General features: G+C 40.5%; 1 protein-coding gene across 1 annotated transcript; it reads right to left on the minus strand.

Moving 5' to 3' along the window:
• Positions 1–12,272: 12,272 nt before the first annotated feature.
• TMEM64 (transmembrane protein 64) lies at positions 12,273–42,295 on the minus strand. Its single transcript, XM_090284917.1, is given in 5 exon segments — positions 12,273–12,724; positions 32,142–32,297; positions 41,215–41,777; positions 41,780–42,150; positions 42,210–42,295. Coding segments are annotated over 5 exon segments (1,362 nt in total). The 3' UTR covers positions 12,273–12,538.
• Positions 42,296–72,089: the final 29,794 nt, after the last annotated feature.

Genomic DNA, 72,089 nt, shown 5'->3' on the forward strand with positions numbered 1-72,089 from the left:
GAAACACAAAGGTTTCAAAGTCGTGGAGCCCCTGCTCTCGTTTTCTCTGCCATGAACCTACCAGACAGTGAGGCCTCACCTGCACCCAGAAACCAAGTGAAGAGAAGAAAGGTGCTCAGTCAGGTTCAACGTTTCTGGAATCTGTCCCAAGTTCATCTAATAACGTAATGCACTGCTATGATCCCTGACTACAACATGGTTCCAAGCTGTTCTATTGAGTACTTGAAGTAGAAATGTGATGACAAAACCAGTTAATTAACTGAAAATTTGAGTAATGAACTAAATTTAGTGAAATCTAACTCAATTCCCTACCCTGGCTGAGGTCAACTTAGTACAGGACTGACTGACTGTAAGAGGTAATGTGGCTTTTTTATTTTTTTATTTTTTATTTTTATTTTATTTTATTTTTTTTTATTTTGGTTTTTCAATTACAGTTGTCCCCTTTTCCCCCAATTTCTCTCCCCCACCCAACCCACCCCCTCTCCCGCAATCATATCCCTCCCCGTTGTCTATGTCCATGAGTCTTTCATACAGGCTCTTTAATTAAACCCTTCCCTTACTTATCCCCCTTCTCTCTCTCTCCCCTCCCCCCTATTGAATGCTATTCTGCTCTTTGTTCTATTTAGTTCCTTTGTTTGTGTTGTTCTTTAGTTTCCTGTATTAGGTGATATCATATGGTATTTTTCTTTCTTTGCCTGGCTTATTTCACTAAGCATAATTCTCTCTAGTTCCATCCATGTTGTTGCAAATGGTAGGAGTTCCTTCTTTCTTTCTGCTACATAGTATTCCATTGTGTAAATGTACCACAGTTTTTTGATCCACTCATCTACAGATGGGCACTTAGGTTGTTTCCAGCACTTAGCTATTGTAAACAGTGCTGCAATGAACATAGGGGTGCATAAGTTCTTTTGAATTGGTGTTTCAAGATTCTTCGGGTATAATCCTAGTAGTGGAGTCGCTGGTTCAAAAGGCAGTTCCATTTTTAATCTTTTGAGGTAATTCCATACTGTTCTCCATAGTGGCTGCACCAGTCTGCATTCCCATCAACAGTGCAGTAGGGTTCCCGTTTCTCCACATCCTCGCCAGCACTTGTTGCTTGTTGATTTGTTGATGATGGCCATTCTGACTGGTGTAAGGTGGTATCTCATTGTGGTTTTTATTTGCATCTCCCTGATGGCTAATGATGTTGAGCATTTTTTCATGTGTCTATGGACCTTCTGTATGTCCTCTTCGGAGAAGTGTTTGTTCAGGTCCCTTGCCCATTTTTTAATTGGGTTGTTTGTTTTCTTGATGTTGAGTCGCATCAGCTCTTTATATATTTTGGAAATCAGTCCCCTGTCTGTGATGTCATTGGCAAATATGTTTTCCCATATGGTTGGTTTCCTTTTCATTTTGCTGATGTTTTCTTTTGCTGAGCAGAAACTCTTCAGTTTGATGTAATACCATTTATTTATTTTTTCCTTTATTTCTCTTGCTTTAGGAGATGTATCCGTGAAGAGATTGTTACGTGAGATATCTGATATTTTCTTGCCTATGTTTTCCTCTAGGACTTTTATGGTGTCACGGCTTACATTTAAGTCTTTGATCCATCTTGAGTTTATTCTCGTGTGTGGTGTAAGTTGGTGGTCTAGTTTCATTTTTTTGCAGGTCCCTATCCAGTTCTCCCAGCACCATTTGTTAAAGAGGCTCTTCTCACTCCATTTTATGTTCCTTCTTCCTTTATCAAAGATTAGTTGACCATAGAGGCCTGGGTTTATTTCTGGACTCTCTATTCTGTTCCACTGATCTATATGTCTGTTCTTATGCCAGTACCATACTGTTTTGATTACAGTGACTTTGTAGTATTGTTTGATATCTGGTGTTGTGATTCCTCCTGCTGTGTTCTTCTGTCTCAAGATTGCTTTTGCTATTCGGGGTCTTTTTTGGTTCCATATGAATTTATGGAGTATTTGTTCTAGGTCTGTGAAATATGTCATTGGTATTTTAATAGGGATTGCATTGAATTTGTAAATTGCTTTGGGTAGTATGGCCATTTTGATGATGTTGATTCTTCCCATCCAAGAACATGGTATTTGCTTCCATTTATTTGTTTCTTCCTTAATTTCTTTCTTCAATGTTATGTAATTTTCAGAGTACAGGTCTTTTATCTCTTTGGTTAAGTTTACTCCTAGGTACTTTATTTTTCTTGTTGCTATAGTAAAAGGTATTTTCTTTTTTGTCTCTGTCTCTGCTATTTTATTGTTGGTGTACAGGAATGCCTTAGATTTCTGTATATTTATTTTGTACCCTGCGATTTTGCCAAATTCACTTATTATATTGAGTAGTCTTTTAGTGGAGTTTATAGGATTTTCTAGGTATACTATCATATCATCTGCATATAATGAAAGTTTCACTTCCTCTTTCCCAATTTGGATGCCTTTTATTTCTTTTTCTTGTCTGATTGCTGTGGCTAGGACTTCCAACACTATGTTGAAAAGGAGTGGAGAGAGTGGACAACCTTGTCTCGTTCCTGAGTTCAGGGGGAATGCTTTCAGTTTTTGTCCATTGAGTATGATGTTGGCCTCAGACTTCTCATATATAGCCTTAATTATGTTAAGATATGCTCCCTTTATTCCCATTTTGCTGAGTGTTTTCATCATAAATGGGTGTTGTACTTTATCAAATGCTTTTTCTGCATCTATTGATATGATCATGTGATTTTTGTCTTTCATTCTGTTTAGGTGATGTATTATATTTATTGATTTGCGAATATTAAACCATCCTTGCATCCCTGGAATGAAGCCCACTTGATCATGATGTATGATCTTTTTGATGTATTGCTGGATCCTGTTTGCCAATATTTTATTGAGGATTTTAGCATCGATGTTCATCAGTGATATTGGCCTGTAGTTTTCTTTCTTTGTTGTGTCTTGACCTGGTTTGGGGATTAGGATAATACTGGCTTCATAGAAAGAGTTTGGGATTTTCCTTCTTCTTGGATTTTTTGGAACAGTTTGAGGAGGATAGGAGTTAGTTCTTCCCTGAATGTTTTGTAGAATTCTCCTGTGAAGCCATCCGGTCCAGGGCTTTTGTGTGCCGGGAGATTTTGGATTACAGTTTCAATTTCCTTTTTTGTTATTGGTTTGTTGAGACTTTCCACTTCTTGATTTAGTTTTGGAAGGTTGTATGTTTCTAGAAATTTGTCCATTTCTTCTAGATTATCAAATTTCTTGTCATACAGTTGTCTGAAGTAATTTCTAACTATCATTTGTATTTCTGAGGTATCAGTCGTGATTTCTCCTCTTTCATTTCTGATTTTGTTTATTTGTGTCTTCTCTCTTTTTTTCTTGATTAGACTGGCTAGAGGCTTGTCGATTTTGTTTATTTTTTCGAAGAACCAGCTCCTAGTTTTGTTGATCTTTTGGATTGTTTGTTTAGTCTCTATGTCATTTAGTTCTGCTCTGATCTTGATGATTTCATTCCTTCTTCTTGCCCTAGGCTTTGTTTGTTGTTGTTGTTCTAGTTCTTGTAGCATTGTGGTTAGGTTTTTTATTTGCGATTCTTCTAGCCTTTTCAGATATGCCTGTATTGCTATAAACTTCCCTCTCAGGACTGCTTTTGCTGTGTCCCACAGGTTTTGGGTTGTTGTGTGCTCATTATCATTAGTTTCTAGAAATTTCTTGATTGCTTCTTTGATGTCATTGTTAACCCATTCATTATTTAATAGCATGTTATTCAATCTCCATGAGTTTGGGTGTCTTTGATTTTTTCCTCTGAGGTTGATTTCTAGTTTCAAGGCATTGTGATCTGAAAAGATGCTTGATATGATTTCAATTTTCTTGAATTTGCTGAGGCTTGTTTTGTGACCTATCGTGTGGTCTATCTTTGAAAATGTCCCATGTGCACTTGAAAAGAATGTATATTTTGCTTCTTTGGGGTGAAAAGTTCTATATATATCAGTTAGATCCATGTGGTTTAGTGTGTTGTTCAATGCCTGTATATCCTTGGTGTTTCTTTGCTTTGATGATCTGTCTATTGTTGATAACGGAGTGTTGAAGTCCCCTACTATGAATGTGTTGTTGTTGATATCCTTTTTGTGGTCTTCTAGTATTTGCTTTATGTATTTGGGTGCTCCTATGTTGGGTGCATATATGTTTATCAAAGTCATATCTTCTTGATGGATTGTTCCTTTAAGTATTATGAAATGTCCTTCTTTGTCTCTTTTTATTGTCCTTGCTTTGAAATCCATTTTGTCTGATATGAAAACTGCTACCCCGGCTTTTTTTTCCAGTCCGTTTGCTTGGAATATTTTTTTATATCCCTTTACTTTCAGTCTGTGTAAATCTTTTGTTTTGAGGTGTGTTTCTTGTAGACAGCAAATATGTGGGTCCTGTTTTCTTATCCATTCCGTTACCCTATGTCTTTTAATTGGAGCATTTAATCCATTTACATTTAAGGTTATTATTGACGTGTATTTATTCATTTCCCTTTGTACCTCTGTTCCTCTCCTCTCTTGTTTTTTCCTTCTTTTTTCTTAGAACAGTCCCTTTAGCATCTCTTGCAATGCTGGTTTGGTGGAGATGTATTCTTTCAGCCTTCCTTTGTCTGAGAAACTCCTTATTTCACCTTCTATTTTGAATGAGAGCCTTGCTGGGTAGAGTATTCTTGGTTGTAGGCCTTTGTTTTTCATTGCTTGAAATATTTTTGACCATTCCCTTCTGGCTTGTAATGTTTCTGTTGAGAAATCAGTTGATAGCCTTATCGGAGCTCCCTTGTATGTTATTTGCTGCTTTTCTCTTGCTGCTTTTAGGATTCTCTCTTTGTCTTGGAATGTTGCCATTTTAACTATGATGTGCCTTGGAGTGGGTTTTTGGGGGTTCCTCTTGATTGGAACTCTCAGTGCTTCTTGGACTTGCATAGCTTTTCCTCTCATCAGGTTCGGAAAATTTTCTGTCACTATTTCTCCTATCAGATTTTCAATTCCATGTTCCTTTTCTTCTTCCTCTCGTATTCCGATGATCCTTAAATTATTTTTCCTAATGCTATCCTGTAATTCCCTTACATCTTGTTCATATTTTTTCAATCGTTTTTCATTTTGCTGTATTGTCTGGGAGTTTTTCTCTACATTATCTTCTAACTCACTAATCCGATCCTCTGCTTCGTTTAGTCTGCTTCTGACTGATTCTACTGTGTTTTTCAGTTCAGAGATTGTATTCTTAAGTTCTTCCTGGTTCTTGTTAACAATTTCTATGTCTTTTTTTATGCTGGTGTAGTTCTCTGCAAGTTCCCTGTAATTTTCTTGGAGCTGCTGGTAACTTCCTTGAAGGTTGTCATAGTTGATTTTAAGGATGTCGAGTATATTGAGCTTCTTTACCACCATTGTTTTGAATTCCATGTCTGACATTTGGGCTATGTCTATTTCGTCTATCTCTCTTTCTGAGGATTCCTCTTTTCTTTTCATTGAGGGGTTATTTTTGCGTCTTACCATGTTGGATTCTTTTTGTTTTTATTTATTTGTTTATTTATTTATTTATTTATTTACTTTTGGGGGGGTAGTCTGCTTTGACTTCCCTCCTTTGTGGTGTAATATTCTTTATCGAAGGTCTGGGAGTTTCAGTGGTGCAGTCTCTTTGATATCCTGAGCCTGATGGTCTTGAGTTACCCTTTATGTCGTTTGTTTATGCTGTTCGGTTATATTTCAGATGTTCTTTGATAGGATCTTCCTTCTGGCTACTTGGTTGAGAGTCACTCTATCTGCTTTGTCTTGAGTTCTTTTGTGGATATGCTGTTAAAGACATAAACACACAGCCCAGGCAGGAGACCCACACCCTCAGAAAGTATCCCCCACTCTATCCTGCTATCGTTAGCCAACTAGCCCGTATTAATATAAATGTAAAGAGATTTGAGCTTTTATACTATAAGAAGAATAGATACGAGTTGTTTTTGGGGAGGAAAAATATAATTTTTGATAGAGGGGTTGATAGATTAATAATAGTTGAGACTGTGCAAGCCAGTTAGTAATATTTACATTGTATGTTAAGAAAAATAGAAGAAAAGGATAGAAAAATACATAGTATAGTAAGAAAGTGGGATTGTATTGTATTTGGGTTTATATAGTAATTATATTGTATTATTTAAAGTGATAGGGGGGCTAAGCTAGACACACAAATGAATAAACCACTATTAAAGAGAAAGGATGAGAAGGAGAGGTTATATGCAACACGTTAGAGATAAAGTTTGTTATTATTGGAAGAGGTGGAGGAAAAACACCCCCCCAAAAAATCCCCAAGAAAATAGAAGAAAGAAAAGAAGAAAGAGAGAAAGAGAAGAAAATAAAAAATTTACCACAACCCCCCCCCAAAATCCCAAAAGGTAAGCAAGAAAGGAACAAAGAATGATAGAAAAGAATACAGAAGAAAGAAAGAAAGAAAAAAGAGAGAAAAAAAAATTGAACCAAAAAAAAATATATATATATATATACTCCCCAAAACCCCCCCACAAAAACCCCAGGAAAAGAATAAAGAAAGAAGGAAAGAAAAGAAATTATTAAGAAGAAAGAAAGAACAAGGGAGAAAAAATTTGGGAGAAAAAATTTGGAAAAAAAAAAAAAACGATGTTTTTACTCCGTTTTAGCCTTGGTGTGTTGCCTTCTTTTTCTGGGTCCGCAGCTGGTCTAGTGTGGCAGGTCAGAGGTTCTTGTTCTTTTGCCGGACTGGTGTGCGCACCCGGTTGCCGCTATGGTGCGCGCCCGCGGTTGCCGGCACGGCGCGCTACCTTGCTGCCCGCTGTAGCCAGTTGAGGTGCCCTTGCGCGCAAGCCCCTGCGCACTCGGGCGGCCCGAGAGTTTGCCCCGCGGTTGGAGCCCACTGCTGCCGGGCCGCGGTGGTTCCCCGTTCGCGCCGAGGTGTCCCTGCCCGCGTGGGCGGCCCGAGCGCTTTCCCCGGGATTGGCTCCTGCTTTCGCTGGGCCGCGGCGGTTCCCCGTTCGCGCCGAGGTGACCCTGCCCGCGCAGGCGGCCCGAGAGCTCCCACTGACCCCGGGCTGAGGTGCTTTCGAGCTCGCGGGCTGCCGCGTGCCCTCAGTCCCGCTGAGCCGAGCTCCGGGAGTTGGTCTCTCGCCTCTTAGGGCAGGGCCAGGGACACTTGTGCTCAGTGGAATCAAGCGTCTGTGGGTCGCCGCCTCCCGCTGTTCCCGTGCTGCAGCCGCCCGTTCCCTCACCCGTCTGGGTGGGCACAAACAGAGCCTGCGCTAGTGGTCTGCTTTCCAGCCTGGGGCCCTGCGCCCACGGGAGCTGTCTAGGGGTGTCTGTGCACAGTCCTCTGCGTGTTCAGTGGGCCCTCCCTGTGCCCGTTGGGGCACTGATCTTATGTCCGTTGGGGAGTGTCCGAGGGACGCCTGGACTCACGGCCCCGCGCACCTGGGCCAGTGAATGAGAGCACTTCCCTATGTGCGCCCCCGTGACCCAATGGTAGGGTTGAGGAGTGGATTAGCGCGCCCCTGCGCCTGGGCTCCTCCAGAACGGCCTACCACACCCAAACTTTCCTCCCCTCTCCACCGTCCACTAGAGAAAAATATAAAGGAGAATTATGTTCTCACTTGCCTGGCAGCACACTGTCTCCTGTCCTTCAGCGCCAATGCCACTTGGTCGAGTCCCCTCTCTGCCAGCGGGCAGAGATCCGCTCTCCGCCTGACTCCTCTCTGGGGTAGCCTGTGGTCACCAAAAATCCTTTGTGTGCTTCCCGCCACAGCTCGGGCAGCCGCCCCAGTTAGGAATCCCGTTTCGTCCCCTTTTTCTCCGCTATCCTCACTAAACAGGTTGTTTCCAGATGGATTTTCTCTAATCCAGCAGTGCCTTGGCTCAACTCCCGCCAATGTCCAGCTGCTCACTGAGATGTTCTGTCTGCAATTAGACCAAACTGCAGACGGGTCTCCAGAGCCTAAAACCGCAACCTCTCCTCACTCCTCCGCCATCTTACCCACATAATGTGGCTTTTTTAACTAGCAAAGAATCCTTTAGGCTTACACTCCTTTATGGTCATGAATTTTATGCATCCTAGGATGAATAGCCTTACATCAAAACATACTCTCATTGTATACCTACTTTAAGAAGTAACTTTCAGGTTATTCTTTTTTGGTTCAATACACATTTGAATCTCTTTCCTACTCAACTTCTCTGCCTATTTTTGTGAGTTTTAAGCCTTCCACGCAGCAGGCTACCCTACAGAATAAGTCACTTTTAAGAAAGGATCAGTAATTACTCAATTTAGATAGTAAACTTTGTTGAAACAAGGCAGTATGATTAAGTATAAATTTATGATATAAATACCCAGTTTTAACCCCACCATGTACATCATATTTCAAAAAATGCTCAGTATTTAACTCATATTACAGTATATTATTACTGTGCATTTTCTCCAGGCCTCAACCACAGAGGGTAAACAGAGCAGAAAGCACTGTAGTCATGGGTAGTGAGTCAGACGGCAGCCATCTGCAGCACAGGGTCACCCACTTTGGCCTCTCTACCTTGTGTTCTAACAAGTAATTTTGACAAAAAATGGCTACAGAAGGTGAACACATGGCAGTGTTAGATCTGCTACAAATAAACAAGGACAATGTTATTCTGGAAAGGGTTATGGCAGCTAGAATGTGCCGTCAAAGAAACAGTCATGGAAGCAGGTCAACAGGAAATGAGAGTGGTAATATTTCCATTTATGAGAGGCATCCCACACATCATGACAGCCCGGGACAAGGGACTGATAACTGTTTGGCAGGTAGTGGGGTACAGTCTTTCCCCCTTATTCATAGTTCCTCTTTCCACAGTTTCAGTTACGTTTGTTAAAACCACAGTCCAAAAATACTAACTTGACAATTCAGAAATAATTTATCAGTTTTAAATTGCGTCCCAATCTGAGTAGTGTGATGAAATCTCAGGCCTTCCTGTCCTGTCCCACCCAGGACATGAGTTGTCCTTCTGTCCAGTTCCCCACCCGGTAGTCCTTTAGTTGTCAGGTTAGCAGATGGACTGTTGTTGTATCACAGTTCAAGTCACCCTTATTTTAATTACTGGCCCCAAAGCCATTCAGTAACTTTTATTACATATATTGTTATGACTGTTCTATTTTATTATTAGTCGTTGTTAATTTTTTACTGTGCCTAATTTGTAAATCCAGCTTTATCACAGGTGTGTATGTGTAGGAGAAAACATGTTACATAGAGGGTTCAGTACTATCCATGGTTTCAGACATCCACTAGGGGTCTTGGAACATGTTCCTGCAGATAAGAGGGGACAAGTGTATTAGAAAAATAAACAAACTGAAGAGTGATAGCCAACATCAGAATGTAAGAGTTGTCTGTCCACAGAGCCTGTGCTGTAGTAATAACCCTTCAAGGGCTGGCTATCAACACGCACATGGCTAGAAGCACATGCTCCCTTCCTTCCCTGCTGCATGTCTCTCTGCCCATTAAGTTATAGAGGAAAAGAAAGGGAAGAGAGAAGGGAAATTAAACTTTACCTTTTATTTTCTCAGGCACACACATGATCTGGAATTCCAATTAGCCAGAACTTTTACTGATCCACCCTTAGAATTATGTTTTAAACCTCAGCTCCCTTAGAAAATAGTTTTCAGGAATTCAAAGTATTTGCAATTCAGAAGTACCAAGTTATAATTTGGCTGTGAAGCAAGTGGAACGGTTTATATGCAATATGTGAGGTTATTGGAACTTCTGATTTAAATACCCTGTGAAGAGATTTAAAGCTTAGAGATGACCTTAAAAAAATTATATGCTAAATAGTTTACTGTACAGAAATTGGAAATGTCTAATCTAAACATCAGAGTGTTACAGTGACCATCATTCTGGTACAGTGAGTGGCCTGGTTGAAACAAAAGTTCATCCCTGAGGTCACATTTGACCCTCTCAGGGGAAAGTCATCTTACAAAGCTTTGCAATTGGTTACAAAAGCATAAAACAAGATTATGGCTCTCTTTGAAGAAACCTACAATCACTTCTGAACAAAATACATATTCCAGTGACAGAGACTTGGTTCTATTATCTTTACAAACCAAAAAGAACAGATCTCAAGTTACTTCACAAGTCAAATGATCAAATAAAAATAGACCTGTAAGCACTCAGTAAATTATATATGTGTTTTTAAAAAGAAGTGCTATTTAAAAATAATTTTCGTGATACAATTTGGCAAGTAAATGAAATGAGTAACAATAAATCAGAAAATGTGAAAAACTTATAGAAAGGCCCAGAGAATTAAAAATAAAACATATTTTCCATTACATTTAGAAATTAGGTATATTGAAGGTTTTTTAAAATGGGAGTAAAGCAACTTTATACTGCATTTAAACAGTCTGAGAAATTGAAAACATTTTATATTATAAATATACACTGTATCACCAGAGGCAATATTTGGGCAATATAAAAAAATCCTAGAGAAACAGGTTGCTGTTATGTATATGGGGTGCAGGGCAGGGCAATGCTTTATCCAGGTCAGACAGCATGTCTGACACCAACAGCAGGTCAGCCAACAAACAGCATTGCTGTACTGGAAATGGAGACAATGACAGAAAAATCGCTTCACGTTAGTATTTCAGAAACAGCAAATCTCTACTATGTTGAGTAAAAACGAATGATTTTATTGTATAAATGATGATTGGCAGAATACAGAAAAATTACTTCTCTTTTATCTTTATATATTTATTTAAAGTACCAAGCAACAATTGGAAGACTGATTACAAACTGACAAAAGGTATTCATTTGGTGAAATTATTCAAGTTACAAAATGTTAAGTAAATAAACGCACTTCAAAATACATTACGTGTAACACAAGTATAAAAGTAGTGATCTTAAATTAACAACTGACCAACAAACAAGGAGCACAAGAAAAAATTTTCAAGTTAGAAAAGAATAAATCAAATGTATTGTTCATTATAAAGTAATTTAAAAAACAAACAAACCAAAAGAACTAATCAAGTAATCAGGATTCAAAAAAGAATAAGAATATTCCAATACTATACTCTTCTTCTACCAATAAAGAAGGGAGGATTTGGAAGCCAATTATGTACTGTAGACTCAGATGGTCTGCACCAGAAATGGGTATGGACTTATAATGAACCTCACTGTTACTCAAAGGTAAGAAAACATATGCATTATGAAGGAAAATAAAACAATTATACTTGCAATAGCACAAAAAAACTTACACATTAAAACCAAATGCACTTTAGTGTAAGACTAGACTAATCTGCTTCCAAAGAATTCTTTTGCACTTCAGTAAATCAGGGCAAAGGTTTTACCCTAAAGAAAAGGCAAATTGGAAGTCTCTGATAAGTTGGAATCTTCTTGCCAAAAACAAAATACCTTCCAGAAAATTTGCATTCCGATCTATAATCTTGGTTGTAAAAACCAAAAACTGAGTCTTTAAGGTCACAATTAAACTATATTAAAACTATAAGGTGATAAATGAATACATATGTCATATTAATCCTGTGCCACTAAAAAATATAGTTCACATTTCAGAATTCCTGAGTCTTATCAGAGAAAACAAGTACTGAAAACAAACAAAACAAACCTACTTGATAGTAGGGCAAATAATACAGATTTGGGATATTAAGTTAACATCATATTTGTAGTTTTAAAGCTGAAGGCAATGGGGACAAATATATATGTACTTCAATAAAATTATAAACATGATTTTAAAGTTTGTTTTTTTAAAAGGCTTTTTGATCAAATAAGGCCACATGAGTGACATCTTTAATGATGGTAAGCCCAACATTCTAAAGAAAGAACATTTTTATTTCAAAGCCTAAGGAATATAAAAAGGAAAAGTGTATTTTAATGAAATGCTTGAGTAAGACTGCTGTGGGACAGCCCTTTGATGACAAACCTAAGGAGAGTAGAGTAATGTAGCAAGATTAATTTCTCTTGCTTTGCACATTACACAGTGGAAATAAAGGTTTTTTAAGAGCACTTCAGTCCCATGTCTAGGATTTCAGCTTGTGTGAACTGGCATAAATGGCCTTACAACAATTCAGTGCCTATAAAAATACATTCAACCCAAAGTTAATATCTGTTTCTAACTAGGAAGGAACAGGGAAGCACAGTGGTCCCACTTAAAACAATAAAACAAAACAAAATTTTTTTAATCCTTTTTGGAAAGACTACCAAAGCAAAGGGCACCCAATAATATTATACATTTAAAACTTCATATTTTTACTGCTATTTATAAGTAAGAAAGATGCATACAGCTATTCAGGGACTTTATAAATAAAGACTAACCAGAAAAATAATTGGGTCATTTCTCTGTTTATAAGTACTTAGAAAGAAAAAAATAAATAAAAACACTAAAGTGCAGACCAATAGGCCTTTACGGGCATAACAAATGATAACAAGGTGCAGCCAAAATTGCATCTACTTTTTAAAAAAGCTGTGCAATTTAAAAACTAGTCAGTTTTATTTGTGTTGTAAGACAGTTAGGCCTTGTCTCTACCCCCGGTGAGGAAACTGCACCTCATACAACATAGCAGGCTCTCAACAACCTTGCGCTTCACTAGAGTCACACAATGTTGATTCCACCTCCAGAGAATGTCAGTGTCCGCTTGTTGTATGAGCTGCTGGTATGTGGCTGACCGCCTTTCACAAGCGAGGTTTTCAGTTCCATTTCACAACCTACAATAGCCGCATTCAATTCCACTTGTGCTCGATGGACTACATAAAACATGAGTCCTATACTTATAATAATCTGTGAATAAAATAAAACATGCCAATTAAGATTTTACAGAAAATAAAAGGGAAAGAAGTAACTCCAATAAATATTTGACTTATAAATGTTTCAAACAGAATGCTTCTCAGATACACTCAGGTGAAATTTTCAGATAGTTCACAGAGTCACTTATTCTTCTTTTGGCTGCCTCTACTGGGAGTATAAGCCAAAATCTATAGGTAACCATTTTATAGTCAGGTAAACACAGGCAGGTACATGTTCCTTCTAGTTCAAGTAACTGATGTTTGCTTCGTAACAGTCAAACTTGTCTCAGATCCAAGATGGTACAGGAGTAAGTGGAAGCTGCACAAACCTCCCAGGACCAAACTGGAATAACAACTAAATTGTAGAGAAAACATCCTGAATAACCAACAGAACACTAGCTGGAGAGAAGCCTTATAACCAAGGACAGACAGAAGAAACCATTTCACCATAATGCAACTGACAAGGAATGCAAAGGAGGCATAAGAGGGCTGGCTGGGCTCCCACAGTCAGTAGCTGAAGTTTCAGAGGGATATTTCAGTGGCCACAGGGTTCCTCCTGAGAAATATGGGGTCTAAACCCCAAGCTGCGCTCCCCAGCATACACCAGAGCCAGAAAAGGAACCCAGATAACATACAGCTGTGAAAAGCAGAGGGGATTCTGTCTGCTAGGGAGAGACAGCTGGAGATGTGAAGCGCCTCCTAAAGGGCCAACACAGCCACTTACCCTGGACTCTGTCAGAGGGAGGGCAAAGTGGACAAGAGATGCGTGAGGGGAGTCTGGGGCTGGAAGTTCAAGGGAGAGAACTGAAGGAATAGCCACCAGGACCCAAACTGCAGAAGCCATCTTGCTCAGGCAGAGCACTCGCCTCCAAGTGGCATCAGCCTGAGGGGAATCAATAGCCCCACCCACAAGAATTATTCTGCTCTCCTCTGTAAAGCTTAAGCCAGGCTGCTAAGGAGTACAGCTGGAGCTTATCTCAGTGATTAAGTTTAACAACTAAGGTAGATCTCAGAGAGTTCTGAGACTTTAGCTGACCCTCCCCCATGCCCAGTGCTGGTAAAAGCAGACCATGGTGCAGAGCCTGGTTCTTTCTGCACATACCCAAGCCCAGCAAAGGGAGCCACAAGGTGTGCATCTCTGAGAACTCTGAACAGGTTACCCAGGTCCAGTCACAAGCAGCATGTGACATAGGTCTGAATCAGTCTTTGCAGATCTACCTTAATACACACAAACAAACACAAAGAGGCAGCCAAAATAGGAAGACAAAGAAACAGACCCCAAACGAAAGAACTAGAGAATCTTCAAGAAGAACTAAATGAAGGAGAAGGCAATCAATTTATCAGATACAGAATTTCGAGTAATGGTTATAAGGATACTCAATAGCATGAAAAAAGACATAGAAACAATAAGAAAAAGGGCCAGTCAGAAATTAAAGAATGCAAGAGCTGAAATAAATAATATACTGGAAAGTATAAACAGGTTAGATGAAGCAGATGATCAAATCAGTGATTTGAAAGACAAGGTAAAAAAAACAACATACGAGCAGAGTAGCAAAAAGAAAAAAGAAAAAGAATGAGGAGAGTTTAAGAAACCATTGGGACAACATGAAACATAACACCATCCACAGCATGGGAATACCAAAAAGAAAAGAGAGTGAGCAAGGGATTGAGAACCTAGTTGAAGAAATAATGATCAAAAACTGCCCCAGTATGATGAAAGAAAAAGACACACAAGTCCCAGAAGTGCAGAGAGTCCCAAACAAGGTGGGACCAAAGAGGCCTACACTGAGACATATCATAATTAAAATGACAAGGCTTCAAGACAAGGACAGAATCCTAAAAGCTCCAAGAGAAAAGCAGATAGTTACCTACAAGGGAGATCCAATTAGAATGTCATCTGACTTCTCAACAGAAACATTTCAGACCAGAAAGGATTGGCACGAAATACTCAAGGTGACAAAAAGCAAGGACATACAACCAAGGCTACTTTAACCAACAAGGCTATCATTTATAATTGAAGGAGAAATAGAGCTTCTCAGACAAAAACCAACCAAACTAACAAACAATAACAACAACAAAACTAAAGGAGTTTGTTAACACCAAAGCAGTACTGCAACAAATATTAAAGGGCTTCTTCTTAAAAGAAGAAGAAAAGGAAAAAGAAAAATAGAAGAAAATTGTTTAAATATAAAATGGAAATAAATATGTATCTATCAATAATCACCTTAAATGTAAATGGCTTAAATGCTACAACTAAAAGACATAGGGTAGCTGAATGGATAAGAAAACAAGACCCATATATATCTGTCTCCAAGAGACCCACCTATGATTGAAAGATACACACGGACTAAAAGTAGAGGGATGAAAGGAAAAAAAGCTGGAGGAGAAGTCAATACTTATATCCAACAAAATAGACTTTAAAACCAAAGCTATAGTAAGAGACACAGAAGGACACTACATAATGATAAAGGAAACAATCCAACAAGAGAATATAACCCTAGTAAATATTTATGCACCCAACACAGGAGCACCTAAATACATAAAGCAAATCTTGATGGACATAAAAGGAGAGGTCAGCAGAAATACAGTCATAGTAAGGGTTTTAACACCCCATTGACTCCAATGGATAGATTTTCAGAGAGAAAATAAACAAGGAGTCAACAGCCTTAACAACACACTAGATCAAATGGATTTAATTGGTAACTTCAGAGCGTTTCACCCTCAACTGCAGAATACACATACTTTCAAGTGCACATGGAACTTTTTGTAGGACAGACCACATGTTAGGACACAAAACAAGTCTCAATGAATCTAAGAGGATAGAAATAAATCATATCAAGCATTTTCTCTGACCACAATGCTACGAAACTAGAAACCAATCACAAGAATAACACTGAAAAATACACAAAGACATGGAAGCTAATAACATGCTATTAAACAATGAATAGGTCAACAACAAGAACAAGGAATAAATCAAAAGATACCTTGAAACAAATAAAAATTAGAATATAATAGCCCCAAATCTTTGGGACAAAGGCAAGGCAGTTCTCAAAGGGAAATTCATAAAATTACAGGCCTATCTCAAAAAACAAGAAAAAACTCAAATAAAAAATCTAACTTTACACTAAAAGGAAACTGAAAAAGAACAACAAACAAAGCACAACATTGGTAGAAGAACGGAAATTATAAACACTGCAGAAGAAATAAAAAAATAGAGACTAAAAAAATGATACAAAACATCAATTAATCCAAGAGCTGGTTCTTTGAAAAGGAAAACAAGATTCACAAACCTTTCTCCAGACTCAACAAAAGGAGAGAAACCCAAATAAATAAAATCAGAAAAAGAAAGTGGACAAATAACAACTGACACCAAAGAAATACAAAAAAACACTCATAAATATTATATACAACTATATGCCAACAAACTGGACAGCCTGGAATAAGTAAATAAATACCTGGAAACATATAATCTTCCAAAACTAAATCAGGAAGAATAAGAGAATCTGAATAGACAGATTACAACTAGTGGAACTGAAGCAGTAATCAAAAAACTCCCAACAAATAAAAGCTCTGGCTTCACAGGTGAATTTTAGCAAACATTCTGAGAAGAACACCTCTCCTTCTCAAACTATATCAAAAAATTCAAGAGAAGGGAAAGCTCCCAAGCGCATTTTATGAGGCCAGCATTATCTTATTTCTAAAACCAGATAAAGACACTACTGAAAAAGAAAATTACAAGCCAATATCCCTGATAAACATAGATGCTAAAATCCTCAACAAAATATTAGCACACCAAATACAGCAATACATTAAAAAGATCATACACCATGATTAAGTGGGATTTATTCCAGAAATGCAAGCTTGGCACAACATTTGCAAATGCGATTCACCACATAAAATAAATGAAGGATAAAATCCACATGATCATATCAATAGATGTGAAAAAGCATTTAATAAAACACAGCACCCATTTATGATAAAAACTCTCAGCAAGGTGGGAATAGAGCGAACACACCTAAACATTATAAAAGCCATATATGACAAATACACTGCCAGCATCATAATCAATGGGCAAAAACTATAAGCATTCCCCTTAAGTTCAGGAACAAGACAGGGATATCTGCTTTTGCCTCTCTTATTCAAGTCCTAGCCACAGCAATCATACAAGAAGAATAAATAAAAGGCATCAAAATTAGAAAGAAAGAAGTAAAACTGTCTTTATTTGCAAATGACATGATGCTGTACATAGAGGACCCCAAAGATTCCACCAAGAAACTACTAGAAGTAATAAATGAATTCAGCAAGGTAGCAGGATACAAAAGTAATATCCAGATGTCAGTTGAATTTTTACATGCCAATAATGAATTAACAGAAAGGGAAATTAAGAAAATAATCCTAGAGAGATCCAAGATGGTGGAGGAGTAAGTGGAAGCTACACTAACCTCCTCCCAGGACCAGTCTGGATTTAAAACTTAATTTTGAAGAAATAATCTGGAATAACCAACCGAACACTAGCTGGAGAGAAGCCTTATAACCATGGAAGACAGACAAGGCCACTACATAACAGCGTGACCGGTAGGGAGTGCGGAGACTCGGAAGGGCTGGCTGGGCTCCCACGGGTGGCAGCAGAAGAGACTGAGAAACAACTCAGCAGCCAGGGGTTCCCCCTAAAAAGGGCAGGGTCTAAACCCCCAGCTGGGCTTCCCAGCCTATAACAACAGAGTGGAAAGTAAAATAGTATCCAGATGTGAAAAGCAAAAAGCCACAAAGTTTCTTGCTAGCCAGAGAGAAACAGCTAGAGAAAAAGAGCTCTTAAATGGATCACATACAAAAATATTTTTGCCCCCACTTATCTTGGGCTCAAGCAGAGGGAAGGCAGAGAGGACTGGAGATGCTTGGGGAGAGTTTGGCGCGGTGGCTTTGAGGGAAGAACTGGGGGAGCAGCCGACCGGGTCCCACTGCTGACTTATCCCCAGTACTGCAGGCAGACCATTCCCCTCCAAGTGGCGTCAGCCTGAGAGGAAGCAAAAGCCCTGCCTGCAGGAATTAAGCTGCCACACCCTCGGTCCTTAAGCCTGACAGCTAATAGTAGATTGAAGAGATTAACAACTAAAGGAGACAGACAAAGGCAGTAGATCCCTGGAAATCTCCAACAGGCTGCCTAGGGCCAGACTGGTATATGATCTGATACCACACGGGCAGATACAGGAAGTGCAGATCATTCTAAGAAGCACCAACAAACAATAAGAGTCACAAAAATGGGGAGACAGAGAAACAACCCCCCATCGAAAGGAAAGGTAGAACCCCCAGAAAGAATGCTAAATTTAATAGAGGGAGCAAACTATCAGATATGGAATTCAAAACATGGATTATAGAGAAGCTCAATGAGCTCAGCGGAAACTGCAAAGAACTTCAGGGAAACTACAAAGAACTCCAGAAACACTACCACAAACTTACTGAGAATTACACCAGCATGAAAAAAAACATAGAAGCTATCAGTAACAGCCAGGAGGAAATGAAGAATACAATCTTTGAATTGAAGAACACAGTAGAAGGAATTAAAAGCAGGCTAGAAAAGCAGATCAGATCAGTGAGCTGTAGAGCAACATAGACAAAAACTCCCAGACAGTGCAACAAAATGAAAAAAGACTGAACAAGAATGAAGAGGTTCTAAGACAGCTGCAGGACAACATGAAACGTAATAATACCTGTATCATAGGAATTCCAGAAGGGGAAGAAGAGCAAGGGATAGAAAACCTCTTTGAAAAAACTAATGACAGAAAACTTCCCCAACATGAGGGGTGAAAGAGTCATGCAAGTCCAGGAAGCACAGAGGGTTTCAATGAAGATGAACCCCAACAGGCCCACTTCAAGACACATCATATTTAAAATGGCAACATTCAAAGACAGAGAGAGAATCCTAAAAGCAGCAAGAGAGAAATAACTAATAACATTCAAGGGAGCTCCAATACGGCCATCATCAGCTTCTCAGCAGAAACACTACAAGCCAGAAGGGAATGGCAAAAAATATTCCAAGCAATGAAAAACAAAGGCCTACAACCAATAATACTCTACCCAGCAAGGCTCTCATTCAAACTGGAAAGTGAAATAAGAAATTTCCAAAACAAAAGAAGGCTAAAAGAATGCACCTCCACCAAACTAGCATTGCAAGAGATGCTAAAGGGTCTGCTTTAAGATGAAGAAACAGAGAGAGAGAGAGAGAGAGGAACACAAGTACAAATGGGAAAAATGATAATGAATAAGTACCTATCAGTAATAACCTTAAATGTAAATGGATTAAATGCTCTAATCAAAAGACATAGGGTAGCTGAATGGATTAGAAAGCATGACCCACATATATGCTATCTACAAGACCCACCTTAGAACAAAAGATCTACACAGACCTGAGTACAGGTATTTTACCTCCTTAGTTAAGTTTATTTCTAGGTACTTTATTTTTCCTGTGCTATGGTTAATGGGATTTTTCTTTTGGTTCCTATCTCTGAGATTTTATTGTTGGTGAAGGAATGGAAAAAAGTATTTCAAGCAAATGGACATGAGAAAAAGCTGCGGTGACATACTTATAACAGACAAAACAGATTTTACAGCAAAGGTCATAAAAAGAGACAAAAAAGGGCATTTCATAATACTCAAGGGAAAAATCCATCAAGAAGATATAACCCTGTAAACAGATATGCATCCCACTTAGGAGCACCCAAATATGTAAGGAAAATTTTAAAAGACTCCAGGAAAGATATAGAAGGCAACACACTCATAGTAGGGGACTTTAACACCTCATTGTCAGCAATGGACAGATCTTCAAAGCAAAGAAACACCAAAGATATTGAGGCATTGAACAACACTCTACATCAAATGGACTTAGTCGATATATATAAAAGTTTTCACCCCGAAGAAGGTAAAGAACATGTATAAATGACCCATGGACATGGACAACTGGGTGGGGACTGAATGTGGGAGAAGTGGGGGCAGGGTGCAGGGAAGCAAAAGGGGAGAAAAAAGTGGGACAACTGTAATGGAAAACAAAAAAATTTTTAGTGGGGGAAAAAATGAAAATATAAAGAATGGAAATGCAAGTTCAGTGAATATTAGAAGGACAAGAATTTTCCCTCACACTGTATATTTTTCTCCCTATCTGATCCCTCCAGAGTTTCGCATTCTAAAGATGTAATGACATAAGTTTCTTTGCATAAAACTAATAAGACCAGTTGTTAATAGAGGTTTTGTTGACCAAGACTTTGACTGGAATGTCATGCCTGAAGGAGACATGCTTGGGCTCTGGCTGTTACCAAAAAGCCCTGAGGAACTGGGATTGACTTTCGTAGGTAATAACAGCCCACGAGATAAAAGGCCTGGTACCGTGGTTGGTTCTGCAGTCCACAGCAATTTTCCACGGAAGGAACGAAGGTTGTTTTCCTGAAAGATGGCTAGAAGGGACCTTAAGGCACAATGGAAAACCAGAAGGACTTGGAAAAGACAAGTGTGTACAGGCAAGGCAGAATGCCAGGTATGTGGCCCAGCTTCTGTGCAATGAGGGCAGACTGAAGGTCACCCTAAATGTTCCCTGCGTAAGTTCCAGCAAAGCAGAACTAAAGATCATAAGTGATCATTTGCTGCTCTTGTTGTGTTTATGCAAATGAAAAGGATAAATTAAAAATGGGCTTAATGCAGTCCCTTTAATGACAAGGAGGGTAATCTTAGGGAGAAAAAACATGATTCAAGGAAAATCACAATACTCAGTGGTAGACTATAAGGTAGTGCAGCTAACTGTCTTTAAAGTTTTTTTTCATTTAAAATTTGTTTTCATTTGAAAGTTGAACTATGTCTGTGGTATCATCAAAGATGTTTAATTTACAGGCGAGAAGAATGTCAAATGCCTTGTAACTGGATGTCTTTCCAATAAGACAGTCCTACAGACTTAGAGACTTGTTTGTGGGTTATGTTACAAAAATTAACATGTGTTTTCTGTTTTCATAGAGCAAAAGCCTATGATCTCATTACCTGAGTGAGTATCTGTACATATAGGCCTCACTTAATCCTGTCTGCTGCACTGCCTCCTGAGACTCAATGGTTTGGCTGAACAAAGTGGCTGGGTTGGTGAAGAACGGGGTGGTCTGTGGGCTTCACTTTAAAACTGGTTTCTCTTTTCTATCCTAATGGCTTGGACAGAAAGAGCCCAGAGGTCTGAGAGGGGCAAAACCTAAAATATTTCCCTCAGTCCAAACTAAGTATAATGGGCAAAAGGGTTTTGGACAGGTGTGATATGCCTGGCACACCCTCCTCCAAAGAAGCCCTTCTTTTCCCTAATATGGGACATTAAAAAATTAATACCTGCCTTTTGTCATCTAGTGGTTATGGACTGAATGATGTCTTTTAACCCCTTTGCCAAATTTGTTCCGCCAGAATACAACAAGGTTGCCAGCCTGTTAAACCAAGCATGCCGAGGGAAAACAAGATGGCGGAGGAGTAAGTGGAAGCTACACTAACTTCCTCCCAGAACTAGTCTGGATTTACAACGTAATTTTGGAGAAATCATCTGGAATAACCAACCGAACACCAGCTGGAGAGAAGTCTTATAACCACGGAGAGACAAAAAAGGCCGCTACATCACAACGTGACCGGTAGGGAGTGCGGAGACGCGGAAGGGCTGGCTGGGCTCACACGGGTGGCAGCTGAAGGGGCTGAGAAACAGCTCAGCAGCTGGGGATTCCCCCTGAGAAGGGCAGGGTCTAAACCCCCAGCCGGGCTCCCCAGCCTACAGCAACAGAATGGAAAGTAAAATAGTATCCAGCTGAGAAAAGCGAAAAGCCACAGGGTTTCTTGCTAGCTGGAGAGAAAGAGCTGGAGAAAAAGAGCTCTTAAGCGGATCACATACAAAAATATTTTGGCCCCCACTTACCCTGGGCACAAGCAGAGGGAAGACAGAGAGGACTGGAAATGCTTGGGGAGAGTTTGGTGTGGTGGCTTTGAGGGGAGAGCTGGGGAAGCGGCCGGCCGGGTCCCAGTGCTGACTCATCCCCACACTGCAGGCAGACCATTCCCGGCCAAGTGGCGTCAGCCTGAGGGGAAGCAAAGGCCCTGTCTACAGAAATTAAGCTGCCACACCCACGGTCCTTAAGCCTGATAGCTAATCACAGATTGAATAGATTAACAACTAAAGGAGACAGACAAAGGCAGTAGATCCCTGGAAGTCTCCAACAGGCTGCCTAGGCCCAGACTGGTACAGGATCTGATGCCACCAGGGGCAGACCCAGGAAGTGCAGATCATTCTAAGAAGCACCAACAAACAATAGGAGTCACAAAAATGGGGAGACAGAGAAACAACCCCCTATCGAAAGGAAAGGTAGAATCCCCAGAAAGAGTGCTAAATGAAATAGAGGGGAGCCAACTATCAGATATGGAATTGAAAGCATGTATTATGGAGAAGCTCAATGAGCTCAGCGGAAACTACAAAGAACTCCAGAAAAACTACAGTGAACTCCAGAAGAACTATAAGGAACTTACTGAGAATTATACCAGCATCAAAAAGGACATGGAAGCTATCAATAAGAGCCAGGAGGAAACGAGGAATACAATCTCTGAATTGAAGAACACAGTAGAAGGAATTAAAAACAGGCTAGAGGAAGCATAAGATTGGATCAGCGAGCTGGAGGACAATGTAGACAAAAACTCACAGACAGTGCAACAAAATGAAAAAAGACTGAACAAGACTGAAGAGGCTCTAAGACAGCTGCAGGACAACATGAAACGTCACAATATCCGTATCATAGGAATTCCAGAAGGAGAAGAAGAAGAGCAAGGAAGAGAAACTCTCTTTGAAAAACTAATGACAGAAAACTTCCGTAACATGAAGAGAGAAAGAATCATGCAAGTCCAGGAAGCACAGAGGGTCCCAATGAAGATGAACCCCAACAGGCCCACTTCAAGACACATCATAATTAAAATGCCAACATTCAAAGACAAAGAGAGAATCCTAAAAACAGCAAGAGAGAAACAACTAATAACATACAAGGGAGCTCCAATAAGGCTATCATCAGATTTCTCAGCAGAAACACTACAAGCCAGAAGGGAATGGCAAAATATATTCCAAGTAATGAAAAACAAAGGCCTACAACCAAGAATACTCTACCCAGCAAGGCTCTCATTCAAAATGGAAGGTGAAATAAGGAGTTTCCAAGACAAAAGAAGGCTAAAAGAATACATCTCCACCAAACCAGTATTGCAAGAGATGCTAAAGGGTCTGCTTTAAGAAGATGAAGAAACAGAGAGAGACAGGGAGGAACACGAGTACAAAGGGGGAAAATGACAATGAATAAGTACTGAAAGAAAGAAGGAACTTCTACCATTTGCAACAACATGATTGGAACTAGAGAGAATTATGCTTAGCGAAATAAGCCAGGCAACGAAAGAAAATTACCTTATGCTATCACCTGTTACAGGAAACGAATGAACAACACAAACAAATGAGCAAAATTGAACCAGAGGTATGTAAACAAGGAATAAACTAACAGTAACAAAGGGGGAGATGGGAGGGAGAGAAGAGGTAAGAAGGAGAAGGGTCTAGTCAAAGAACATGTATAAATGACCCATGGACATGGACAACTGGGTGGAGACTGAATGTGGAAGAAGAGGGGGACAGGGTGCAGGGAAGCAAGAGGGGGAAAAAAGTGAGACAACTGTAATGGAAAAACAAACAAACAGAAAATTTTTTAGTGGGGGTAAAAAATAAAAATATAAAGAATAGAAATGCAAGTTCAGTGAATATTAGAAGGACAAGGATTTTCCTTCACACTGTATATTTTTCTCCCTATCTGATCCCTCCAGAATTTGGCATTCTAAAGAAGTAAGTAATGACCTAAGTTTCTTTGCATAAAACTAATAAGACCAGTTGTTAATAATGATTTTTTGACTAAGACTTTGACTGGAAAGACATGCCTAAAGGAGACACGCTTGGGCTTTGGTTGTTACCAAAAAGCCCTGAGCAACTGGGACTGACTTTCAAAGGTAATAAAAGTCCACGAGATAAAAGGCCTGGTACCTTGGATGGATGAGCGGTCCATAGCAATCTTTCCAGGGAAGGAACGAAGGTTGTTTTCCTGAAAGATGGCTAGAAGGGACCTTAAGGCACAATGGAAAACCAGGCAGACCTGGAAAAGACAGGTGTTTACAGGCAAGGCTGAATGCCAGGTATGTGGCTCAACTTCTGTGCCCTGAAGGGCACACTGAAGGTCACCCTAAATGTTCCTTGCGTAAGTTCCAGCAAAGCAGAACTAAAGATCATAAGTGATCATTTGCTGCTCTTGTTGTGTTTATGGAAATGAACAGGATAAATTAAAAATGAACTTAATGCAGTCCCTTTAATGACAAGGAGGGTAATCTTAGGGAGAAAAATCAAGATTCAAGGAAGATCACAATGTCCTGTTGTAGACTATAAAGTAGTGCAGCTAACCGTCTTTAAAGTTTCTTTTCAATTAAAATTTGTTTTCATTTGAAAGTTAAACTATGTCTGTGGCATTATCAAAGATGTTTAATTTACAGGCGAGAAGAATGTCAAATGCCTTGCAACTGGATGTCTTTCCGATAAGACAGTCCTACAGATTTAGAGACTTGTATGTGGGTTATGTTACATAAATTAACATGTGTTTTCTGTTTTCAAAGGGGATAAGCCTACGATCTCATTACCTGAGTGATTGACTGTACGTATAGGCCTCACTTAATCCTGTCTGCATTGCTGCCTCCTGAGACTCAATGGTTTGGCTGAACTAAGTGGCTGGGTTGGTGAAGAACGGGGTGGTCTGTGGGGCTTCACTTTAAAACTGGTTTCTCTTTTCTATCCTAATGGCTTGGACAGAAAAAGCCCAGAGGCCTGAGAGGGGGGAAACCTAAAATATTTCCCTCAGTCCAAACTAAGTATAATGGGCAAAAGGGTTTTGGACAGGTGAGATGTACCTGGCATACCTTCCTCCAAAGAAACCCTTCTTTTCCCTAATGTGGGACAATGAAAAATTAATACCTGTCTTTTGTCATCTAGTGGTTATGGATTGAATGATGTCCTTTAACCCTGTTGCTCCCAGAATACAACAAGGATGCCAGCCTGTTAAACCAAGCATGCCGTTGTCCAGAGACAGCCAACCAACCTGGAGTCTGCACGATCCTTCCCCTTGTGGGAAGGCCACCCTCCCCTCCACACCCCCATTCTTATTAGGGATTTCTTGACCCAAGGGTAGGTAGGACGACGACCATGTCCAGCTTGAAGCAGCTAGAGGAGCTTGAGACCTTCGTCCATTGTCCTTTATAAGATTATAAAGGGTCTTAAGTCTGAGAGGGAGGGATTGTTATTTTTTATTGTTAAAATAATTAAATAATTATTTTTTTAAAGAATAAGAATATATGAAAGGGTGAAGTAAGAGAGCTTGTATGTATGACCCATGGGCATGGACTTGGGAGGGGGTTGTTAGGGGAGGGGAGGTGCTGGGCGGAGGGGAGCAAAGGGGAAAAAATTGGAAGTATTGTAACAATATAATCAATAAAATATACTTAAAAAATAAATTAATTAATTAATTCCCGCCCCCAAAAAGAAAATAATCCTCTTCACAATTGCTTTAAAATGAATAAAATATCAAATAATAAACCTAACCAAAGGTATAAAGACCTGTACTTGGAAAACTATAAGACACTGAAGAAAGAAACCGAAGAAGATAGAAATAAGTGGAACCACATACCATGTTCACAGATAGGAAGAATTAACATTATTTAAGTGTCCATGCTACTCAAAGCGATCTATAGATTCAATGCAATTCCTATCAAGATTCCAATGTCATATTTCACAGAACTAGAACAAATATTTCAAAAAGATACAGAATCACAAATGACCCAAACAGCAACTGTGATCTTAAAACAGAAGAACAAAGTTGGTGGATTCAGGCTACCTATTATCAAATGATACTCTAAGGCCATAGTAACCAAAACAGCATGGTATGGCATAAAAGCAGACACATATCAGTAGAACAGAACAGAGAGCCCATAAATAAACCCACACTTTTATAGCCCATTAATATTTGACAGAGGAAGCAAGCATATACAATGGCCTAAAAATGGTTTAATCAATAAATGGTATCGGGAAAACTGGACGGATACCTGCAGAAAAATAAAACGCGACCACCTTCTTATACCACACACAAGAATAAGTTCAAAATAAATTAAAGATTTACATGTTACACCGAAAATCATAAAAATCATAGAAGAAAACATAGGCAGTAAAATTTCAGACATTGCTCATAGCAATTTTATTGGCTATATACCTCCAGGCAAAGGAAACAAAGAAAAAACAAACAAATGGAACTATATCAAACTAAACAGTTTTTACACAGCAAAGGAGACCTTCAACAAAATAAAACGACAACCCACAAAATGGGAGAACTTATTCACCAATACATATGAAAAGGAGTTATTATCCAAAATTACAAAACTCAACACCAAAAAAACAAACAACTCAATTTAAAAATGGGCAAAGGACCTATATAGACACTTCTCCATAGAGGACATACAGATTGCCTGTAAGTATATGAAAAGATGCTCGTCACTAATCTTCAGAGAAATGCAAATTAAAACCACAATGAGATATCATCTCACACCCGTCAGAATGACTATCATCAATAAATCAACAAATAACAAATGCTGGCAAGGATGTGAAGGGAACTCTTTTGCATTGTTGGTGGGAATCCAAATTGGTGTAGCCACTGTGGAAAGCAATATGGAGATACCTCAAAAAATTAGAAATGGATCTGCCTTTTGAGGCAGCGACCCCACTTCTGGGAATATATTCGAAGAAACCCAAAACACTAATTCAAAGGAACATAAGCACCCCTATGTTCATTGCTGTGTTATTTACAGTCACCAAGATATGGAAGCAGCCCAAGTGTCCATCAGTGGGTGAGTGGATAAAACAACTATGGGACATTTACAGAATGGAATACTACTCAGTCATAAAAAAGAAGAAAATTTTACCTTTTGTGACAGCATAGATGGACCTGGAGAACATTGTGCTAAGTGAATAACCCAATCAGAGTAAGACAAATACCATAGGATTTCACTTGCATGTAGAATCTAATGAACAAACTGAACCAACAAGCAAAATATAGACAAACTCATAGATAGAGAGCAGGGTGGGAGCTATTGGCAGGGGTATTTTAGAGAGTGGAGGGACTGAGCAAAAAGGATAAAGTACTCATGGACATAGACAACAGTGTGGTGATTGTAGGGGGTAGATGGGTATAAGGGGGTTAAATGGTAATGGAAAAAATACAAAAAAATAATAAATAAAATACTATTAAATAATGGGGAAAAAAATCAGACCTGTCTCTTTGTACTAACAAGCTTTCTTTAAGGAAAAAGATGTACACAACAGAGGTAACAGCTAGCTGAACTTCACTGATATAATTAATATAGCCTCTATCTCCATAGAACAATAAATGCCCATATGCATTTCTAAGCCCAATTAGAAGCACCACCCTTTGCAAATAAAATACCTGGGGCAGTCAAAAGTAGAAATACCAAGAACCACTTGAAAAATGAAATGCCAATAAACTTCAAAAATTAACAAGATATTGTGAATGTAAAATTGTTCTTACTTAGGAACAAACAAAAACAAAGGAAAAGGGATTCTAGAGGAAATGTCACACAGAAAGTTAAGTTCCAGTATTGGTTTAGCTGCTCAACAATGATGTGATTTAAGTGAAGTCCCTCAAGCCACGTGGCTTCAGTTTCCTGTGTTCAACAGGAAGCTGTGGTGCCTATGCTTTAACAGTTGGCACACAGTTCATCAGAAAGTCTCAGCAGCCAGCTCTTCTAAGTGGTACTATACAAAGGTCTTTTGTAAATCAGTTCTCTAGAGATTTGAGCAAATATTCTCAGAGAAAGAAGGTAGAGCAGGTGTTGTATAATGTTCCAGCAAGTTTCCAACGACTGCTTGAACCACAAGTAACCCAAAAAGATAACACTGCTGTATTAAGCCTACCCATAATTTTAAGTTTTATGGGGAGAGTGTCCTAACTCCAAGCATTGAGGGTGGTGTGGGTGGGTGGAAGTAGGTGGGTGCTAGAGGAGAGGTAGTTGCAGGGGTACTTGGAACTTGGTCAGGGGGCACCATGAAGCACATATCATCACTCAATACAATTCTAAGCAAATTAGGTATTTTAAAGGTGGACCTTTGAAGCTTGCATTTGTTCTCTAACATATTAGTTCTTAAAAAAAAAGATATACTTACTGAAAACCCTAAATTTGATACTTAGCAGTGCAAAGTGACATCATGTAGAGATGGAAACACTGTGAGAACTAATGGGGAGAGATGCTAAGCATGGATGAGGTGCCAAGTCCTGTTTGAGACAAGCTAGACTAAAGGTGCAGTGAATGGATCTGAAATATGGAATGAAGGCTGAACCGAACATTTACTAGGGTCCTTACACAAACAAACATAATAGCAATGCATGTGCCAAGAAAAAAAGTTTTCAGTGAGACTAGAAAGCTTGTAGAACATTGATTTAGGGACAAGAGGAGGAAAAAAACTCTGGTAAATGGTCCAGGAAAGTGGAAAAGCAATAAAGAAATCAAGATGATAAGGGAAGAAGGTGTTCTCTGATTGAGACAAGGTAGTGTGACGGCTTTAAGGGAGGATGTGACAAGGCCATAAGAAGGAGGCTCAGACCCAGAGGCAAACCTTTCGGTTCCCACCCAGGTGAGCTGGCTCCATCCATGTGGGATTCTCTCCAGATATCCTTCTGGACTCCAGGGCTTGTTGGTTTGTATTGACTCTCCACAGCCCATTTTCTAAGCCCAGTGAATTGTAAAAAAAAAATGATGACTGTCTTAAAGTTTCCCTATTAAAACAAAAGCCTCAAACACAGGTGGAAGGACCAACTTTACACAGAAAGATAGGATCTCTTCACCATCAACTAGAAAGGGTGAGCAAAACATGGGAGGCTAGATTTCTCAAATGGAAACTGAGGGGTTTTCCATTTGAAGACCTGATTTTGCTGTTAAGCAAGAAGGGAGTCGGAAAATCAAGAGAGAAGTAGAGGAAAAAGTTAAACTGTGAGGAAGGGAGATGGATTAGAAGGCATCGCTGAGGAAACAGCTGGAACATGGGACAGTGCTGAGACCAGCTGATGTTTGTAACCAATCTGTCTGGTTGTATGACTTCCCCAAAGGAAAAGGTGCAAAGCAGATGAGATTTATATTTATCTAGGGTAGGGGTGGAGGGTGCACAGAAAAATACGGGCAAAGATAAGAGTAACTGAATGAACAGACTGTGGGATCTCAGCAAGATTCCCACATATGGGAATCTTGATTTGGAAGAGCTGTGCCTCCCCTAAGCATTCTTTTGCTGTTGCTCAATTTTGTGGACACTGTGGACTCTGATGCATATTTGTGGCTCATTTCTGGCTAATGTGAGAAATGTCACAAAGACCCTAACTCCACCAATTACAAACTAAGCTTCCTCCTTTTTTCCTATGTTCATTTCCCTTTTTCCCATCTCTTTTCATTTTTCCATTTATCCTTTGAGCTGAACTAAAGTTCTTCCAGAGACAAATTTAGCTGTAAGTAACATCAACAGATCAGATCTAAGCATAAATATGTCTGCACTTTTTTGTTGTTGTTGTTTTGGTGGTTGTTTTTCCTAAATACCTAAGTGAAAAGCATTTGCCTTTTTCCTGTTTTGTATCCTAAGGTTAAATTTGCCAGCTTATGCAAAGAGGTAAAAAATAAATAAAGTAAAAAATCAGTGGAAAAAGAAGACCCTACCCTTTAAGACTTACCACTGACAAACGCCTATTTAACCCCAGTGATTACAGGTAACTTACTGAGATGCATAGAAATGTACAGTACCAAATACTGAAACTTCTGAAAGCTGCTAACATGAGGAATTCTAACTACTCAAAACCATAATGTAAGGGGAAAAAAGAGGTTTTAAATGGATTACTCATTTTCAAGGAACTAAAGAAAAACAAAATATGCTTAAATTTATACTAACAAATCTGAGAATGCAGTGCACATCAGAATCTTATTGTACCTCAGAATGATTCTAAACAAATTATTACATAAACATAATGCATACAAAGTTTAGTAAGTGATTAGTATTAATAAAAGTAAACCAACTAAAATAAAGACTCTAAACCTAGATTCAGGTTAACTAAAAAAAAAAATTTAGTTCCAAATTAAAAATAGTGGGGGAAAAAAAAAAACACTGACTCTCAAAATATCAAAAATATTACACAGTTTTTCTAGGCAAGCTCTTTTATTGACAAACTTTATTAACAGATCATTGTAAATATTCCTGGGCTTATGTTTACTAATCTTGTACTGCATAAACACAAAGGAAATCACTCTGGCTTTATTTATCAGAGCATTGTTGACACAATATACAGCACCTCAAAAACTTGAGAAAAATGTCACTAACAATAAATCTGTAACATGATACCACATATTCAGTAACAGTATGAATTAAAACTAAAAAGTATGGTATCAGTAACTTAGGTTGGCTGTCTAACTGGTACTGTTGCTCAGCAGACTGCACTTCACTGGTCATGAGCATGAATGGTCATCTCTAGAGTCAACTGCTTCATCTTCCCCTTAAAGCTGTGACCTTAGACAAACTATTACCTGTTGTTATGCTGACAAACTAGCTTTTAGAGATCACAGGTGGGAATCTTGATTTAGAGAACCTGCCATTTTCCATGGTGTAAATATTTCTGCCATGATTAATTTTAAGCTACCCATGTAATGTCACTGAGGGAAGAGTTAGGAAGAGATGTCCATAGTGGTCTTGAGATACTAAAAGTACATACCTCCTAGGACTTTGGTAGGAATTAAATGAGCTTAAATATGAGGTCTGTCCAGAAAATGCAGCCATTGTTGATATAACAAGAACAGTTTGTATGACATCAGTGCAACCCGGAAGCCAAGGAGAGTGGACTGGAATGTGCATGCGTGAACAATGACAACTTCACTGTACTAGTCAGTGGGGGCAGTACATGCTGTTGAGTGAGCACATGTACTGTGTGGCTAACGCATTCAAAATGACTGAGCAAGCAGAGCAACATATCTGCATCAAATTTTGCATTAAGCTTGAACATTCCTCTATGGAAACTATTCAGATGATTCAGAAGGCTGCAGCTATGGGCAACTGGTGATTGACAGCTTCATCACAACAATACATCCACTCATGCATCACGTCTTGTGCAGTTTTTTTGCAAAACGTCAAACCCATGTGACTCAGGCCCCCTATAGCCCAGATTTGGTGCCCTGAAACTTCTGGCTTTTCCCAAAACTAAACTAAAATCCCCTTTGAAAGGGAAGAGATTTCAGACTATGAGAGTCAAGAAAATATGATGGGGCAGCTGATGACAACTATAAGAACTGTGTGAGGTTCTGAGGTGCCTACTTTGAAGGGGACCGAGGTGTCATTGTGTTATGTACAATGTTTCTTGTGTCTTGTATCTTCTTCAATAAATGTCTCTATTTTTCATATTACATGGCTGGATATCTTCTGAACAGACCTTGTATATGGCATGTAAAGCATTAAATAAAGATTAACTATCACCTTCATCATCAGCATCATTTTACTAAATCACCAAAACTTGTGATTTTATAATTTGGTATATCACAGGAGTAAAGTGTATCACAACGAAAGAAATAAAATGTTAACTCTTCCTGCATGCAATTTAAAGACACTGAATAAATGTCCCTACATAGCAGGACTTTCCTCTTTTATTAACCTCATACATTTTATTATATATACCCCAAACTATATTACAATTTGCATGGTAATAAGAATCCCTTATACAAATCTTATTTAGATTTGTAGCAGAATACTTTACTTTTTATAAAGCAATACTTAAAGAAAGTTTGTTCTATCTCAAAATGTACCAAAAACAAAATTACATTGCCAGTATAGTATTCTAAAAAGTACCAGTAGAAGAGTTCAATAGAAGAGTTACTTGAAGATAAAGTAACTAAGATAAAAACTCAATCCCACTAAATCTCACTAAAATTATCTTCAGAAACATAGTAGTAACACTTCACACTAACTCAAAATAGAGTATTTAGTATTTGATTTAGTGAGAACTTTGAAAATAATCACTGCAGAAAGAACCTGTTTTTTGTCATTCCCTTTTTTGTTTGAGAATACTCAATAAGTGTCCACTCAGTTCTATAAACCTCCATATAGTCACACAATTAAAAATATAAATGTTGTCAAAATATTAAGTATAAGTGAAAGAACAAGAAAAGACATGAAAAGGAAAAATTCTCTAAAATTATTTTCAATAAAATTTGTTAGGTTTAAAATATCAATGTCACACAAGGGGAAAAAAAGCAACCCTTAGCCTTCAACTAACCTGTAAACAAAAAACAAAATATCCACTGATGGTCTGTTCTGTAATGACATCTTCCATGGTCCGCAAGGTGGTACCCAAGTAGGAATTCAGGAGCTGGGTAGGAAGCAGTCCCACTGAAGATGCCATCAGATAGTTGGGTAAAGACAGATCAGTCATCTAGAAGACAAGATTAAAGGGAATGGGATGATTCATTACCAAGAAAACTTTCAATCTCACATAAAACTGTGTACAAGTCTTGCTAGTGGTTTTTCCTTGGGGATAGAGGGAGCTGATATACTTTACAAGGATCTGATTATTGAAAATGATTATAAACAAAATACATACAGAATGTAGAAGATTTAGAATGAAATAAAGTTTAAATTTTTTTAATATTCTATTATTCTACCATTGAAAGAATATTTATTACTATCTCTTTTTTCTAAGATGTACATAAAATGTGCACACATGGAACACTGTAAAAAGTCCTCCTCATGTAATTCTTCTTCATAACATACTTAAATGACACTCTGGTCACGGCGCTTTGAAGCCAGACAACCCTACAATGGCTTCCGGTGCTGAGAACTCCATCAGCTATATCCTGTCACTGAGCATCAATTTTTTCATCTGTAAAATGAGGATAATAACCACCACTCTACATGGTAGTTGTTAGGATCAGAAATATTTTCTAGCAAATGCCTAGCACATGAATGATACTCAAAAAAGGTAGAAATTATCATCATTATGCAATTTCACTACCATTGTGTGGATGCAGTTCAATTTAACCATTCTTCTGCTGTGGAACATTTAAATTACTTCCTTATGTGTTTCTTTGTGCATATGTGATTATGTTTTTTTGTTTTTGTTTTGCCATTATAAATTTAAAAGAAAAAACTCTAATGAAAACCTTTGTATACTAACTACTGTAACCAGTATATGAGGCAATGTCTAAAATATTCCACAAAACCCATCTCTCAGTATTCACAGTCTGTGATCCTTTCCCTAGAGCGTGATTGCACCTAGTCCTTACTTCTAGCAAACAGACTACTACAGTAGTTGATGAGATGTCACTTTCAGTATAGATTAAAAAATAAGTAGGACTTCCATCTCTCCCTCAAGCAGGCAAGCTTCCATGTTGTAAGTAGCTCTATGGGGAGGCCCATGAGGTGAGGAATGGATGTCTTCAGCCAACAGGAGCAAATACCTGAGGCCTGCCTTGAGGCAAATTAGTCCTCAGTCAAGCCTTGAGATGACTGCAGGTTGGCCACACCTTGACTGCAGGTGTGAGAAAGAACTGATTCAGAGGCACCCAGGGTGCTTCAGCAGGATTCCCAACCCACAGAAACTGTAAGATAATGTTTGTTTAAGCCACTCAGTTTTGGAGTGATATGTTACTAATACAAAGTGTCTTTCCATTTTTTTTTTTTTTTTAGGATAAATCAACAGGAATGCAATTGCTGGGCCAAACTGTAAAAACTGTTTTTCAAAAAAAGTCCACAGTGATTTACATACCTATCAATAAGAAATACACTAGTGTTCATTTCATCATATCAACTTTAAGTATGAAATTTCTATCTTTCCAAGTTTGACAAGGATAAAAATATTTCATCATTGTTTAATCTGTACTACTTAATTTTATGTTAATATTACTTTTAAATACACATTTTCTATTTGTACTTCTTTATGGCTTTATTTGTTCACCTTTTCTCCTTTTTCAATTGGAATGTTAAGTATTTTTTATATTTGTTCATAAGGGCTCTTTCTACAGTAAGGGCAACCTTTTGACTATTCTATGTGGCAAATATTTTTCTCTATAGTGTCCCTTATTTTTAATTTTGTTGACATACAATCATTTCTATATTTTTATGTAACCAAGTATTATCAATCTTTTCCTATGATTTTTCCATTGGTTTTAGCTTTAGAAAATCTTTTTAGACCCTAGTGTTAGTTTTCAATTTTTTTTTTTTTTTTTTTGTGGAGCCAGCTGAGTATTTATTTTGGGGGAAAAAACCAAACCCTTTTGATTTGGCTTTCAGTCTGGGGCATGGGTAAGAAGCAGCCCCCAATCAGTAAACTCCCTCACCCCAAGGGTGTGCTGAGGACTGGGGCTGAGCTTTATATGGGTCACTTATGCCCTCCACTCTCCTGCACAGCTCTTTTCCCACCAGCTCGGAGGACAGGAGGGACTGCAGTAGTCGTTCACTTAGGCAGGACATCAGATGACTCAGGCACAAGCTTCCCATTGTGGGCCTCGATCGTTTCACAACCACCATCTTGGAGGAGCTGGGGCTGGTGTGGCTGAAGGAGCTGGGGCCCCATCAGAGCCCAAGCTGGCCTAGAAGCCCAAGCCGTAGTTGAGGTTCCCATAAGCTGAGCTCAGCCCATCTGAGTAGCCACTGGTGGTCTTGGTATGGATCCTCATGTTCTGCATCCCAGACTCCAGCCAGTTCTTGCCCTCCAGTAGCTTGTAGTAGGTGGTGGTTTCCAGGTCCAGGGCCAGATGGACACTCATGAGCTCTTGGTACTCACACAGCTGCTGAGCCATGTCCTGCTTAGCAGTTCTCAGAGAGGCTTCCAGCTCAGCCACCTTGATGGCCATCTCACCATGCTGCTTGGCATCAGTGATGGTGGTCTCCATGGTGGCCCTTTGGCCTTTGAGGCCATCGATCTCAGGCTGGATTTGGCTGATATTCTGATTAACTTCAGAAATCTCTGTCTTCATGTGACACAGTCCATCCCTGTGCTTCCCAGCTAATGTCTGCAGCTCCTCATACTTGATCTGGTACATGGTCTCAGCCTCAGCACAGCTGTGGTTGGTGATTTCGTCATCCTGGGCCTTGACCTTGGCAACGACGCTGTCCAGGTCCAGGGAGGGGCTGTTGTCTATGCACAGCATCACAGGCATGTCAGAGATCTGGGACTGCAGCTCATAAATCTCTTCATACAGCTGCCTGTAGAAGTTGATTTCATTGGTTAGCCCTTACAGGCAGGACTCCAGCTCTACTTTGTTCATGTAAGCTTCATCCACATGTTTCTTGAGAACAAATTCATTCTCCAACTCTGTGCCCTCATTGGTCTCATCCTTGTACTTACTCTGCAAGTTCTCCACCAGCCCCTACATGTTGCCAAAATCCACCTCTAGTCTCAGTTTCTCCTGGGCCAGTGTTTCCAGCTCTCACCAAAGGTTGTTGATGTAGCTCTTGAACATACTGTCCATGTTACTGCAAGTCATCTTCTGCTGCTACAGGAGAATCCACTTGGTCTTCAGAATCTTATTCTGCTGCCCCAGGCTCCACACCTTATCAATGACGGAAGCAAACTTGTTGAGGCTTTTGATCTGCTCCTTTTCCTGGTTGCACACAGCCTGGATGTTGGGGTCTATCTCCAGCTTCAGAGGGCTCAGCAGGCATTGGTTGACTTGCATGGCTTTGATGGTCTGCATACTCCCAGCTCTGCCAAAACCCCTGCCCAGATTCATGTTTGCACCCAGGACAACCTGGTAGCCACTGGACATCAGGGAAAAGGCCAAGGAGCTGATTCTGGGCCCACTTATAAGCGACTGCTGAAGGCCTGGGGACCCAAGGTGGACACCTTGTAGGTCTTCTGAGTCACCCTTGTGGACATGGTAAAGGCTGGAGTGGAGGCAAGGAGGCCAAACCAGATAAGAGATTTGAGAAGGAACCAAAAAGCTGCTTTTTCTGATGTTGGTATTTTTCTTTTTTAACCTATTCTTTCTTTTTTTGATTGCACTTTCCTTTGTAACATTTACCACTATTCCTCCTAGAATTTATTTGGCTTAAATGTAAGGATATAGCCTATTCCTCCCCTTCTTCAATAGCCAATTTTCCTAGCATTACTTGTGGAATAATTAATAACTTCTCCAGTGACCTGTGATGTTTACTTTATTTAAAATAAATAAAGTAATTGTTTATAAAAGGGTCTATATGGGGCTCTAAAATCTTGTATTATAGAGACTATCAGTTAATATCTTTCTCTCCTTTTAAAAATTGCTGTAAGTATTCTTACCTATTTATTCTTAGAGATAAGTTTTAGGATTACTCTGTCATTCAGAAAAATTACTCAATTTTATATGAAGAACTTTTTTATATGAAGAACTTTTCTTTAGTATAAGCATGTTAATATATATAAAATAAATAAATATGACAAAAATAAATCTCATATTTTGCAGTAATAAAATATTACATGTTTTTGAAATTACCTTTAAAATGAACATATAAGTTACTAAATATCAAAGCAAATAATCAGTCCATAATATAAATGTAATGAAGTTTCTCTGACTAGTTAGAAAGATCATTATAGTCTATGACAAACTATAGGTTTATAACTTTTACTCACTCAACAAAAATTTATCATATGCCTTCTCTACATAAGGCCCCACTCTAAGTAGAGACAAAGATACAAAGATAGAAAACCATAGCTGCCTTTGTAGTCATTTTAAGTCATTTTGTGCTATACTTAATGATAAAATGTTCATTACATTCCATAAAAGGTCACAAAACTCACTTATAATATTTACTTCCAGTGTCACAGAAGCATGCATTAACAAATGCAAAGACTAGAAAAATAAACACTAAAATATTTTCTATTTTCTTCCTCAAGAGAACTTGTATTTTTCAAAGTTCTTACAATGAACACATTTTGTAGATAAAATAAAAAGAACAAATACTGTTAAAATCAGTTTTTAAGACTTCTCTGCTTTTAAAGAATTTTTTTTTAATCTAGGAAGGGATAATAAGACATGCATGTGTATATACAAAAGGGTAGAGATGTAGATTTGTGAATTGCAAACCCATACAGCACTGAAACCAGGAGGTCTTTGAGAAACCTAGCTCTTCTCAGACCAGCAGAACCTAGGTAAGTCCACCACTCTCCCACTGACCAGCAGTGTGATCTTCAGCTAGTGACTTCACACACTGTGCCTTGGCTGACTTAGCTGTTAGGTAAGGATCAGGGTTGATGTGAGCATTAAATAACACACATGTTAGAGAACAGGGCCTTGCACTTAGTAAGTGCACTATAAATATTTGTTAAATTACAAAAAAAAAAAATCTGAGTGTCAGTGTTCTCATTTTGGCATGCAGGGGATAGAAGGAAATGTACATAATGAGCAAACTGTATTTTATCACAGCTACATAGCAGGTATTAAACACATTTTACAATAGAAAGTATGGCTCAAAAGAGTAACTATAAGTAACTCAAGATGTAACAGTAAATGTTAGAACCAAGTCTGACTTCAACTGTGCTGACTTTTGTCCCCTACAGAACTCAGCCTCTCCATCACTGACTCTTCCTTAAAGGACTGTTGTAATGATTAAGGGATTTCATGTAGAAAATTCTGCTCTGTAACTATGACATGGTATACAACATAGTAATAAAATGATCTTTTATGCTACGGTCTATGTTTTTATTTTAAATGTACTTTAGGTTTCAAAGATTTAACAATAATTGAAACAAAATTTCCCATGTGGATTTAAGAGACAGAAATGACCAGAGACCTGACTTTTTAAGCTTTTTTTTATAACAAGATAAAGGAGAAAGAGTGATTTTTAGGATCTCCTATAGAATGAGAACAAAATCAAATCCCTTTGGAAGTTGCAAGTACTGATATAAATATTGTTACCCATAAAAAACAATTATCATGTAATATATTTTGAATTAAAGGCAACATTGCACAGGTCATAAAATTAAACTGTAGAAGTCCAGATGATTCCAAAGGAACATCTTAGAGGAGACCTTACAAAAAATACTTTAATATTTACTAAATACAGAATTGGATGTTACTCGTGTGAATGTTTCTAAGTTTTTGAATTTATCAACAATTTTCATCTAGATAATGTTACTCTTTTAGGATTTGATCTCCTCCTCTACCTGCATTAGCTGTCCTTTCTTATTGAACTAGTTTCTTTATCCAGCAATTGATAAATAGGAAAACCTGAAGTTTCAAGTCTACAGACAAGATTTGCTTTGTATGAATCAGAATTATGTGTCTACCTCTTAGAGTGCCAAAGATTATATAAATTAATGCATCAAAGGGCACACAGTAAACTTGGAATGGCAAAAAAAAAAAAGGCTGGTGAGTAGCTATGAGTCTTTGGAATTTGTCCTGAGGGGACAAGAAAACCCACCTATGGGTTTGCTGTAGGAGAGTACCAAGATCAGATCTACCATCAGTAAGACCTACAGAAACAAGATTACACAGAAAACAGCTTTAACTATTTCCCAGCAGAAAAATTGGTGCGTTTTTAAAAGAAGAAAAAAATTAAATATGTATGTGGGAAATTATATTTATGATCTAAGAATTGATACTCTATAGTGTTATGTACTTATTTTCTATTTAAAAAGTTTCAAAAGTGGGCTGTCAGCCTGCTTATTGCTTCTTAACACACATGGGAGAAGGAAGAATTACGGTTGAGAACAGGCAAGAAGGGGGAGAGCCCCTTCCTTCTTCTGTCACTTTACAATCAGCTCCTGCTAGTGAAGGTCACTAGCTCCACCACTGATAATAGTATGTAACTGCTAACCGTTATTGAGTGTTGACTATGAGCCAGGGAAAAGACTGCCTTCATTGCATCAGTTCAATTAACCCTAACTAAGTGGGCACTGTTGAGGGTTGCCTGTTTCCAAGCCTGTGCCTCTCAGGACCACTACACTTCAGTCCTCTTTGAGGTGAAATCAGATAAATTTCTTTAATCATGGGCATTGAAAAAATAAGTCTTAACTGGAATGGGGGGTGGATAACTTAAAATACAGGAAGGGAAGAAGAAAACAAGAGAAATATGCCTGAAAAAGAGGGCAACAGTGGGTTGCCAGAAGAGCACGGGAGTGGAGAGTGTGGGGGTGGAATGAAGGTCTTAAAGGTAGAAGGCCAAGTTGCACTAAAACAACATCCGTCCCAACTTTCTTTTCACTCACATATCCTAAGTGAATTCAGTAACTGTGTGTGTTGAATAATGGAAATGAACAAGATGTATAAGACTATATCCAATAGCTTCACAAGGCTCTCTGCACATGTCCACGAGTAAGAATTTTCAGTGTGATGCACCTAATCAACCAATATCAAGCTCACCACTCAGCTTTGCCACTTCTGACGGGGCTGACCCTCAACAAGCCTCAATACTATTAATTGAACCTCCAATTCTCACTTGATAAAATTGTGTCAATAATACCTATTTTAAGAGACCATTTTTTCCCCTTCTTTTCTCTTGACCCCACAATGCCAAATTGAGAGCTGTCCTTAGTCAAGCTCTTAATTTGCACATACAAAATACAACTTCTTACTCAATATGTTATAACGACATTATCAAAAACACCTTATTATTACAAGTCCAGAATGAAGAAACAGGCCATGGATGACATCCTATCATCAGACTATAGTGTAAAGTTTGACTCTATCATTTATTTACCACCTAGGTGACCTTGGGTAATTACAGTAATGCTGACTAAGTCCAAGATGTATTAATACATGTTTGTTAAGCCAGGTTCTGTTGCATGTTATTTACCTGATGTACTCTTCTCAATAATCCTGCAAAGTGGGTACCACTACTTTCCCGATTTACAAATAAGAAACTGAACCACAGAAAGAATAAGCAGCTTGACCAAGGTCAACAGTCTGAGCAGTAGGACTCCCTGTACCAGCTATGTGTTCCTTACTATCCGACAGCAGGATACAGGGCATGCATGATCATCTTCTGCAGGGCTGGTTTAAAGTTTAGGCCAGTGTGTGGAGAGCAGACACCCAGCAGATGGACAAAAAAGGGACAAGGATTACAAGGATAGCACTATACTGAAGAACTAAACAAACTTCCTTAGTCCCAACCATCGTTCATGAAAGTTCATGTTTATACTTCATACTGTAGGAGACTGTGAAAGGGAAAAATTTGAGGCTGAGACCCTACCCATCTACAGTAATGCCAAACTTGATCTCTACAGATAACCCCTTATGTACTTCCAGGCCTCCACCAAAATTCAGTCCACAGTCATTGATGCTGCTTGTGCGACAAGATGAGATTTGCAAAAGGATTTCAAAAGAAAAAAATAAAAAATCTTAATTTCATCATGAAGAGATAAACTGCTTAGCACTAATAGGAAACAAAATGAGAAAGTTTCTAGACTAAAAATGATTTATTTTCTAAACAAAAACAAGTGCCAGAACCACTAACAATATATAATGTAAGCATTCTTATGGTTTTGAATGCTATCTCTCTTTACTTCATTTCTTTAAATCTAGCTGAAAGCCTGCGTTCCTGAAAAATCTCTGAACTATGTAGAATCAGTTAATTTGGTGAACTCAGTCATCTCGTCCAACCCCTTCACCTTAGCAAAGGGAAAGCACAGGCAGCTAGGCTAGTAATGTCCAAGTCACTAACTGTGTGAAGAGGAGCCCTTTCTTGCAATGGGACTGTCTCCTCACAGGCAGGGTTTCTGTTCCTCCAACAACTGCAGAAGGAAAGGAGGAGCTAGAGGAAGTTAAGTGCAAAAGCAGAACATACACAGAAAGTCTGGAGGTGTATAAAGGAGAAAAACATGTTCTCTGAGCATAGGTTACCTGGTGATTTCAAAATTAAGTTCCTTCAAAGATTTAATAAGCAGGAAGATTTTCCTCTTTACATTATATTAAAGCCAGTTAGGGGACAAAGAAAAAGCCTATTACATTTAGGAAACTCAAAAATGTGGAGTTGGCAGCTCCCAGGCCCATTATTTACCGCATGTTATCAAACACTGGAGTCAAACTGATTCAGGCGACAGAGAAGGCTAGGAACGCAGCCGTTATCCTCTGACTGTCGCAATGCTACTAGAGACCATGACAACGGACATTTCCATTCATCTGCACTCACAGCTACGAGGGGTGTTCAGTTTTAGTCAAACTCGCGCATAAAGGGGGTATTTTTCCTCTGCCGGACTACCACTGAGGGCCCGACCCTGATCAACTTTATTTGTGTGTGCTTTCCCAGGATGCTAGAGAAAGTCTCTGTAACTGCTGTTGTTGTCACCTCTCGCAGCCACTGATCCCATGGAGCGCCCTCTCGCGCGTCCCAACCGCTCAGACATGGAGCAGAGGCCCGCGGGAACCACTCACCGAGAACACTGCGTTCTGCAGCCCAAACGGAATGGGGGTCAGCCTGGCCAGCGCCACCACTTTGAGGCCGCCGACTCCCTCCACCACACGGATGACTGCGCTTAGCCGCTCGCTCTCCCGCACCCGGGCAGCCACGCGTGCCGCTAGCAGCCGCCGGCACACCACGTGCGCGACACCGGTGCCGAGCAGGACGCCCGCCACCATGAGCGCCATGCCCAGTACGAAGCCGTACAGGTACCCAGCAGCCACGCTGAGCACGATGTAGCCCCAGCCGCACGGGAACGACACCGCCACGAAGCCCAGCACGAAGAGCAGCAGGCTCAGCAGCGGCGGCAGGCCCTCGGCCCAGAGGAGCAGGTGCTGCAGCGAGCGGCGGGCCAGCGCCAGCGAGGCTAGGCCCAGCGCGGCCAGCAAGCAGCCCAGCGTCAGGCCCCGGCAGCCGCAGGCTCCGCCCGGGCAGCCGCAGCGCGCCCGCCCCACCTCGGCCACACCGCCCACCGCCCCCGGGCCGCCTGCCGGGGCTGCGCCCTCAGCCGGCAGCTCCGAGGCCGCGGGTGGGCCGGGGTTTCCAGACCAGCGCCAAGCGGTGAGGCGGCCCCGGGGTCCCCGCGTCCGCCCGCCCCGTCTCCTGCTGCAGGGTCCAACAACTCAGCGTCCACCGGCGAGTTCCTCAGCCGACCAGCTCCTCCACCGGGGCGCCCGTCTGGCGCGCGTCCATGCTGCGTGTCCGCTCGAAAGCGGGGAGGTCCCAGAAAGGCCCGAGGGCGGGCAGCTGGCGGCGAGTGACAGGCTAGCGGACAGAGGACCCGCAGAGACTGAAAAACTCTGGACCTTAAACTGCGAGCCTGCCCCTTTCCAGCCAGGGGGCGGGGCTCGGGGCGGGGGCAGGGGCGGGAGCGAGCGGCCCTCTGGCCCCGCCCCTCGTGACGCAAGGCGCTGCCAGGTCACAGGGCGTGCAGTCCGGGACGACCGGTCGTCTCTTCAGGTCAGCGTACCCGGCCCTGGGACCCGCCTTCACCCTTTTTGGTGGTCTCGACGTCTCTGTCGGACCCGCAGCGGTTTGCATCTCCCTTGGGGACATTCGTCCGCTGTTTGGAGGGCTTGCTAGCCGTTCACCTTCCCGGGAGGCGAGATCCCACCTGGGTCTCTGGTACCCAGGTCCACCTGAGTCAGACGCTTGGAGAAGGGGCCCTCAGACTTGCGGGTGTTTCCTCTTCCCTTTGTCCTATAAAAGATTCGTGTCCTCCTGTTCTATGCGCATGGTACGGCTGGGGCTCAGCGTCTTCTGGGAGCGGAGGTGACAGCACAACCTCATTAGCCGTTGTGAGGACTGATAACGACCAAGTTGCTGGCCCTCGGCCTGGAATCGGGGTGCCCGTGTCACCTGCGCTTCCCTTGACCTTCCTTCCACCTCGGTCACCAGGCGCCTGACGGGACACTTTGGGGACAGCTGTCGTCAGGTGCCCACAGAAACACTGTTGGGTAAATAAAGGATCACAGCTTACAGGGGAATCACGCAGGAAGGAGAACCACGCAGGGGACTAAGAAGCCACGAGGTCTGAGACAGGGTGCCAGTCACGGAGCAAGGAAGACAGAAACATCTACAGGTGGCTACTGATGGGATGTTGTGAGAGAGGGACAGGAGTTAAACGTAACATCTGGTAAGGGGACGGGGGCTGCGGGACTGGGTGAAAAAAGTGAAGGGATTAAGAAAAAGAAGTCATAGATACAGGCAACAGTACTGTGATTAACAGAGGGGAAGGGAGGTGGGGGGAGGTGGAAGAGGGTAAAGGGGGAATAAATGACAATGGAAGGAAACATGACCTGGGATGGTGAACACACAATACAATATACAGATTATAGAATTGCACACCTGAAACCTATATGATGGTTTTACTAACCAATGTCACCCCAATAAATTCAGTAAAAAAAGAAAAAAATAATAACACGTGGGTTTCTTATTCCAAGAAGGGGAAGGTACTGGGGGCACAATTTATGGGACAAATAAAAAGTTCAGATGTGGCACATGAGAGAGAAGTGAAATGTCTGGTGCAATTCCACAGCAGCATTTTAGTATGCATTTGAAAACGGATAGAAGTGAGCAATGGGGTGTGTCCTAGAAAGTGCAGTGTTAGTGTATAGGCAGGCTGGTTTTGGCTCAGTGGATTGAGCGTCGGCCTGCGAGCTAAGTGTCGCTGGTTCGATCTTCCAGTCAGGGCACATCAGAGAAGGAAAACTCTGACTCCAAAAAACCTCCGCTGCCTTGCGGCATACCTCTTCAGGGGAACGGCTAAGGGAGTAAACCCCGACAGAAAATCCGGAGCCGGAGTCCCTAAGGCGGTTTGACGTTGTAGTCAACACCGGCAACTCCTGCGGCGCACCTGAAGCCAAGCTGTATTGACTCCGTCTTTCCCTTGGACCCTTCAGCTGCAGAGAGAGGGGGGGTCTGCTGCATGGGCAACAGCAGACCCTCCATATCACCCTGCCCAGGCTCTGTAGCTTCAGCCTTACTGGAGAGGACACTCCAGCGTCATCGCAAGATGTCGATTCAACACGGGAGGAGACAGATACCATGTCACTCCTGAGTCAGACTGCACAGCCATTCTCGGCGGTGCAGATAGACTCTTAAGAAGCTACACCATCGTCTCGAGACAGACGGCTGCTGCCGCCGCCGACGAGTGTATAGGCAACAATGGAAGCCCTGGTGATAGGGGTGCCACATGAGTCCTGTTTTCATTCAGGTTGTGCCATCAGGATAAGCTGCACAACACTCTGCCCGTGAACTGTGAGCACAGCATTCAGTTGCTGACGCACAACCTTTCAGGACTCTCTGTGCCACAGCAATTGAGAATGTTCCAGCATGCCCTATCAGTCTGGGTCTTGGAGGGATGATGATGCCCAATGAGTCCTCTCCACCCATGAGTGAGAAGTAAACCTTGGCTGTTTTAAGCAACTGATATTTGAATATTTTATTTGTCACCAGGGCAGATCTTTGTAACTTCTGACCAAGGTAGATGAAAAGAATGAAACCAGTGTGTTCATTAGACTATTTGCATGCAAGAGAGACCCAGAGACCACCTTGATTAAAAGGGTGAAGCAGGAGTATTCATGTGAATAGATGAGTAGCCGTTAGGAACCTAGGCACCTTGGAAGACAAGCTGTTCTCATTTATTTTCCATTATATCTCTGTTCTTTACCTCTTTAATCTATTTTCACAGGGCCAACTGGTAATCTTTTTATCCTCTAATCCACATTGGGTAAGGAGAGCAATTGAATTGTAAGAACCTTTTGCTTGAAGCCAAGTCTAAGCTTCCAAATAGCCCCAGGCTCACCCTGATCGAAATAGTGCCACCCCCACAAAAGACACCACCTAGCTCTCCTGAACAGGGAGCTCTGGTCAGGGCAACACAAATTATAAGGGGACCTTTCCAATCTTGTCCCATTACAATTATTTTTTCACAGATTTGTGAAAGTTACACTTTACAAGTGGAAATAATAGTCGATTGTGAAGAAGGGAACAATAACTCCATTATGAAGCATTTGTGATGGGTGCATCAGAGTGGTTGCAAGTGGTCTGATGGCAGGAGCCAGGGAAATAAATGACTCCAATGGGATGGCCATTTCCAGAGTGCTCTTAGTTCTGTTACTGGATTATATGTAACTAGATACTTGGAACTGAAGTCTTTCTCAATACTTTGAGCTAACTGTGGAATTTAACCAATCTCCTGCAGCTCCTTCTGTCCAGCATAAGTTGCTCTAATGTTATGAGCACACATCTTTTTGAGCACAAGTCCAGTGTTCCTCTCCTTCACTGCTCTTCTCTACATATCTGATCCAGAAGAAAATGGTCTTGATGCAGGTGGCGGGTAAGGACTAGTAGAAATGGGGGAGGCACCCACTTGTATCAGTTACGTAATTGATTAGCTAATTATGGAAAATCATAGGCTGACTCTATAGATATAATTTCAATTTCAGAATTGTCAAAAGATTTATGTTACCAGTTTCAGGTATTTTCAATTCTGAAGGAAATAGTATCTCATGGTTCAGTTAGAAAACTGTGCACGAAAATGCCAAACCTTGCAGTTATTGTAATTCTGTTAGTGTACAAGTTGGTGTGCACATAGTGTTGATCAGTCTAGCTACCACATTAATACCATATAGGGATATTAGGGAGAAAATGAGTATAGAATATCCCCTTTAAATTTTTGTTTAGAAAATAAGAAAAGGGAAAATTCAGATACTGCCAATGAGTGACTGATATAATGGGAAGGGTCTAGTCAAGGAACAAGTATAAAGGACCCATGGACTTGGACAACAGGGTGGGGATTGACTGTGGGAGGGGGCAGGGCAAGGGAGAACAATGGGGGGAAATTGGAACAACTGTAATTGACCAACAATAAAATAAAAATACTTTTTTATGTACACATACACATAATTATGTGTTATTCAATATTATTTAAGTATGTATGACTTTTCACCTCTCATAAATTAAGAATGAAAAAATATTTGACTAGAGAACATTTTTAAAATTTGGATTTATGTCAAGACTTTGTGTTATTCATTAGGTATGAATTAGGGAGACAGGCACACTCTGCTGATCTCAAGCAGAGTGACCCATATGGCTGACATTCTTCCCCTCACATCTTTATGTTATTCCCTCTCAAATCTGTGCTGTCAGCTGAACAGCAAGAAGTGGGACACATTGCCAGGAAAAAGAGGATTCATCTTCAGTTAAAAGAAAGCTAAAAACAAAAAGAAGAGCACCAGAGGAGTATGTAGGGGACCACTCCTTGTGGTTTCAGGAATTGTAGCTCAAGCCATGAGCCAGCCCCCGCCCCCAGCCTGGGAAGGCCTCTAAGTTTCAGCGGAAAACCGAAAGGTTGTGTGTCAGACAGGACCAAAGGCCACTCAGAGGATTCCCATGGGGATTGGATTTAAAGGATCCATATTATGCTTTAGAGCTTGCTCCACTTTTCTTATTTCTTAGTTATTATAACTATAAACAATATATAGCTAAAAATGTATGAAGCCTTGCACCTGATGTCAGCATGGCATTAGAATGGTTAGTAGACCCTGACACAGACTGGTCACTATGTTCTCTACACTGATACCTATAATCAGTAACTGTCAACTGTAACCCAAGCATCTGAAAGCTTATTGATGATTCATAAGTCTTGACCTTGTATCTCCCGAATCCCCTCCTCAATAAAAGGCATGGGAGATGGAAGTTCTGCACTCTTCTCTTTTAGAGAGATTAGCCACTTCCTGTCCCCCCAGACAAAATACAGTGTCCTGGATAAATTTGTTCTACCATGGTCATGAAAACTGCTGGACAGAGAGTTTCCAACTGAGCCAGGGTGTTGGAGACAGCTTAGCCTCAAGAGTAGACAGGCTTGTCTGCTCAACCACCAAATAAGACATTTACTTCTCCATAATAACTGGGAACATCTATGATCCCAGCATTTTCAAGGACACACGAAGGGTGAGACTTTGCCCTCAAGGATCCATCTTCCAGTGTGAAAGGCATAAATAATGTAGCGCATGTATTATATACAATGACAGCAGAGAGGAAGGAATGACTAGGAGTCAGAGAAAGTTTTAAGTTTTGTAGCACAGCAATATTTGAGATGGATGTTGAAAGATGAGTATATACTTATTTATATCCTGCTCATTCCAGAAGTATTTAAAGTGCCTTATAGGAGTTGATCAGACCTTGGAGAAATAGGATAGCATTTCAGACACAGGAAGTGACAAAGCACAGACATGATGTATTTGGGAAGTGGTGACAAAATCTGGAGGCAGATGCAAGGCAGATCACATGGTAATTGTGTTATTCCTGTTAGTAGTGGTTTTCAAACTTGAGCACATAAAAATGAGGGCTTTTATAAGCACAGACCACTGGGTCCCATGTTTAGAGATTTGGATTCTGCAGGTCTGGAGTGGAAGAGGGCAAGAATTTGTGCAGTTCTTATAAATTTTCTAAGTGATGCTGATTTGGCTGGTCTTGGGACCACACTTTCAGAACCACTTCTAGAGTTTAGAGTTTATCCTATAGTCCAGCAATTTCAACCTTTTTCATCTTGTGGCACACATAAACTACTTACTAAAATCCTACATTACAAAAAAAAATAGGTATATATTTGATATATTTGATTCATTCACTCCAGGTGGCTACTGTGATGGCTGTTGTCACTGTTTTATTCGACAATGTAGGGAAAAGAGATCAATGCCCTGACTAACTAGGTGTTGCAAGTTTTAAAAATTCTTGCAGCATACCAGTTGAAAATCACTGCTATAGTCAATTGGGAATACCAGGAATTTTTATAGCTTGAGAAAGACTCAGTTTTGGATTTAGAAAGTTTCCTGCCAGCTATGAGGAAACCGGGGGGGGAACAGATGCTAGGTTATTTCACGTGTCCAAAAGACAAAGTCAGCAGGCCTCAACCCATTTATGGAAATATGAAATAAACTTGAAAATGCCTACAGGCTTGATTGATATTATTTGCAACAATTGAATATAGGGAATGAGAAAAAGAAGAAACCTCAGGATATCAAAACTACATTTTACAGTGTAAATAAAATACTGTAATATTTATGTTTTCAAAAAATCATGCCACCAAAATCTTAAAAATAGGTTCCAACAAATCTCACAATGTATCAGATCACTTTCTTGAGAGTGCCGTAGGTTAGGTCTTTACACCTTTACAGCTAAAGGAGAGATGATTTAGCCATGGTCATTCAGCAGTCACACCTTAAATATGCATGACAAGAAGCCCACTAAAGTAGGATCAAGGCTTCCTAATGCAGCATCCTCTAGGAGTGCTGTTTATCCACTGCGCCCACTCTGAGTATCAGAACCTTAGCTTTCAGCTATTTTTTCAAACTCAGTAGACTCTTAATGACTGTAGGAAGTCCCTCCAACCATGAAGGATAAATTGAGGCTGGCTGAAACTACAAAATGGAAAGTGAAGTATATATGAGTCAAATGAATTATTATAATGAATGCATAATAACATACAGTGAGGTTTTGAATTAATTTCCAGTTTTTTTCCACCATCCATTGAGTACTTAGTGAAGTGTGCCTCAGGAACTTTGTTCTGTACTCTTTTTGAATGTTGTTCTTCTTATGGTGTCCAGGTGCTGCTGCCCCTCTTCTTGTGTTTTGTGCTGTTTCCTCCTCTTCCAGGACTGTAGAGATGGTCAGCTTCTTGTACGAACCATTTATCTTTTCGCCATTTTGATTTTTTTCCATCAATATAATATCTGCCAATGGCATTTCTAAGCAGGTTGTTTTTTTTAGTCCTTATTGCTTAAGTCCTTAATGCCTTGTATAGGCATTAGTCTTTGTTGTTTTTGGAGCTCATTAAGGCTCTGTAACTCTTGCACTGGACTGTAGCCTCTATGTCCCGCCCCTGGGATGACAGGGAGGGGATGGTGTGGGGATAAGGTAAATAAATATATTTTGTTTCTTCTAACCAGAAGAGTAACTTTCAGTTTGGGTCTAAACTGGAAACAATCTCCCCCTTGGACAGAAATGTTGCCCTTTCCTTAACTACACATTAATCACAGTCTTTGGCTACAGCCTTTCAGGAAATTTACTGATTCACTTGGTCACTAGAGAAGTTAGAGCAGTGGTTCTCAACCTTCCTAATGCCACGGCCCTCATGTTGTGGTGACCCCCAACCATAAAATTATTTTTGTTGCTACTTCATAACTGTAATTTTGCTACTGTTATGAATTGTCATGTAAATATCTTATATGCAGAATGTATTTTCATTGTTACAAATTGAACATAATTAAAGCATAATGATTAATCACAAAAACAATATGTAATTATATATGTGTTTTCCGATGGTCTTAGGCGACCCCTGTGAAAGGATCATTTGACCCCCAAAGGGATCGCAACCCACAGGTTGAGAAATGCTGAGTTAGAGGAATTAGTAAGTAACTCCTTCTCTTGATCACCTTAGTCCTGAACTAATTGGGGGAAACACATGAATTAGGAAAATAAAGATCAAAACTTTATTACTGATAGGGTGGATGGAAAAAGTCTTAGAACGAGAGTCAAAAGGCTGCCTGCTGCCAGTCCAGCCCTTCGAATAGTCCACTAGAGGGAGGTTTGAGTCTGTAACCCACCTTACGAGGTATTTCATTCTATGACCATGTGGAAGAATAAACAGGTAAAAGGCAAGAAATAAAGATAAGTACTTACTGAGGCTCAGAAGATGGCAGAGGAGTGAGGGAAGGCTGCGCTTGCTTGCACTCAAGACCTGTCTATAGTTTAGGTTAATTGTGAACAGAGCATCTTAGTTAACATATAGATACTGACAGAAGTTGAACCTTGGTGCTGCTGGATCAGAGAGGACCATCTGGGAGCGACCTGTCTGGTAAGGATAGCGGAGTAGAAAAGGATGAGATGGGATTTCTGGCTGGCTTGGCTCCCCGAGCTGCAGCTGCCAGTGTACAAAGATTTTTTGGTGACCCTAGGTTTCCCCTGAGAGGCTTTGCCCGCTGGCAGAGCCAAGAGTGGGCCAGGTGGCATCTGGCTCTGAGAGGCAAGGAACAAGGTACGTGTGTGTGTGTGTGTGTGTGTGTGTGTATGTGAATGTGTTTTTCTTTTTTCTTTTTCTCTTTTGATTGCTTTTTGAAGACAGGGGAGGAGAGGCTAGAGGTAGGGCAAGATTCTTGAGGAATGCAGGCAAAGAAACACACTTGCCCACTCCCCGACCCTCCCCCTGGGACACGTGAGTGTGCACACAGATGTGCCCTGGTCTGCCCACTGAGGCGGGCAACCAACCCACATGCCAGCATGTAGAGGCACCCTCATCCACCAGAAAAGACACACAACCAGTCTGCCCACTGCTGGCCTCATGCAGGTGCGCAGAAGAGCCTTGGACCCACTCACCCCAGTGCGCAACCAGTCAACCCACCCCTGGCCTGCATGACAGAGTGCACTCACCCCTGGCCAAAGGAGGGTGAAGTGAACTAGAGGCACTTTGTAAAAAGTTTGGGTGTTGGCTCTGGAGAAAGAGCTAGGAGAACAGTGGACTAGATTCCAGTACAGAATCATCCCAGTGCTATGGTAGAAATCATTTAAGCAGACTACTCCCCACCAAGTGGCATCGGCTGGAGGCAGCAACTCAACAACTGTATACAACAAGGTCACACCACAAAGACAGAAAATAAAAGCAGATCAATCTGAGAAGCAGAAACAAACAAGGCCAACCATCCAAAATGGGAGGCCGAAAACACCCCACCAAACACAAACAACACCCCAGCAAAAGGAAAGGAGGAATTCCCAGAAGGAGGGGTAGATGAAATAGAGGCAAGCAACCTACTAAACATGGTATTCAAAACAATGGTAATGAGGAAGCTCAATGAACTCAACAAACTCAAAGAAAACTACAATGAACTCCAGGGGAATTATAAAGAACTCCAGAGAAACTACAAAGAACTCCAGGAAATCTACAAGGAACTTACTGAGAACTACACAGCATAAAAAGGGACATAGAAACTATCAATAAGAACCAGGAAGAAATGAAGAATACAATTTCTGAACTGAAGAACACAGTAGAAGCAATCAAAAGCAGGCTAAATGAAACAGAGGATTGGATCAGTGAATTAGAGGAAACATAGAAAAAATTCCCAGACAATGCAACAAAATGAAAAAAGACTGAAAAAGAATGAAGAGGGTTTAAGAGAACTGCAGGACAACATGAAACAAAACAATATCCATATCATAGGAATAAAAGAAGGAGAAGAAGAGGGGCATGGTATAGAAAAACTGATTGAAAAAGTAATGACAGAAAACTTTCGTAACTTGATGAGAGAAAAAATTATGCAAGCCGAGGAGGCACAGAGGGTCCCAATGAAGATGAGCCTAAAAAGGCCCACTCCAAAACACATCATAATTAAAATGGCAACATTCAAAGACCAAGAGAGAATCCTAAAGGCAGCAAGAGAAAAACAGCAAATAAGATACATGGAGCTCCATTAAGACTATCAACTTATTTCTCAACAGAAACACTGCAATCCACAAGGGAATGTCAAAAAATATTTCAAGCAATAAAAATCAAAGACCTATAACCAAGACTACTCTACCCAGCAAGGCTCTCTTTCAAAATGGAAGGTGAAATAAGGACTTTCCTAGACAAAGAAAGACTAAAAGAATACATCTCCAACAAACCAGCATTGCAAGACATGTTAAAGGGAATGTTTTAAGAAAAAGAAGAATAAGAGAGAGGGAGAGAAAGTACTTAAAAAGGGAAATGAGTAAATACCTGTCAATAGTAACCTTAAATGTAAATGGATTATATGCTTCAATCAAAAGACATAGGATAGTGGAATAGATATGAAAACATGACCCACGTATATGCTGTCTACAAGAGACACACCTCAAAACAAAAGATTTACACAGACTGAAGGTGAAGGGATGGAAAATATTATTTCAAACAAAGGAACATGAAAAAAAGCTGGGGTAGTAATACTTATATCAGACAAAACAGATTTCACAGCAAAGACCATAAAAAGAGACAAAGAAGGACTTTTCATAATACTTATGGGAACAATTCATCAGGAAGATATAACCTTGGTAAACATATATGCACCCAACATAGAAGCACCCAAATATATAAGGAAAATATTGGAAGACTACAAGAAGGATATCAATAGCAACACACTCATATCAGGGGACTTTAACACCCCATTGTCAACAATGGACAGATCTTTGAAGCAAGAAATGCCAAGGAAACTGAGACATTAAACAACACTCTAGGTCAAATGGACTTAGTGATATATATAGAACTTCTCACCCTAAAGAAGCAAAATATACATTTTTTAAGTGCACATGGTACATTTTCAAAGATAGATGATGTGGTAGGACATAAAACAAGCCTTAACAAATTCAAGAAAATTGAAATTATATACATCTTCTCAGATCACAATGCCTTGAAACTAGAAATGAACCTCGAGGAATAAACTCAAAGAAAATTCATGGATAATAAATAATATGATATTAAAGAATGAATGGGTTAACAATGACATCAAGGATGAAATCAAGAAGTTTCTAGAAACAAATGATAATGAACACACAGCAGCCCAAACCTATGGGACACAGCAAGAGCAGTCCTTAGAGGAAAGTTAATATCAATACAGGCCTACCTAGAAAGGATAGAAGAATCTCAAATAAAAAATCTAACCCTAAAGCTACAAGAACTAGAACAACAACAACAAACAAAGCCCAAGTGATTAGAAGGAAGGAAATCATCAAGATGAGAGCAGAATTAAATGACATAGAGACTAAAAAAACAATTCAAAAGATGAACAAAATTAAGAGCTGGTTCTTTGAAAAGATAAAAAAAAGTCGACATGCCTTTAGCCAGGCTAATCAAGAAAAAAAGAGAGAAGACCCAAATAAACAAAATCAGAAATGGAAAAGGAGAAATTGTAACTAATATCACAGAAATACAAAGATTTGTAAGATATTACTACAAACAACTGTATGGCAAGAAACTTGACAACCTAGGTGAAATGGACAAATTTTTAGAAACATATCATCTTCCAAAACTGAATCAAGAAGAAGCAGAAAGCCTGAACAGATCAAAAACAAAGTGAAATTTCAACAGTAATCAAAAAACTCCTGGCACACAAAATCCCTGAACTGGATGGCTTCACAGGCAAATTTTACAAAATATTTAGAGAAGAACTAACTCCTTTTCCTCTCAAACTATTCCAAAAAATCCAAGAAGTGGAAAAAATCCCAAACTCTTTCTATGAGGCCAGTATTACCTTAATCCCAAAACCAGGTCAAGACACAACAAAGAAAGAAAACTACAGGCCAGTATCACTGATGAACATAGACACTAAAATTCTCAACAAAATTTTGGCAAACCATATCCAGCAACACATTAAAAAGATCATACAGAGAGTTCAAAGATGGCGGAGAAGTGAGGGGAGGCTGTGCTCTCAGGCTCCCGAGACCCATCTGTAGTTTGGACTAATTGCAGACAGAACATCTCAGTGAGCAGCTGGACACTGGCAGGAGTCGAGCCTTGGCACAGCTGGATTAGAGAAAAACCATCTGGGAACAACCCATTTAGTGAGGATAGTGGAAGAAAAAGGGACGAAACAGAATTCCTGACTGGGGTGGCTGCCTGAGCTGCGGCTGAAAGGACACAAAGGCTTTTTGGCAACCACAGGCTTCCCCAGAGGGGAGTCAGGAGGAAAGAGGATCTCTGCCCGCTGGCAGAGACGGGACTTGACCAGGCGGCACTGGCGCTGGAAGACGGGAGACAGCATGCTGCTGAGCAAGTGAAATTATAATTTTTCCTTTGTATTTTTCTCTTGTGAACTGCAGAGAGGGGGGAAAGTTTTGGGGTGATAAGACATTCTTGAGGAGCGCAGGCACAGAAGTGCGCTCGCCCACTCCCCACCCTCCCCTTGGGTCATGGGTGCGCATAGGGAAGTGCCCTCATTCACTGGCCCAGGTGCACAGGGCTGCAACTCCAGGTGCCCTCGGATACACCCCAACAGACATAAGATCAGTGCCCCAATGGGCACAGGGAAGGACCAGTGGATACACAGAAGACTGTGCGCAGTCGCCCCTGACCAGCTCCAGTGGGCACCGGGCTCGAGTGCCAGGCCGGAGAACAAAGCATTTGCTCAGGCTCTGCTCATGTCCGTCCAGGCGGGTGCGGGAATGGTGGGCGGCTGCGGCGCCGGGACAGCAGGCAGCAGCGACTCACAGACACTTCTACTGAGCAAAAGTGTTCAGGGCCCCACCCTAAGAGGCGAGAGACCAACTCCTGGAGCACTGCGCGGAGGACCTGAGGCTAGCTCCCTGGCTGCCTTGGGCGAGCAGGGGCGCACGAGTGCAAAAATACCTCGCCGACATCAATAGGCACCATTCGCTCACTTCCACTGTGCAGGAGTGTCTGGGGCCCAGCACTGGCAGGCGAGAGACCAACTCCCAGAGCACAGTGCCGCAGGCCTGAGGCTAGCTCCCGGCCACGTTGGGAAACTCCCAGAGCACAGCGCAGCAGGCCTGAGGCAAGCTCTCAGTCCGCCTTACCAACTCACAAGCATGCCTGCAAGGACACCTTGGCTAGCTCCAACAGGCACCTAAGGAACACGCCATGCGGGGGCCCACTGCTGGAAGGAACAGGAACCTCTGACCCACCTCATTACATCAGCTGTTGATACAGAAAAACAAGACAATACACAAAGGCTGACTGACATCTCCACAAAAGAATTCAAGATAAAGTGGATAGAGTGACTCTCAATCAACTATCCAGAAGGAAGACCCTAACAAACAGCAACTGAAATATAACCAGACAGCATAAACAAACGACATAAAGGGTACCCCAAGAACATCAGGCTCAGGAGATCAAAGAGACTGCACCACTGAAACCCCCAGATCTACCATAAAGAATCTCACAACACAAAGGTGGGAAGGCAAAGCAGACGAATCCAAATAACAAAAACAGACAAGAAGAATCCAACATGGTAAGACGCAGAAACAACCTCTCAATGAAAAGAAAAGTGGAATCCCCAGAAAGAGAGGTAGATGGGATAGACATAGCCCAAATGTCAGACACGGAATTCAAAACAATGGTGGTGAAGAAGCTCAATATACTCGACAACCTTAAAAACAACTATGACAGCCTCCAAGGAAGTTACCAACAGCTCCAAGAAAATTACAAGGAACTTGCAGAGAACTACAGCAGCATAAAAAAAGACATAGAAACTTTCAACAAGAAACAGGAGGAAATGAAGAATGCAATCTCTCAACTGAAAAACACAGTAGAACCAGTCAAAAGCAGACTAAATGAAGCAGAGGATCAGATTAGTGAGCTAGAAGATAATGTAGAAAAAAATTCTCAGATGATACAGCAAAATGAAAAAAGATTTTAAAAGTACGAAGAAGAGGTAAGGGAGTTACAGGATAGCATAAGGAAGAACAATATAAGAGTAATTGAAATTAAAGAGGGGAAGAGAAACAAGATGGTGGAGGAGTAAGTGGAACCTACACTAATTTCCTCCCAGAACTAGTCTGGATTTACAACGTAATTTTGGAGAAATCATCTGGAATAACCAACCGAACACCAGCTGGAGAGAAGTCTTATAACCACGGAGAGACAGAAAAGGCCACTACATCACAACGTGACCGGTAGGGAGTGCGGAGATACGGAAGGGCCTGGCTGGCGTCACACGAGTAGCAGCTGAAGGGACTGAGAAATAGCTCAGCAGCTGGGGATTCCCCCTGAGAAGGGCAGGGTCTAAACACCCAGCTGAGCTTCCCAGCCTACAGCAACAGAGTGGAAAGTAAAATAGTATCCAGCTGAGAAAAGTGAAAAGCCACATGGTTTCTTGCTAGCTGGAGAGAAACAGCTGGAGAAAAAGAGCTCTTAAGCGGATCACATATGAAAATATTCTGCCCCCACTTACCCTGGGCACGAGCAGAGGGAAGACAGAGAGGACTGGAAATGCTTGGGGAGAGTTTGGTGTGGTGGCTTTGAGGAGAGAGCTGGGGAAGCGGCCGGCCGGGTCCCAGTGCTGACTCATCCCCAGTGCTGCAGGCAGACCATTCCCGGCCAAGTGGCGTCAGCCTGAGGGGAAGCAAAAGCCCTGCCTACAGGAATTAAGCTGCCACACCCACTGTCCTTAAGCCTCACGGCTAATCACAGATTGAATAGATTAACAACTAAAGGAGTCAGACAAAGACAGTAGATCCCTGGAAGTCTCCAATAGGCTGCCTAGGCCCAGACTGGTACAGGATCTGATGCCACCAGGGGCAGATCCAGGAAGTGCAGATCATTCTAAGAAGCACCAACAAACAATAGGAGTCACAAAAATGGGGAGACAGAGAAACAACCCCTCATCGAAAGGAAAGGTAGAGTCCCCAGAAAGAGTGCTAAATGAAATAGAGGGGAGCAAACTATCAGATATGGAATTGAAAGGATGGATTATGGAGAAGCTCAATGAGCTCAGCGGAAACTACGAAGAACTCCAGAAAAACTACAGTGAACTCCAGAAGAACTGTAAGGAACTTACTGAGAATTATACCAGCATCAAAAAGGACATGGAAGCTATCAATAAGAGCCAGGAGGAGATGAAGAATACGATCTCTGAACTGAAGAACACAGAAGAAGGAATTAAAAACAGGCTAGAGGAAGCAGAAGATCGGATCAGCGAGCTGGAGGACAATGTAGACAAAAACTCATAGACAGTGCAACGAAACGAAAAAAGACTGAACAAGACTGAAGAGGCTCTAAGACAGCTGCAGGACAACATGAAACGTGATAATATCCATATCATAGGAATTCCAGAAGGAGAAGAAGAGGAGCAAAGGATAGAAAACCTCTTTGAAAAACTAATGACAGAAAACTTCCCTAACATGAAGAGAGAAAGAATCATGCAAGTCCAGGAAGCACAGAGGGTCCCAATGAAGATGAACCCCAACAGGCCCACGTCAAGACACATCATAATTAAAATGCCAACATTCAAAGACAAAGAGAGAATCCTAAAAGCAGCAAGAGAGAAACAACTAATAACATACAAGGGAGCTCCAATACGGCTATCATCAGATTTCTCAGCAGAAACACTACAAGCCAGAAAGGAATGGCAAAATATATTCCAAGTAATGAAAAACAAAGGCCTACAACCAAGAATACTCTACCCAGCAAGGCTCTCATTCAAAATGGAAGGTGAAATAAGGAGTTTCCAAGACAAAAGAAGGCTAAAAGAATACATCTCCACCAAACCAGCATTGCAAGAGATGCTAAAGGGTCTGCTTTAAGAAGATGAAGAAACAGAGAGAGACAGAGAGGAACACGAGTACAAAGGGGGAAAATGACAATGAATAAGTACTGAAAGAAAGAAGGAACTTCTACCATTTGCAACAACATGATTGGAACTAGAGAGAATTATGCTTAGCGAAATAAGCCAGGCAACAAAAGAAAATTACCTTATGCTATCACCTGTTAAAGGAAACTAATGAACAACACAAACAAATGAGCAAAATTGAACCAGAGGTATGTAAACAAGGAATAAACTAACAGTAACAAAGGGGGAGATGGGAGGGAGAGAAGGGGTAAGAAGGGGAAGGGTCTAGTCAGAGAACATGTATAAATGACCCATGCACATGGACAACTGGGTGGGTACTGAATGTGGAAGAAGGGGGGGCAGGGTGCAGGGAAGCAAGAGGCGGAAAAAAGTGAGACAACTGTAATGGAAAAACAAACAAAGAGAAAAATTTTTAGTGGGGTAAAAAATAAAAATATAAAGAATAGAAATGCAAGTTCAGTGAATATTAGAAGGACAAGGATTTTCCTTCACACTGTATATTTTTCTCCCTATCTGATCCCTCCAGAATTTGGCATTCTAAAGAAGTAAGTAATGACCTAAGTTTCTTTGCATAAAACTAGTAAGACCAGTTAATAGAGGTGTTTTTTTTTTTTTTTCTTTTTTAACTAAGACTTTGAATGGAATGTCATGCCTAAAGGAGACATGCTTGGGCTTTGGTTGTTACCAAAAAGCCCTGAGCAACTGGGACTGACTTTCAAAGGTAATAAAAGTCCACGAGATAAAAGGCCTGGTACCTTGGATGGATGAGCGGTCCATAGCAATCTTTCCAGGGAAGGAACGAAGGTTGTTTTCCTGAAAGATAACTAGAAGGGACCTTAAGGCACAATGGAAAACCAGGCAGACCTGGAAAAGACAGGTGTTTACAGGCAAGGCTGAATGCCAGGTATGTGGATCTGCTTCTGTGCCTTGAAGGGGAGACTGAAGGTCACCCTAAATGAACCTTGCGTAAGTTCCAGCAAAGCAAAACTAAAGATCATAAGTGATCATTTGCTGCTCTTGTTGTGTTTATGCAAATGAACAGGATAAATTAAAAATGGACTTAATGCAGTCCCTTTAATGACAAGGAGGGTAATCTTAGGGAGAAAAATCATGATTCAAAGAAGATCACAATGCCCAGTGGTAGACTATAAAGTAGTACAACTAACCGTCTTCAAAGTTTCTTTTCATTTAAAATTTGTTTTCATTTGAAAGTTAAACTATGTCTGTGGCATTATCAAAGATGTTTAATTTACAGGCAAGAAGAATGTCAGATGCCTTGCAACTGGATGTCTTTCTGATAAGACAGTCCTACAGATTTAGAGACTTGTATGTGGGTTATGTTACATAAGTTAACATCTGTTTTCTGTTTTCAAAGGGCATAAGCCTACAATCTCATTACCTGAGTGATTGTCTGTACGTATAGGCCTCACTTAATCCTGTCTGCATTGCTGCCTCCTGTGACTCAATGGTTTGGCTGAACTAAGTGGCTGGGTTGGTGAAGAACGGGGTGGTCTGTGGGCTTCACTTTAAAACTGGTTTCTCTTTTCTGTCCTAATGGCTTGGACAGAAAGAGCCCAGAGGCCTGAGAGGGAGGAAACCTAAAATATTTCCCTCAGTCCAAACTAAGTATAATGGGCAAAAGGGTTTTGGACAGGTGAGATGTACCTGGCATACCTTCCTCCAAAGAAGCCCTTCTTTTCCCTAATGTGGAACATTGAAAAATTAATACCTGTCTTTTGTCATCTAGTGGTTAGGGATTGAATGATGTCCTTTAACCCTGTTGCCCCCAGAATACAACAAGGATGCCAGCCTGTTAAACCAAGCATGCCGTTGTCCAGAGACAGCCAACCAACCTGGAGTCTGCACGATCCTTCCCCTTGTGGGAAGGCCACCCTCCCCTCCACACCCCTACTCTTATTAGGGATTTCTTGACCCACGGGTAGAGAGCACGACGACCATGTCCAGCTTGAAGCAGCTAGAGGAGCTCGAGACCTTCGTCCATTGTCCTTTATAAGATTGTAAAGGGTCTTAAGTCTGAGAGGGAGGGATTGTTATTTTTTATTGTTAAAATATTTAACTAATTAATTATTTTTAAAAAAGAAGAAGAATATATGAAAGGGTGAGGCAGAAGAGCTTGTATGTACGACCCATGGACATGGACTTGGATAGGGGATTGTTGGGGAAGGGGGGTGCTGGGCGGAGGGGAGCAAAGGGGAAAAAATGGAGCTATTGTAACAATATAATCAATAAAATATACTTAAAAAATAAAAAGAAGCAGGCTCTGAAATGTCCCCAGCTGTATGGTAACCTAAACAAGAAGGAAATTACTGTAAGCACTAAGATTTTGGAGTTGTTTGTTACTGCAGAAGAATCTAATGAATGCTGACTGATACAGAGTCATGATTTGAATTGCCACCCTTGATGTAGAAGAATTTTAAATGAGAAACAAAGAGGTAGGAAAACATAAGATGCTATGCTGGCATCTTCACCTCTTTGGGCTGGATGAATGGGGGGTCTTGCAGTGTGGTCATCTCCCAGCGTGGCATAGTTTCCTGATGTGGCACGATCTCCCAGTGTGGCACGGGCTTCCCATGTGACATGCGCAGGTCAGTCAAACGGGGGGTGGTGGCCTGGGCATCTCAGCTCCTAGTTGGGCCACTATCTGCCTTTGACCTCTGGACTTGCACAGAGGAAAATTTGGAGCTCAGAGAATGTTTGGCCATCCATAGGACACAGTCATCAAAGTGCTCTGAGAGAATATGTGAATCACACGAACCATGTGTAGGAGAAATAAGTTCCAAAGGCAAAACAAAAACAGGGTTTGGTAATCAGTTTAAGACTGGCTAGTTTGAATACTTTGGACAGGCTTTACACTAAGAAGTGGTCACTAGTTGTCTGGTTCCCAGTCCTGAGATGATTAAGGCAAAGGCATATCACCTCCTGGTACCAATGGCCAGTAGAAGAGGGAGGGGTCTGACTGATGAGTCCACATGTCAGGAATGATCCTGTCTGGGCCCTTTGCCGCCTCTAGGAATAAGCAAGCCCTGTGAGGGGCAGTCACTCCCCCATCAGAAATGTTTTTTATTGTGTCAAAACATGATATAATGCAGTGTATTATCTCATTTTGCCTAGCTGAAACTGCCCATTGATGAATAACCCTGTCTCCAGTAAGCTCTAGTGGTCTGCTGTGCATGCAGCCCATATAGTGAGTAATGATGTATTGAACACTTCAAAGTTTGCTAAGAGAGTTGATCTCACATTGTGTTCTTATCACAAAAAAAAAAAAAAAAAAAAAAAGGAGAGAGGGAAGATGGCAGAGGAGTGAGGAGAGGCTGAGGTTTCAGGCTCCCGGGACCTTTCTGCAGTTTGGGCTAACTGCAGACAGAACATCTCAGTGAGCAGCTGGACACTGGCAGGAGTCGAGCCAAGGCACTGCTGGATTAGAGAAAATCCATCTGGGAACAACTTGTTTAGTGAGGATAGCGGAGAAAAAGGGGACGAAACAGGATTACTGACTGGGGCGGCTGCCGGAGCTGCGGCTGGAAGGACACAAAGGATTTTTGGGGACCACAGGCAGCCCCGGGAGAGGAGTTGGGAGGAGAGCGGATCTCTGCCTGCTGGCAGAGACCGGACTCGACCAAGTGGCATTGGCGCTGAAGGACAGGAGACAGCGTGCTGCCAGGCAAGTGAGAACATAATTCTCCTTTATATTTTTCTCTAGTGGGTGGTGGAGACGGGAGGAAAGTTTGGGGGTGGTAGGCCATTCTTGAGGAGCGCAGGCACAGTGGTGCGCTCATCCACCCCCCAACCCTCCCCTTGGGTCACGGAGGCGCGCATAGGGAAGTGCCCTCATTCACTGGCCCAGGTGCGCAGGGCTGTGCGTCCAGGTGCCCCTCGGACACACGCCAACAGACATAAAATCAGTGACCCAAGGGGCGCAGGGAGGGCCCACTGGACACGCAGAAGACTGTGCGCAGTCGCCCCTGGCCAGCCCAGTGGGCGCCAGGCCAAAGTACCAGGCCAGAATCCGGAGCGCAGAACACTTGCCCAGGCTCTGCGTGTGCCCGCTCAGGAGGTGCAGGAACGAGGGGCAGCAGGACTCACAGACACTCCCTTCTACTGAGCACAAGTGTCTGCAGCCCTGCCCTAAGAGGCGAAAGACCAATGCCCAGAACGTGGCGCGGCAGGCCGGAGCTTAGTTCCCCATACACCTTGGGCGCCCACCGGTGCTTGAGCCAAAAAAACACCTAGAGGGCTTTCCCGGAGCTTGGTGCGGCCTGCTTTCTAGGAGCACAGCGGGGCAGCAGGCCTGAGCTTAGTTCCCTAGCCGCCTTGGGCGCTAAACCGGTGTTCGAGCCAAAAAAACACCTGGAGGGCTTTCCTGGAGCTTGGCGCGGCCTGCTTTCTGGGAACGCAGCACGGCAGGCCTGAGCTTAGTTCCCCAGCTGCCTTGGGCGTGCACTGATGCTTGAGTGAAAAATAAAAACAAAAACTCCTTGCCAGCTTCCCCAAAGTGCGGCTTGGCCTGCTATCCTGGAGCGCGGCGTGGCAGACCTGAGGTGGGCTCTTGGCTGCCTTGCATTCCGCCTTGCCGGCCACCTCGCGCACACCACTGCTGCAAGGAATAGGAATCTCTGACCCATCACATTAGACCAGCTGTGGACGCAGAAAAAGAAGACGACACAAGAAGGCTGAACTGACATCTCCACAAAAGAATTCGAGATAAAGTGGATAGAGTGACTCCCAATCAACAAGCCAGAAGGAATATCCTAACAAAAAAAATCTGAAATATAATCAGACAGCATAAACAAACGATATAAAAGGTACCCCAAGAACATCAGGCTCAGGAGAGACTGCACCACTGAAACCCCCAGATCTACCATAAAAAATCTCATACCACAAAGGTGGGAAGGCAAAGCAGACAAATCCGAAAAACAAAAACAAACAAGAAGAATCCAACATGGTAGGACACAGAAACAACCTCTCAATGAAAAGAAAAGAGGAATCCCCAGAAAGAGAGGTGGATGGAATAGACATAGCCCAAATGTCAGACATGGAATTCAAAACTATGGTGGTGAAGAAGCTCAATATGCTCAAAAACCTCAAAAACAGCTATGACAACCTCCAAGGAAGTTACCAACAGCTCCAAGAAAATTACAGGGAACTTGCAGAGAACTACACCAGCATCAAAAAAGACATAGAAACTATCAACAAGAACCAGGAAGAAATGAAGAATGCAATCTCTGAACTGAAAAACACAGTAGAATCAGTCAAAAGCAGACTAAACGAAGCAGAGGATCAGATTACTGAGTTAGAGGATAATGTAGGTAATAATTCTCAAATGATACAGCAAAATGAAAAAAGATTGAAAAAATATGAACAAGATGTAAGGGAATTACAGGATAGTATTAGAAAAAATAATTTAAGGATCATCGGAATATGAGAGGGACAAGAAAAGGAGCATGGAATTGAAAATCTGATAGGAGAAATAGTGACAGAAAATTTTCCGAACCTGATGAGAGAAAAAGTTATGCAAGTCCAAGAAGCACTGAGAGTTCCAATCAAGAGGAACCCCCAAAAACCCACTCCAAGGCACATCATAGTTAAAATGGCAACATTCCAAGACAAAGAGAGAATCCCAAAATCAGCAAGAGAAAAACAGCAAATAACTTACAAGGGAGCTCCAATAAGGCTATCGACCGATTTCTCAACAGAAACATTACAAGCCAGAAGGGAATGGTCAAAAATATTTCAAGCAATGAAAAACAAAGGCCTACAACCAAGAATACTCTACCCAGCAAGGCTCTCATTCAAAATAGAAGGTGAAATAAGGAGTTTCTCAGACAAAGGAAGACTAAAAGAATACATCTCCACCAAACCAGCATTGCAAGAGATGCTAAAAGGAATATTCTAAGAAAAAGGAAGAGAAAAAACAGAAAAAGAGTAGAGGAACAGAGGTACAAAGGGAAATGAATAAATACATGTCAATAATAACCTTAAATGTAAATGGATTAAATGCTCCAATTAAAAGACATAGGGTAACAGAATGGATAAGAAAACAGGACCCACATATTTGCTGTCTACAAGAAACACACCTCAAAACAAAAGATTTACATAGACTGAAAGTAAAGGGATATAAAAAAATAGTCCAAGCAAAAGGACCTGAAAAAAAAGCTGGGGTAGCAGTCCTCATATCACACAAAACGGATTTCAAAGCAAGAGCAATAAAAAGAGACAAAGAAGGACATTTCATAATACTTAAAGGAACGATTCATCAAGAAGATATAATACTGATAAACATATATACACCCAACATAGGAGCACCCAAATACATAAAGCAAATACTAGAAGACCACAAAAAGGATATTAACAACAACACACTCATAGTAGGGGACTTCAACACTCCATTATCAACAATAGACAGATCATCCAAGCAAAGAAACACCAAGGATATACAGGCATTGAACAACACACTAAACCACATGGACTTAACTGATATATATAGAACTTTTCACCCCAAAGAAGCAAAATATACATTCTTTTCAAAGGCACATGGGACATTTTCAAAGATAGACCACATAATAGGACACAAAACAAGCCTCAACAAATTCAACAAAATTGAAATCCTATCAAGCATCTTTTCAGACTACAATGCCTTGAAACTAAAAATCAACCTCAGGGAAAAAAATCAAAGACACCCAAACTCATGGAGAATGAATAACACACTCTTAAATAACGAATGGGTTAACAATGACATCAAAGAGGAAATCAAGAAATTTCTAGAAACTAATGACAATGAACATACAACAAACCCAAAACCTATGGGACACAGCAAAAGCAGTCCTAAGAGGGAAGTTCATAGCAATACAGGCATATCTGAAAAGGCTACAAGAATCTCAAATAAAAAACCTAACCATAAAGCTACAAGAACTAGAAAAGCAACAATAAACGAAGCCTAGGGCAAAAAGAAGGAAGGAAATCATCAAGATCAAAGCAGAAATAAACGACATAGAAACCAAACGAACAATCCAAAAAATCAACAAAACTAGGAGCTGGTTCTTTGAAAAAATAAACAAAATTGACAAGCCTCTAGGCAGACTCATTAAGAAAAAAAGAGAGAATACCCAAATAAACAAAATCAGGAATGAAAGAGGAGAAATCACGACTGATACCACAGAAATACAAACAATTATAAGAAATTACTACAAACAACTATATGGCAAGAAATTTGACAACCTAGTAGAAATGGACAGATTTCTAGAAACATATAACCTTCCAAAACTGAATCAAGAAGAAGTAGAAAGTCACAACAGACCAATAACAAAGAAGGAAATTGAAACAGTAATCCAAAATCTCCCTGCACACAAAAGCCCTGGACCGGATGGCTTCACAGGAGAATTTTACAAAACATTTAGGGAAGAACTAACTCCTACCCTCCTCTAACTATTCCAGAAAATCCAAGAAGAGGGAAAAATCCCAAACTCTTTCTATGAAGCCAGTATTACCCTAATCCCAAAACCAGGTCAGGACACAGCAAAGAAAGAAAACTACAGGCCAATATCACTGATGAACATAGATGCTAAAATCCTCAATAAAATTTTGGCAAACAGGATCCAACAATACATCAAAAAGATCATACACCATGATCAAGTGGGATTCATCCCAGGGATGCAAAGGTGGTTTAATATTCGCAAATCAATAAATATAATACATCACCTAAACAAAATGAAAGACAAAAATCACATGATCATATCTATAGATGCAGAAAAAGCATTTGATAAAGTACAACACCCATTTATGTTGAAAACACTCAGCAAAATGGGAATAGAGGGAGCATACCTTAACATCATTAAGGCTATATATGAGAAGCCTGAAGCCAACATCATACTCAATGGACAAAAACTGAAAGCATTCCCCCTGAAATCAGGAACTAGACAAGGCTGTCCACTCTCTCCACTTCTATTCAACATAGTGTTGGAAGTCCTAGCCACAGCAATCAGACAAGAAAAAGAAATAAAAGGCATCCAAATTGGGAAAGAAGAAGTAAAACTATCACTATTTGCAGACGATATGATAGTATACCTAGAAAACCCTATAAACTCCACTAAAAGACTACTCGGTATAATAAGTGAATTTGGCAAAATAGCAGGGTACAAAATAAATATACAGAAATCTAAGGCATTTCTGTACACCAACAATAAAATCTCAGAAACAGAAGCAAAAAAGAAAATACCATTTACTATAGGAACAAGAAAAATAAAGTACCTAGGAATAAACTTAACCAAAGAGATAAAAGACCTGTACACTGAAAATTATGCAACATTGAAGAAAGAAATTAAGGAAGATACAAATAAATGGAGGCAAATACCATGTTCTTGGATGGGAAGAATCAACATCATCAAAATGCCATACTACCAAAAGCAATTTACAAGTTTAATGCAATCCCTTTTAAAATACCAATGACATATTTCACTGACCTAGAACAAATCCTCCAAAAATTCATATGGAACCAAAAAAGACCCTGAATAGCAAAAGCAATCTTGAAACAGAAGAACACAGCAGGAAGAATCACGATACCAGACATCAAACAATACTACAAAGCCACTGTGATCAAAACAGTCTGGTACTGGCATAAGAACAGACATATAGATCAGTGGAACAGAATTGAAAGCCCAGAAATAAACCCAGGCCTCTATGGTCATCTAATCTTTGATAAAGGAGGAAAGAACATAAAATGGAGTGAGAAGAGCCTCTTTAACAAATGGTGTTGGGAGAACTGGACAGGGACGTGCAAAAAAATGAAACTAGACCACCAATTTACACCACACACGAGAATAAACTCAAGATGGATCAAAGACTTAAATGTAAGCCGTGACACCATAAAAGTCCTAGAGGAAAACATAGGCAGGAAAATTTCAGATATCCCATGTAACAATATCTTCACGGATACATCTCCTAAGGCAAGAGAAATAAAGGAAAAAATAAACAAATGGGACTACATCAAACTAAAAAGTTTCTGCTCATCAAAAGAAAACGTCAGCAAGATGAAAAGGAAACCAACCATATGGGAAAACATATTTGCCAATGATATCACAGACAGGGGACTGATCTCCAAAATATATAAAGAGCTTATACGACTCAACATCAAGAAAACAGACAACCCAATTAAAAAATGGGCAAAGGACCTGAAGAAACACTTCTCCGAAGAGGACATACAGAAGGTCCATAGACACATGAAAAAATGCTCAACATCATTGGGCATCAGAGAGATGCAAGTAGAAACCACAATGAGATACCACCTTACACCTGTCAGAATGGCCATCATCAACAAATCAACAAACAACAAGTGCTGGCGAGGATGTGGAGAAACAGGAACCCTAGTGCACTGTTGGTGGGAATGCAGACTGGTGCAGCCACTATGGAAAACAGTATGGAATTACCTCAAAAAACTAAAAATGGAACTGCCATTTGAACCAGTGATTCCACTGCTAGGATTATACCCGAAAAATCCTGAAACCCTAATTCAAGAGTACTTACGCACCCCTATGTTCATAGCATCCCTGTTTACAATAGCTAAGTGCTGGAAACAGCCTAGGTGCCCGTCTGTGGATGAGTGGATCAAAAAACTGTGGTACATCTACACAATGGAATAATATGTAGCAGAAAGAAAGAAGGAACTCCTGCCATTTGCGACAACATGGATGGAATTAGAGAGAATTATGCTTAGTGAAATAAGCCAGGCAAAGAAAGCAAAATACCATATGATATCACCCAATACAGGAAACTAAAGAGCAACGCAAACAAACGAACTAAATAGGCAAAGACTAGAATAGTAGTCAGTAGGGGGGAAGGGGGAGGGAGAGAAGGGGGATAAGTAAGGGAAGGGTCAGGTCAAGGAACGTATATGAATGACTCATGGACATGGACAACGGGGAGGGATATAATTGTGGGAGAAGGGATGGGCTGGGAGGCGGGAGCAATGGGGGAAAAATGGGACAACTGTAATTGAATAACAAAAAATAAAATGTAAAAAAAGAAATAAAAAAAATACTTAAAAAAAAATCCTCATTACAACCCAGGAAAAAGATGTCATACTCTCCTCATTTGATAGACAAGTATATTGAGTCTTAGAGAAGTTTTATGACTTGCCCAATGTCACACAGTTGGTGACAGAGTAAAGATTTAAACACAAATTCTAAACCCTAGCAAATTATAAGTACAAAAGTATAATTATAAAAATGTAGTCTAATTAATTTTCTATTTTTTGAGATCTACAGTAATGATAGTGTTGTGATGACTGTAAAGTTAGAAGTCCTGTTGACTTGGCTGTTGTGTGAGACTCCGTGAGTTCCAGTGTCACACATATTTTTTGTAGTTTGTGCTACAAAACACAGCAACCCTAAACTTTGAGATGCTTTGAGGTCAGGAATTCAGGACGCGCTTGGGTAACGTATTGCTTCTGGATCACATGGTATCAGCCAGGGCAGCCTTGACTGGAAATGACACTTGGTTTCTTCCTTTGTGTCCAGCTTCTTACCCATCCCGACCTCTAATTCTCAACATAATCTCTTCCTCCATGGCCTGTCCAGATGCATCGTGGTCTGAGTATGTGCACTTAGGTCCACTGTGTTAGTCAAGCAGTGACCAGACCTTCCCAGTTAGGAGCTGCAGAAGTAGGGATTCACCTTTTGGTGGGGTTGTGACCAGTTCATTTCACAAAAGCAGGTGTGAATGAGATGGAATATTACACTGGAGAGCACAATTTTTATTGAGTTAGATATGACCTTGCTTTTGACTAACTTTTGGCATCTGAATCCAAAAATGACCCGTTTTTCTCTATCGCATCAACTTTTTAAGGTACAGGATACCTTCCCTTTGTCCCCAAAATCATACAAAATGTATATACAAAAGAAAATAAAGAAAAAAATTACCTGAAAAGACTGTTTATTTAGTTATTTTATTCATATAAAGGCTATATATTTTAACTGTAAGTCAAATTGTATACAAGTAGTAAAGTTCTGCTACCAAACATACATATTAACATATTTTATCTTTTCAAATGGCAGGCTAGGAAATGCCAAAATGAGATACTTGAAACAGTCTCCTTCAGTTAACAAAGCTGTAACAAATTGCTTCATGAAATCCAGTTTTATGTGCAGAGGTGGGAATATAATGTTCTTTCTGTCAACAAGTGGCTCATGTAGAATGTTTAGATCACCAGGTTTGAGGTCAGATCTTGGAGGCCAATTTGACTCCATCCAATGCTTCTCATGAGCTCTGCTGTCCCACATACACAGAAAACAGGGATACTTGGTGTGTCCGCATTGCTGAGCAGACCATTTTAAGGTTAACATAGATGGTCCATGTGCTTGTGATATTGCAGCTGATCAATGACTGTTGCTGTACTCTGTGAACGGAGACGCTGAGATAATCTCGGCAAGCATAATTATTTGGCCAAAAACGGATGGAGGACTGAAGGTCACTCAGGCTGTCAGCGAAAAACTAGCAGCCCAACCCCCCTTTTTATTAGGTAAATGAAGTTACTGATAATAGGGTCAAAGGATCTTCATGTAATTAGTATACACTTTCTCAAGGATGTAGGAGCAAACATAAAAGTATACAGATCAAACGAGTTTTCAAAACACATCTGTTGTTTCTATTATGGCTACTAAACAAGGCTATAAATTTAAGGAGTATATTTCACATAAGACATTATTGCTATGGGAAAGGAGACGCGGCTTTCCCTGACTTCTTTGCTTCCCAGGGCCTTAGGACTTCAGCTGCCATAAACAAGATACGCCTTGCAGACCTCTGGGATGAGTCACAGGATGCCTGGGCCCACTCAGCCTTGCAAGCCTTCAGGCAGAAGTCTTCAGAGTTAACCCTTCAAATGACTCTCTTTATGTCTTCATATTTTTCATGAAAACAAACTGAATGGCCAATTGGGACTGCACCAAATAAATTGCCATTGTGGTGGAGGACACACTTCAAGCTCTACTTTGAGCTATCGATGAATAGTTGCCATTCAGTTGTGTTATAGATTGGAATTCCCAATTCCTCCATTGAGCCATGTATGTTATGGCAATACACAAGGCCACCATCACTTCAAAAGTACTGCAGAAATGCATTTTCTCTTGATGAAAAGTAGGATACCTTTGCTACTTTTTTGAACAAGTTTTTCTCATATAGTCTTGATGCTAGGAGTTCTGAAGCCTTTTTGGATGGTCCCAAATCTCATGCCAAGTCATTCAACTCATGCTGACCAAATCCCTTATTAACTCAGTCATCTTCAATTTCAAAATCTTCATCATTGCTGTCACTTAGTTATTCACCATATTCCTGCTTTTCAAAAGAGAATAGTCCAATGAAAACTGGCACTGTGGTTTCAGCTGAATGAGGTACTGGGCATATAGCTGATGGTAGACTAGGATACACTATTTTACATTTATTTTTCTTGTTATATCCTGACATTTTCACTATACAAAAGTAACAGTCATTTGAATGATCTCTGGGTTCTCGCGAAACCATAGATATACCAAATGGCAATTTATCATGTGTTCCCTTTGTCCACATCCGTAAACTCTCGACATACTGCTTGCAAACTTTGTGAGGGGCTCATGACTTATCTTGATCACCAAGTTTTACTTTAAATATGCAAAATAGGCTTGCCTGACAAATGCGCTGATGTTTGTCCTTTGACTGGGAATGGTGAAACTGCCACAGGTATAAAAAAATAAATGAGGGTTGTTTAGGCACTTACAATGAGGAATAACAGAGGCAGACATGATCAGAAGGAAAGGAAATAAGAACATATATAAATAAATAAATAAATTCTGCTAACTCCTTGTATATAGACAAGACCTCAGACTACACTTCAGAATATGATTCACTATATAGAGCAGCGTACAACCTCTCACTGCACTGTCTCATGTGTAACTGAATAGCCTAGAGAAGTATGAACTTGTTGCTGTTCTCCAAGGTAGTCCCCCATCCCTCCCCACCTGATAGAGGTTTGCTCTCAGTCAATAGGAGAGCACTAGTTCTTCCCTTGATCCAGGCTTGATCCAGGCCCGATCCAACCTAAAGTGGTCACATTAAGATAAGCTGTCGAGAAAAAACTTGATGTGATAGTAGAAAGCTAACTGCAGTTTTGAAATCAGCATGCCTATTTAAGTCTAAAACAGCTAAAAAATTGAACTCAACAGCAGGTATGTTAAAAATTGTTCCCCTGCATTATAGGTACCTATGGGAAATAATCAGTGCCTGAGGTTAGACATTAATACTAAAGATCAAAGTCTGAGTCTTTGCATTATACTCCAATGCAGATAACTTAGCAGAACAATGATCAATGGACCTGTTTTTGAAATTCAGAGTGACACTGACATATACCATTGCATTTAAGTTGACATTTACATCCCCATTGTTTTTCTTAAGAGGACAGCAAAGCTTCTGGTCCATGGAGGAGGCCAAATTTCTGTTATTTCTTACCTGAATCTCTTATTCTTGTTTTAGGCTAGGCTGTTTCCCAAGGGCATTATCCTAGGGGATTCAGGGCATAGAGACAAGATGGGTACATCTTGGGGGTCTGAGGCCTCCAGTCAATGCATTGCTTTTAACTTTTGGGTATAGCCCATTCCACAGCACCCTGGGGCTTAGTCACTTCCAGAACCTACTTCTGAAAGAGGGGTTTTCTGTGTACAGTTGAACTTTCTGCAACCTGATTAAAATTATACAGTGAACAGAGTTAGAAAGTGTAATCAGAACAAATTCTTCAACTTACCTTCTTCATATATGATAAACAATTTCAAATTATACTTCAGAACATGAGCACCATACAGAGATCACATGTTTTAAGAGACTTAAGCTGAGAACTAAAGCTGTGTCTATGAAATGTACTATATCTTTCTCCACAGCTGCAGCCCTGGGTGGCTGGAGTCACAACCTGAAACCTGGGGGTTTTCCAGGATCTTCCCCTTCTTGGCAGGCCCTACATTTCCATTTTTATCTTCCTAAATTCACAGGCCTGTTGAAAGCTCATTATAGCTTCTCAACTTTATCTCTTATAGAATTAACTAATGTCTCTGAAGGAAAATGCTCTAAATTTTAGGCTTGTCTTCTGAATTTCCTTCTTCTCCTGTTTTTTTGTCCAGGGATTCATCTCTGCCTTTGTAGTTCTCCAATGCTCTCATATTTGTAAAAACAATATTTTGTCCAACCTTTGTTTACACCTATAATTATTCTGATACTTTCTTAGGCTTTCAGTTATATTATTTCTGAAAACTTCTTAGGATGTGAAATATAATGCATTTAGAAAAAACCATGTAAATATAGATAAATTATTATAAAGTGAGTATTCAATGTAACTACCACTAAGGTCATGATCTTCAATTTTATTTTATTTATTTTTTATGATCTTTAATTTTAATTAAAATAATCTGACTTTAGAAAGTTTATTGATATTTAACAACAATGATCAGCTAGTTCACTGATCAAGGTTTAAAATTAACACACATCATGGACAATTCAAAGAAGTAGGAAATTGATTATATTGTTCATAACACCTTTTCCACCAAAAATAGAATAAAGAGCTTCGAATATTTTTTTTAAATGGAACATTTTAATTTGGGAGAAATATTTCAATATCATTTATTAATTTCATGCATTTTAAAGGTAAATATCTCTTACATAATCACATAAGCATAGAAAAGATAAAATGGTGAGAACCTATGGTAAAAGAGAATAACTGGTAGAAAATGAACAAAAACTAAGATTAGTATGAAGAAATCTTTTCATAAGTTTCTGTACCATTTTAGAAGTAAGCCTCATATTGGACTCTGAATTTCTTTTAATACCAAAGCAAAGAGGGAAACACAATCAGTTTTAAGATTCACAGTTCTACAATCGTCTGTTCACAAACAGACCAAATTGTTTAGTGACAGCCTTTGTTCCCATGCCCTTCCCCCTCCCCATGCCTGTTTGCGGCTGCCTGGGATAAAGTGATATTTTGGGCCAGGAGTTTCCCGTGATAGCGG

This window comes from Furipterus horrens, unplaced genomic scaffold (assembly GCF_987537825.1).
Source record: "Furipterus horrens unplaced genomic scaffold, mFurHor1.1.pri manual_scaffold_7, whole genome shotgun sequence".
NCBI classification, from domain to species: domain Eukaryota; kingdom Metazoa; phylum Chordata; class Mammalia; order Chiroptera; family Furipteridae; genus Furipterus; species Furipterus horrens.